Raw genomic sequence first — 72,089 nt, 5'->3', positions numbered from 1 at the left:
TGCGGTGCTAGGAAACGAGTTTGTGAGGAGACTGCCAGATAACCAGCCTTAGATGGAGCTTGGGGCTTTCAGAATGCTGCCGATAGGACGAGCAGGCGCTGCGGCTTCGAGGAAAAGCGCACCGAGGAGGCCTATTCATTTCGCCCGGAAACAATCTTTTTGGGCATCAAGGGCGATGCTTCAGTACGTTAAACTTGAGACCGATCTACAGAATCGGCAAGATAAATTTGCAAAGAGGGGAACGAAAATGAAAGAAGGCAAAGCGGGGGCTGAAACAAGGTGGAAACCCCTGAACAGGAAAAGCATACCTTTTATGTAGTTGGAAAGTTATCGGCCTGCTAGAAAAAAAAGTGTTTTTTGCTCACCGCAAGTGTTTAGACTACACTAGAAAAATCGATTTCAATGAAAGGTTTACACGGCTAAAAGTGAAAAAAATTCCGGCTATCCCGTGTATACAGAAAACCGCAACCCCATGGGCATGTGGTAAATTACCAGGTAGTAGAAGAAATCAAATGTAAGGGGAAAGACATGAGTATCTACCTGGCCTTTTGCGTCTATCTACGGTGGTAAGTGGAAAATACGCATCGCAGGTGCGCGAAGATACGGGTAAAAAACGTCCGCCCTTTACCATCTCTGCGGAGTGCATGGTTTCATTATTAGGGTAAAAGTTTGAGGTGAAGTATGCCACTGCCAGCATGCCAACTAGAAGCCAGTAATATCTTGTGCTGGTTTTAACTTTGGTAACGTGTATAATAAACTGTGGGACCAGTTTCCAGCGAAGCTGACTCAGTGGATGAACAACCCGATATTCCGAGTTTCACGTACAGCAAATGCGTACGTATGCCATATAGCCCATGGCACATCTTTTTCCTTGAGCGAGTCTAGGCACTTTATGTGTTAAGGACACTCTGCCTGTTCAATATTATTTTTTGATTATCCAGGTAAATAATTACGGTCTCTTCCTGATATTGTTCAACTAGAAATCAAAACTGCGCGACGTTACACATGTTTATTGAGTTTTAGGCGACTGCGCTGTTATACAGGTAAAATTTTGTTTTAGAATGATGACCAGATAGTCAAATTGTATTAAGTTCATAATGTAAAATCAGCACGAAGTAAACCAGCGGAACAGGGGCACAAGTGACAGCATAGCGATAACTCAGAGGTAAAAAGTATAGGAAGCAACACAATTAATAGAAAAACCTGAACAATAAGGTGTCCGCTTGTAGTAAGAGGGAATAATCACGTGTTACCACACGCAATTGTTGGTTGTCCGCCAACGATCTCTCCTAATAAACTTTTAGTGGTGAGTTCCATATTGCGCCGTCGTTCATCCCTCTATGTGCCTGTTTACTCAGCCCTAATTTCCTAATCATAGGAGCTTTTTGCGTGGTAGCCCTGAACTTATTATACAGCCGGGCATTTATTTAAGTGTTGCACCTGGACCCCTACTGCCAGCTGCGGCTCCCAAGAACGAAACAGAGTCCGTGGAACAGGGCGCCTTTACTTGGAGTCTCACCTCACAGATCGAATCCTAGCCTGCTTGCTCGCCCAGCCCTCTGCAGTCCGCACTGTCCATGCGACTATGCACATATTCTTCGTCACCCTGCAGATGTATGAGTGGATGGCCACGAAGTAATATTGACCACAAAGGTCAGACCTTTACAATCAGAGATTTTATAGGAAAAAATTGATCTCCATTTTTACATTACCAAAAAATAAAGTTGATCTTAAAAGCCGCCTAAAACCTATTCTAACTGTTTTAACTAGCTTCCCATAGACACGACTTTTCACAAGCGTATAGTCTACGGATTGCGCTGCCTTCATCACGATGTCTCCATGTTCCAAGATAGGCGGTGACGCGTTTGCGATCTTCGTAAGACAAGGAATTCTTACTATTACTGCCAAGTCCAAACTTTGGCGGATCCTACGATGATTACAGGTGATTATTCAGGTAATGCCACGCTTTTATCATAATATACCGGGAGTGAAATAAACTAGTGTGACATTTCTTATGTTTTGTGTGTTTGACGTAGTTGCTTATTATTCATGACAGTGAGACTTGACGACAGCTTCCCGAAACACGAGCACTACGGCGGAAGCGTCATGGTTTTCTTCTTCCAGGCAAAGACGTCAACAGCTCTATGCAGTTGAACGTGGTATACACCGAAACTCGGTGTCCCAAAGCAGCCCCACCCTTCTGCAAGTCATTGGCCCAACTGACCCTTCGGGAAAGGTTGGAAGAAGCGAAGGTTATGTAGTACAACTTCACCGAGTCGATACCTCTCTTCCTCCGTCTGGCCTTTTCTGGGCCCTGGGGCCTCGAACAAACTTCGTTGATCTACACAGTTTTGGATGTAAATCGATGGTTCTAGAAACACTCCCGCCGAAGGATAAACGCCTGCAGAGCAGACGCCGCGGTATTCGACTCGCCTACGCGCGCTTGCGCACGTCACTTCGTTGACTGATGCTTCGCAGCCTGTGTACTTGAGTTGTTAGGGGAGCACAAGTTCGCTCCAATACACTTGTTTTCCTTGAAGACAACTGCGTCCTCTTTGGCTTCGTGAGATCTGGTAGAGGTGCTGGGTAGGGAACAGCGAACGACTGAAGCTAGCTGGTCCTCGGTTGGTGTTGGAAAGGTATTCTTCGATCTCAGTAGGGCGCTGTCCGAGCCTCTTGTAAGGGCAGCGACGGTAGATGTGGTCGGACTCTCCGCAGTGGTAGCACAGCGGGCGATTATCGGGCGTTCGCCACACCTCGGTCTTCCTCGGCGTCTGGTATTAGACTACAGGGGGTCGGGCGGGCGACAGTGGACGGCAGCATGGCGGGGCCTCTTGAAGACGGATTGGAGCAGGGCAAGGTCGAAGTAGAGCTGCACAGTAGGTCATCGCTTGTGGCTCGCGGGGTGCTTCGGATGGCGTAGAAGTCCCCAGGGCCTCTTGAACCTCTGCTTGGATGACGTCAGTCATTGAAGCCACTTGAGGTTGCTAGGGCTTTGGGAAAAGATTGCGACGAACGTCCCTGGCCGATGCTAAGATGGTCTCGCGCAATGCATCGGAGCTTACAGTAGCGGCACCGATGGTCTCCGAGAACAGCGCATTCACAGGGCCGTCGTACTGCCTTGTTCGAATTTCGAGCGTCTTCTCTATCGGGGCAGCTTCAGACGCGAATTCGGCCACTGTTTTAGGGGGACTGCGGACGAGGCAAGTAAAGAGGTCTTGCTTTACTCCTTCGCATAATAAACATCAGTTTCTTTTCTTCCGTTATTTCCGGGTCTGCACAGTGGAATAGTCGCTTCATTGCTTCAGCCAAAATCACGACTCCTTCGTTGGGGTGCTGCGTTGGAGTTTTAAGCAAAAGCGCACCTCGTTTTTTTCTCACCACGGTAGTGAAGGTCTTAATGAACTCGCTTTTGAATTGAGCCAGATTGGTCCAGGAGCTCTCATGGTTCTCGAAAAAAGTTCCAACTTCATCTTTTCAGTAAAAGAAGACATGCCGGGAAGTTCATCGTCCCGCCTATTGAAGATGCGGACGAGCTCCCGGTTCTACAACCATTCTTCTTTGTCATCATAGGGGGCTACCCGGAACGATGGCGGTTCCCGGGGCTGCTGCAGGACGATTGGCGACGTCGCCTCTCGCACCATTGTGGTGGTTGCAGCGGCCATTCTCTTGGGTCCTGTTGGCAGAAGACCTAACTCGGGCGGTAAACTTTGCAGTGGGCGGCTGGCTCTGGCTGGACTGGCTTGGCGGCTTGCAGGGGTCGTAGGGAGCAGTGTTGCGGAATGGGCGTCCCCATTCCATTCCAATTCCATTCCGAGGAATTAGAACTTTTCTTGATTCCATTCTTTTTATTCCTCGGAATGACAGAAGTTAGCCCATTCCCATTCCTGGAATTGACAGGAGGTTCAATTCCATTCCTTTAATTCTTCAACGTAAAAACTACTTCAGGTGCTCTATTGAGTTGCAGAAGAACGCAACATGAGTCTTATGTTATCATACGGGTAGAATACTGCAAAAGTATGCAAAATGTGTCGCTTTTCACCGAAGTTTTTAGGTGGTAGCAGGTTGGTTACATATCTCGTGCAGAACAACTACCCAATGCAAAAAATTAGTGCCCCTTCCTAACGAAAGCAGAGAGAAGCGCGAAAGCTAAAAGTGCGTCCAACTTTCTCTGAAAGTGCGTCTAACCGATCGTCAAATCATCAGACACCCAAACCGCAAGCAAAGAACGAACCCATGCAACGATTTTTCGCGCACTAAGTAAACGCAGCTACGAACGATCTAAATGCACACCGTTACATGGTTTATGAGATAAGGGTACTATTGTACTCCTTCATGATCGACGCATGTGTTGTCTTATTTAGAACCGTTCGTTTATGCGATTTTCAAGTTAGTATTTTGACACAATGCAAGCACAGTTTCTGAGCGAGAGCGAGAGAGAGACTAAATCTGTGGCCCCCGGTTTCACGCACGCGCCGTGTGTGCAGAGGCCTTGTCAGAGCTTTTCGGTCGCGCAACCAGGCTAAAGGGTAATGAATTAAGTTTTCCGACCGAGTGCAATCTGCCCCACTAAAAAAATCGCGCCAATCCACCCCGTGAATGTGGTTGGAAAGCAAAGCTGTAAACGGCACCCATAACGATTTCCCATGCGACGTCACTTAAATTCACCAACACCGCTCTAGAAATAGTAAAACCAGAGAAAAGTGAATTTCACTTAACCACACCATTTATTACTTCAAAGAGATATTCTTGGTAAGGTTAAACCAATGCATCATGCATGAACGGTGTTTGGTTGAGGTGTATTGGTGTAGCACAAGCGTGGAAACTTTTTTTTATAAAATTAAAGCTCCAACCCGGTGTTAGACGATCTGACTTCTCCGTCTCTGCGCCGCGGACAGAGGTGACGAGATTTGCTGCGGAGAAGGAGCAGAAGGAGGCAGAAATACTTCTGTTCAGATTTCTGAACGGCCCAGAGTGCAGCCCTGGGGAGTGATTCCTTCTTCTGTGGCACCTATATGCAGACCGCGCGGCCTGTGTTCTGTCCACCCGCTGTAGCTGGGTAGGTTGAGAGGGCCTGGACAGCAGCATCTCCCAATGCGCATGATGCTTGGTTGACGGAAAGAGAGGAGCGTGCTCAGGGCTAAAGTCGCACATACCGATTACGGGGTGGAGTGTTTCTACTTCTGAGCAAAATTTTACATTCAGCGTCGTAGCGATTTGGATGCATTAGGTGAAGACACGTAGGCTGTGGGAAGGAGCCCGGATTGTATGAGGCGTAGGGTAGTTTGTTGTTCTCTGGAAACGTCAGGGTAAGGCAAAGGTACGGTCTGCCTCAAAAGGCGATAATGCTGGGTTACCTCCCTGAACGTGACAAGCGGGTGGCTGTCCTCGTGCAGCTCCATAGCACGGGAGGCGACAGCACAGGCTTGTTGGGTGGGCGTATTTGTTGCCCTCCATTGAAGCGTGAGGGGGGGTCGAGATGGGCTGACTGGAACCGTTTGGGGAGTGGTTTTTTTAGCACGCGCAGTGCAGGTGAGGATACCCAACCCAACTGTTAATTCCAGTAGGCTGGCTGGGAATCGGTTACTACCCTCCGAACCCCTAGTTGAGTGAGAGCCAGGGTGATGGCTGCCTCTTCTGCTGCCGTCATTTCTTGGGTCCTAAGTGAGGTAGACGCAAGGAGGTTGGTTCTGGAGGTAGCCATGATGATGGCGTATTGCTGCCCTCGATGTTATGTTTGGAGGCGTCTGTGTAGATAACTGCATGATCCCCACCGAGTGTGGTGTTTAGCGCTTGAGCCCGTGCTTTTCGGTGACTCTCGTCATGTGAGGGGTTCTTATTTCTAAGCAAAGGGAGCATCTTTAGTTTTAGTCGCCAAGAGTCTGGGAGTACGTCAAGCGGAGTGACATTCTGGGCTGCCCAGCCAATCTGGTTAAGCATGCGGTTGCCCACCGCAGTTCTGAGTCGGACCTTCGCGTTAGAAAGACGGCCTTCTATCAGCTCTTCCGCCGTGTTGTGGAGCCCCGTGCTAAGCAGCCTCAGTGTGGACGCACTCATGAGAAGACCAATGGCCTGCTCGACCGCCTTTCTACTCATTATATAAAGCATCTCTATGTCTACCTGGTTGAGAAGAAGACTGGGGGTTGACGTAAGTGACCCTCGAGAGGACAAAAGCTTCAATTAATCGAAAGGTGCCGGATTATTTTAGGCCTCGCTTCTTGGTGTAAACTCGCCTGATGCTGTGTATGGTTTGATTAATGCTATTTTTGAGGCGCTGCAAGGAGACGTCACTCTTGGTGTTAGCCTCGAGATGTAGGGCCAGGATGTTGACGCTGGTGCTTGGAGTGATGGCCTGGCCATCAAGGAGTATTTGAATGTATTCCTTGATTTGGCGTCAGGGCGGACAACAAGGAGCTGTGATTTTTTACGTGAACACTGGAGGCCACAGGCTTTAGCACACTGGCGTACTAGAATTGAGATGCTATGCACTGGTGTGAGCTGGCTTCAATTTTTGTAGCTCTTAGCACATGAGCAAGGTGCGCTCAGGGCCGCTAGACGGGCGTGAGTGGTCGTGTGACGCTTTCATGTGGCATTCAACGAGAAGGCAGGGGGTAAACCCGTTGATGTGCTTGGTGAGTACACCAACTGTCTTCCCCGTCTTCGCGTAGGCTCGTAGCTAAATTGGTAAGACAACGGGCTCTCGCTTTGTTAGTCTATTAGTTCCAGGTTCGATTCCCGGAGCTGCCAGTAAATTCTTTTATTTGTTCGCTCGAGTTTTCTGGTGACACCAACGGTCGCGAAAGAACCCATGGGGGGTAGAGGTAAAAAGCTTTGCTTTAGAAAGCTGTAGCTTTAAAAAGGGGCCATGTCACACTGCTCCTTTTTGCATAATAAGAACAGGCATCCCACTACTTATAGTATTCGCATGTTAGCATGTTTTAATGGTTTGTTCTTGCGTGACTCGAGGTGAAGCAGCTAGTACGTTGATGTCCGCTTTTTCCGCTTTCTTGCATAGTCTCTGGCGTGCTATCTTGCTATGTGCATTGCGTGCCGTCATACCAGTGTAATTAGTATGCTGTGGATAAGTGATTGATCGTAGGGTTTAACGCGCCGACGCAACGCAGGCGATGAGGCGCGCCGTAGTGGAGGGCTTCATATTAATTTTGACCACCTGGGGATCTTTAACGTGCCCCGAAATCTCGTACATACGGGCGTCCTTGATTTTCGACCCAACCAGAAAAGCAGCCGCCGCGGCCGGGAATTGAACCCGCGACCTCGTGCTCAACAGCGCAATGCTGCTGTGGATAACTCACAGTCATGAAGCTCGGAGCTTGCTCACATGTACACGCTTTCAAAGTGCTTACTTGAATGATTTCAAGTGAATTTACAGCCTTGAGCACTAATGCTACTGTACAAACGCGAGAGACGGGAGGGAATCGGCACAGAACACCGTTAACAGTTCTTGCAATCACCGCACGAAAGTCGCGACCGCTTCCACGTTCACTTCAACTGCGCTTGTTTATTGTCCTTGAACTACCTCAGACCAATGCGCTCAAAAGTGGACATTATTTATGACCCCCTTGTTTATAGGGAGCGAACCACACCGTGACGGGAGCCCTGTCAAAATAAAGAAGTCTAGTCAGGCAGTTTGTGTCCATGAAAGCGGAACCAATATGCACGAGGACCTGATCAAAATTTTGAAATGAGATCTTCCTACCTAAATAGTGGCGACGCTCCAACTTTCAAGCCGACGACTAAGGCTTCAGTAATCAGGTATGTTTGTATACCCCAGGCGTAAAGGGCACGTGCACAGAAGGACAACCAAACCATGAATAAGTTTGGCACGACTGGAGGAGTGGGCCGCACATTGCTTTTGAAGCAAACCACGGTGTCGCACTGCTGAGAGCTGGAAAAGCCCTCGCAAATAGGGGCGCTATTGGAGCCGCAACTATTGCAAACAAACGCCTTTCGGCAGCTGTGTGTTCTGCATTGCTTTATAGCACGATGACGCGGGTTCGATTCCTGGCCGCGGTGGCCGCTTTTCTGGTGCAGGCGAAAAGCAAACATGCACGCGTGTGTACGAGATTTCGGAACACGTTTAAGATCCCCAGGTGGTCAAAATTAATCCGGAGACCTCCGCTACGGCGCGCCTCATCGCCTGCGTTGCGTCGGCGCGTTAAACCTGACAATGAATGAATGAATGAATCAATCAATCAATGCATTGTCTAAAAATATCTAGTGTAATGGTATATCCCAGCTGCCCACTACCAGAGCTTGGAGGTAGAAAGCTCAGTAACATATCCGAAGCCCGCTTCTTACGCCACATTGGCTGGTGCCGGGCACGGAAATTCATCACCCACAATTTTTTTTCTGCCTTTATTTTGATTTGCTGGAGCCCCGGGGCCCCATTGCAACTCACGGACAGACGGTCGACAATTGGGCCCGCATTCCCGCGACATGCCTACCAAGTCGGCTTGCAAGCTGCAATGCTACTCACTGCACGCTGGGTACGGAGGGTGGAAGGAGAACGCCAAGCAGACTCGCTGTTTCATGTTTCACACGCGAACGCTTTGTATTGTTAGCTCCAGGATTTCGCAGCATCAGCTTGCGGTGAGAAACACCGCGGCTTCTGCTTCTGGATGCTATTCCCCGCCTGCTGGCCTGGCCACAGTGCGCCTGCCATTGAGACGCCGGTCTGCCATTGGCGCCATGGAGTGTTGTAAAGAAAACGCTATGCCTCAAAAAGCCTTCTGAAGCACGAAGAGCCGATCTAGCGGAGCCACCGGCCATGCGCGCTTGCACTATAGTGCCTAAAATATAGTTCTAGGCACTATACTTGTGCGACTCGCAAGTTCATTTTCAAACGCGCTGAGGCAGGCTGCGCGGATTCAGTTTCTTTAGATGCCGGGTATGCGTTCTCGTTTTCATCGCCGCTGCTCCCTTTGAGATATACCAACGCAGTCGTCGCCACAGACTACTTAGGTAGCCAGAAGGCTCCAGCGATGGTAACACCGTCGTCTGAAAATCACCATTTCATTCCCATTTAATTCCGGGCAAGAGGAGCCTAATTCCATTCCCATTCCATTCCTCCAAGCGTTGTCCACATTCCATTCCCATTCCATTCCGGCATCTCGAAAAGGTGGAATGAATCCGGAGTCTGTACTCTAGGCCATTCGTACGTCGGGGTTAACGCTGAAGCCTGAAAAGTGCCGTTTCGCGTACGAGGAACTCAAGTTCTTGGGCCACGTCGTCAACGCCGCGGGAGTCCTACCTGACCCTGCAAAAACTTCAGCCGTTGCGAACTTCCCAAGGCCAAAACGCAAGAAGGGCGTGCGAAGATTTCTCGGACTGTGCGCATACTACCGGCTCTTCGTCGCAAACTTCGCACGCATTGCAGAGCCGCTCACGCGCTTGACGAAAGATAGCACCCCTTTCAGCTGGGACAACGACCAAGAAAAAGCATTCGGCAAGCTGAAAAAACGACTGCAAAGCCCGCCCGTGCTCGCCCATTTCGACGAAAACGCCGAAACAGAAATACACACGGATGCCAGTGATATAGGCTTGGGTGCCGTCCTCGTTCAAAAACAAAGCGGGTGAGAAAAGGTAATCGCCTATGCCAGCCGTGGTCTGTCGAAGGAGGAGAAAAACTACTCTGCCTCTGAGAAAGAGTGCCTGGCAATTATATGGGCGGTTTCAAAATTTCTCCCATACGTGTATGGAAGACCATTCAAGGTTGTGACAGACCACCACGCGCTGTGTTGGCTCGCCAATTTGAAGGACCCCTCTGGCCGTCTTGGGCGGTGGAGCTTGCGCCTGCAGGAGTTCGACGTTACAGTCGTTTATAAATCCGGCAGGAAACACTCCGACGCCGACTGCCTGTCCCGTGCCCCCGTCGACCCACCAGCACAAGACTCTGATGAAGAAAGCGCGTTCTTCGGAATCGTGACGGAGAGCGACCTAGCCGCCCAGCACCGTGCCGACCCTGACTTACGCGTCATAATCGACTACCTCGAGGGACGCAACGTCACCGTACCTAGAACATTCAAACGCAGCTTACCAGCATTCAGCCTGAGAAACTCCGTCCTCGTGAAGAAGAATTTCAGCCCCGGAACGAGAACAAATTACCTTCTTGTCATCCCCGCAGACCTTCGTGACGAAATTTTGGAAGCGTGCCATGACGACCCGTCTTCCGGACATCTCGGCACAGCCCGCACAATTGGAAAAATCAAGGCGAAGTACTACTGGCCCCGCCTTACATCCGACGTCACCCACTACGTCCGGAGCTGCCGTGACTGCTAACGACGAAAAACGCCACCTACGCGACACGCCGGGCTTCTGCAGCCGATCGCCGTCCCGTCGAGGCCCTTCCAACATATTGGAATGGACCTTCTGGGCCTTTTCCTACGTCATGATCCGTGAACAAGTGGATTGTCGTAGCGACAGGCCACATGACGCACTACGCAGAGACCACCGCTCTTCCGAGGGGGAGTGCACAAGAGGTCGCAAAGTTCTACAAAAAGCAAGTTGTATTGCACCATGGCGCCTCTGAAGTCCTAATCACGGACCGCGGAACGGCCTTTAATGCGGAGCCTATGCAAGGAATCTTGCGCTACAGCAACCAAGATCACTGAAGAACGATGCCGTACCTCCCCCAAACAAAACGGACTAACGGAGCGTCCGAACGAAGCGATCTCGAATATGCTGTCTTTGTAGATCGACGTTGAACTTAATACTTGGGACGAAGTCCTCCCGTATGTCACGTTTGCTTACAGCACAGCAACCCAGGGAACTACGCAGATGACACCGTTTGAGCTTGTCTACGGAACACGGCCGACTACGATGCTTGATGCCATGCTCCCGTACGTAGAAGACGACAATCTCAACACAGAAGTCCAGAGATACCTTCAGCGTGCGGAGGAGGCCCGCCAGCTCGCTCGAGTTTGTACAATGGACAAGCAGCAGGTGAATGTGGGACGCTACAACCTCCGACGTCGAGACGCCGAGTAACGCCGAGGGGATCGTGTGTGGGTTTGGACTCCCGTCCGACGACGCGGACTCACTAAGTAGCTTCTGCGACTGTATTTCTGAGCCTACCATGTTCTACGACGTGTTAGCCAACTTACCTAGGAAGTGACCCCGACGGTGATTCCGGCACATCACGACGATGCACGCGATCCGAAGTCGTCCACGTGGTTCACCTCAAACGTTACTGGGCAAGATGACGGACTTTTTTTGTTGTTGTTTGTTCGGACTGTGTTTTATTTTAGCATCGGGTCGATGCAACCTTGAGGGGCAGTAATGCCGCGAACCTTGCATTGGGTTTGTTTATGTTTTGTTTTTGACTGCCCGGCCTCGCCCGGCTGTGTTATCGGTGTCCCAAGCGAAGCCCGTGTTCCATTCTGTATTTTTATGCCGCACCGGTTATCTTATTCTGATACGGAGAGCTTTTCGCCCTAACGTCACTAGCATCGAATAATCTTCGTTAATCTACAATGTTCTGGGTGTAAATCGACGGTTCTAGAAACACTCGCGCCTAAAAATAAAAGCCTGCAGAGCAGACGCCGGGGTATTCGAGTCGCCTACGTTCGCTTGCGGACTTCACTTTGCTGGCTGCTGCTTCGCCACCTGTGCATTCTTTGATTTGTTAGCGGGGCACAAGTTCCCTCCAAAAAACATTTTTTTCTAGAAGAAAACTGCGTCGTCTTTGGATTCGTGACAATATTGCCTCTTCTTGTGTAGGATTGGATCCATATTATTGGTAGAGGAGAGCTTTTATGCGGGGTCGCTGGATAGGGACCATGTCTATTATGTCGTGCAGTAGTTTCTTTTGAAAGGCGGGGGTGCTGCTAGTCAGGGGGTACGATACCCTCTCCCGATTTTGTTTTTCCAACCGCTTTCTTGGTGCTAGGAGAGTGGCTTCTTCACTTTCTTCAAATGCTCTAGGAGGACACAAATTGAGGATATATTGATCGTCATTATAACTGTTAGAACTTGTTCCTCTTCTGCGCCATAACAGACGACGCTGATTATCATCATCTTCACCAGCACGGACCGACCGGTGGCAAGCACTCGCCCTGCACCCGCAAAAAGTTCGATTAAAGCCCACATTATCATCAGACGTGCCCTCTCCGCTCTCTCTTGATGGCTTGGTAGACGGAGGACCTCGAGGTCCATTACATGGTGCCGAAACCCGGGATATCAAGACAAGGCCAACCTCATCGACGCACGCAGTCGCGCAAGCCAGTGAACCGATGCGACACCTGCGACCTTGGCCCCAGAATCCCCGGCCGCCAGTTGACCGCTATGGAACGGTGACTCCGACGTCGCCAGAGCTTCTGCTCACAACTGGACGGCATCATAACCGAAGCGGAAGAGGCACTGCGAGGACAACCTGGACTTTCGGCGTCCGAGGCGAGCGTTCTGCTTGAACGAATCGAAGCGCTCCACCAGCAGATAAGGAAGCTCGACGACCGTATTTTCGACGAGACGCCAGACGACCGGCTGGATAATGAGACGTCGGACGCTGGGACATACGGTGATAAGGTCGTGAACACGACAGCGACCCTGCGTTTCGAGCTGCAGAACGCCCTTGCATCCAGACTGCCTACACGACCGCCCAGTTCCCAGACTCCGATCATCAGCAGGGCTAAGTTGCCTCAGCTTGACCTTCTAAAGTTCAATGGGAACCGGAAGAACTGGCAGCGCTTTTGGATGCAGTTCGCGTCGGCCGTGCATAATAACGACGACCTGAGCACTGCAGAAAAATTCAACTATTTGAACACCCTCGTCACTGGAGCTGCCGCATCGGCCATCTCTGGACTCCAGCCGAGCGAGGAGTGCTACAAAGACGCCATCGATATTTTTTGAAAGCGCTTCGGTGAGGAAGGGCTCATCGCACAAGATCACCTCAGAAGCCTTCTGGACTTGAGACCAGTTTCATCGTCTTCGAACGTGCATCAACTTCGGCTGCTATACGACGAGGTCCAAGTACACGTAAGAAGTTTGAAGGCGCTTGGCACTAGTCCCGCTAATTACTGCCTAATGTTACGGGAGATCCTCTTCAGAGTACTGCCATGCGACATGGTTCTGAAGTTTCACGAGCGCTTCAGCCCACCGACGCCTTCAACAACGGCATCCACTTCAACTCAAGCCATAAGGGACCGACAGAACCAGACGGTACAGCCCGAACAAGAGCTTCAGCAGCTTCTAGAGTTCATCGATTATCAAGTCCAGTGTCGAGAAGCCGTGGAGAACCTTACGGGAGTAAGGACCTCAGACGTCGCTGTGAACCTAGAAGAGCAACCTAGATAGCAGCAACACTGTGACGTGCACACCGTGCCGGTTCTACACACTTCAGCGAAGAACACTCAGCGGTGCCTGTTCTGCCAGTCCAGAAAGCATCGTTCAGAGGACTGCAACTTCGATCAATGGAACCTCACGCGAAAAAAACAGCTGCTGACAAAGGAAGGTCGATGCTTCCGATGTCTGAAAAAAGGCCACGTGTCTAAAGACTGCCGAGGTCGACTACCGTGCGGTAAGTGTGCTCGAAAGCATGCAACCACCATGTGCACGGCAGACGCCCAGAGCAGCCGCAACGTTGCCTTTACACCGGTCAGCCTGGTTTCTCGGCAAACTGGTCCCACGGTCCTCCTCCAAACTTTGACAGCAACAGCAGCGGGCTCTGCATCCTCGGGACGCCACCGAATTCTTTTCGATGGCCGAAGCCAACGCAGTTTCATCACGGCAGAAGCGTCCAAGAAACTAGGGTGCGAGTTTGTAGAAGAGGATACCTTGACTGTTGGCCTCTTTGGAGGTAAAAATGAGGCGAGAACCCTGCGAAAAGTACGTGTGTTCATCGCTCCCGCAAAGACAGAGAGGACGGTACAGATTGACGCGCTCAAAATTGACGCACTAGGCAATGAGCATATTCCCATACCGGACGACCAAGTCATCACGAAGATAGAGAAATGCGCTTGGACGCAAGGGGACTCAGAGCACAGCGATTCGGTGAAATCAAAATATCGATCCTGATTGGTGCAGACCACTACTGGGAGCTAGTAACCGGCAATGTAAAATCACTGGCCACGAAGCTCAAAGCCGTGGAAACGTTGCTGGGCTGGACTGTACAGGGCCCACTGGCAGTAGGAGCAAATTTCACGCACTGTGCCAACGTTATCCTGCTCCGTGCGTGCGTGGGAGCCAACGAGGTGTAGAAGGTTCTGAAACGTTCGTCGCAAGTTGGAGGCATAGGCGCCAAATGCAAGAACAAATAAAGCTGGGGCACCACCAAACCGGCTGTGACACGAGTAAAAAAGGCCGTCGAAGCGACGAATGAGCGACAAGAGGTTGTTTCCCCGTGAAAACCAAGCTTCGACCTAGCAAACAGCCTTGCTATTGCGACGATGCGGATCCCCAGCTCAAAGGAAAAGCTAGAAAAAGGTGTCAAGCTTGTGAGAAGGTATGACGCAACGACTCGAGATCACCTGAAAAAAGGAACCAAGAAAAACTGAACATCTCTCGTGATCCAGCACACCCACGCACAGGTCCTCCATGGGGGAGTATGAGACATTCTGACCAAAGTGCGCAAGAAGTGCCGGGTACCAGTCGCCGACTAAAAAACAGACGACATTTGGCGATGCTTCGTCGGCCGAAGTTTTCAGTCAAGCCATATTCGCTCAAGCAAGAAATACACCCGCTCTGCAAAGACCATTCAAGTGTAGCGCACTTGCGTCATCTGTCGGCGGGGGAGAGAGTTAGAACTTCTTCCTTTTCTGCGCCATAACAGACGACGCTGATCATCATCATCTTCACCAGCACGGACCGAGCGGTGGCAAGCGCTTGCGCTGCACCCGCAACCAGTTCGAATAAAGCCCTCATTATCACCAGACGTGTGCTCTCCGCTCTCTCTCGACGGCTTGGCAGCCGGAGGACCTCGAGGTCCATTACAATAACCAACATCGTATTTAGAACGACTGCAAGGTGAAGGGCTCTTTAATTGACCTTCACCGCACTTGTCCTGCGCTTGACGAGTCTATTCTTCGCTACGGATATGAGTATTTTATCCCTGAATCGGGAGTTTAACCTTCCAGTTCTTCTAGGCCTGTATATGCATGTCCATTCTGTAACCTTGGTGGTCTACCCTTTGTTAGTTCTTCTCGGGGTCGAAATTGCGAGGTTGAAGACTGCCGTCTAAACTGTCCGGGTGATGGTTTTCCTTGCACTTTCTTTGGTGATGGTAACTTTGTGGCATGGTAGGCGCTGCAATATTCAGGTCATGGTCAGTGTTTGCATAAGTCTTAACATTTCTTTTTCTCTCTTTACTGCTCTGCTCTCGGTCGGGCGTTTTGTTTGTGGGCAAGTAATTATCGATTTTCTATTTTTGACGACTGTGAGTTTGGCACTACCGCTTGTCTCAAGAGCAACACCCACCCTTCTTATGCGACCGTTCTCAGGGAGGAAATCTGTACATATTTTAGGGTGATTTCTAGCTTGGCCGCGTGTGCCATCTGTCATTATTGAAATCGAGCTTGCAGGGGAAACGCATCCGCGGAAATATTGAAAAGTAATTTGAAAACGTATGTGATTAGACGATATATGGCGGGCGTTATTTGAGTTCGTTTATGCTGAAAATGTCTGATTTCAGAGACCGGCGCGAATCCCTACGCTATGTTTGTGCCGGCTTATATCCCGCTGGTTAACACGCCGCGATGCCCCAGTGGCTAAGGCGTTGAGCTACTGATCCGAAGGACACAAGTTCAATTCCCGGACCCGGTGGCCGTTTTTCTGACTGAAGCAGAAAACTAAAACGCCAGTGTGTCGAAATTTCTGCACGCGTTAAAGATCCTGAAGTGGTTTAAATTCTTCCGGAGACATGCACTACGGCGTGTCTCGTAGCTCATGTGTAGTTTCTGGGCATAAATTACCGAAAATTTGTATTTTTGTATCTTCTGGTGTAGCATATTTTGGTGTGATGTCGTATGTTGGGGACACGCCTGGCGACCGCGTCTGCCGGACATGCTAGCACCGACTGGGCAGAGAACCAAGTTTACCGAGCAGGCGCAGCACCTGCTGAAAACGCGTGTCGTTTCCATCGTATCTGACGTCGTATCAGTGTCCCCCTTTCCAAACTTCGGCTACCCTTGCGCCACATTACACATTCAGCGGAGCCCTCAAGTCTTGCTGCCTCAGTCGTAGCTTCCGGGTGGCAGCGGTGGCGTACTTCCGTGGACGCCTGATCAGCACGGCTGAGAGCGGACGAGTAGGAGCCACGGGGAAATGGAAAAATGAGCCGAATAATGCTATGGGGTTAAAAGTACTTCCCGCAAGAACGATTTTTTTTTCGGACGTTCGCGCAGTAAATGCGGCTTCTCTTGTTCATTGCATGTGCCATTTTCTTGTTTTCAGATTACATCGTGTTCTTCGTTAGGGATTCAGCTTCCTGGTTGTGTGGTGTAGCAATACCAGATAAGTGAAGTGACGAGAATAAGAAGAAAGTGTTTTCATAGTTCCCTTATTATTTTCGCTGCGCTTTATGCATGATGGCTTCAGGATTGTTGCTTCAAGAGCCCGTTGCGGTTGAAAATATGTTGCCATAGTGAACGCTCCCCTTAGTACTGAATCAGCTATTTTCTACGCCTCCGTTTTTGCTCCTAGGCGTTAGTTACTCCCTCCGTGAATGCCTAATGGCTTGTCGACGTTAAATCTTGTCCTCCATCCTTACGCATAAGCGGCGGATGAAATTGCTTGAAGTCGAGACTAAGAACGCATTCCCAACCTCGAACTTCTAAATGGTGCTCTATTCCTCTGCCCTCTCGGCGGCCTCATTTGCGGACTTCCTGCGGCGTTATATTGACGCGTCCGAAGCGCCCAATTTTCGCTCTTTCGCAGCACTTTACTTCGAGAATTTCTCTGCGTAGCACGACAGATTTATTTATTTACAGATACTTTTACTTACATGGTCTTCACACATGGTCGCCACAGAAGGTCTTGGCACACAAATGGTTTTGCTTCTGCTGCAGCTATCATCCGCAGTTTTCGTCCTTCTGGCACTTGTATATAACAGGGTTCTCAGCACCATGAAGAACAGGTATTTACGCCAGCCTCGCGCAGTACAAAGAGGGGTAAATTTTACAACGACACATCTAGAAGCGGGTAGAGCCCAAATATCAGGATTTGTGGAGTTCTTATCGCTTCGGTGACACAAGAAAGTCATATTCAGACTGCTTTTGCCCTTATATTTTGAACCACAAACACAAGAAAATCAACCCCTAATTATTATACATTCCGCAAACTCAACCGCATGAGTCCCCGTTTTATATCTGTCATGTGTTTTGCTTGGTGATAATAATAGCTTCTAACATTTTTTTAAAATAACATGAAGACACCTTTGTCAGGGTACATTCAAAGCAGCAAGCTCTATTTCCCTCAAAAATAACATTTATTCGACGCACACGGAAAACATACAGCGCAGACAGCCGCGCAGACTCGAAATAACCTGTTTTGGCAAAGCAGAACTCACGCTTTAAAAGCGGCGATGCTCTTCTACCTGGTATTAATATTGGAGACATAACGAGTGGCAACTTTCCGTCTTCCAAAAACGCATGCCATCCGTCTCAATTACTTCCAGAGTGTTGCAAGACACAAGTGAATTTTGTCGAAAGTAACTTCTACCCTTCGTTGCTTTGATTTTGTAGCCTTCGTTTCTGGCATTTTGTTTCCATTTTGCGCCTTCTTTTGCGCTGCGCATCACGTTGACGGGTTGTCTGTGAAAGGAATCTCAGTCCTTGCCAGTATTGATCACGAGTTTATCGATTTATTCGAAGATCGCGCCCCCTAACGTTTTGTCGCCTGATATAAAAATAGCTCCTCTATCGGTTGTATGGCGGAGCAAATAACGGCATGAGTAGGCCAAGGACTGAGGGTACAAAGAAAGAATCAGTGTAAATAGAGGCCGCATAGAAAAGTTCAGGCAAATACCTCAAAGATTCCCTAGCGACAAACAAAAGTGTGGCAATTCGTCTTGGACTCAACACAACTCACATTACTGCGCTCTTTGGGCTTTGGTACGACCTGGGGTGCTGTGTTTTAAAACACCATAGATATTGAGCCAAGGATCATTTATGATAATCAAAGCGGCTTCTTCGGGGGAAGAGCACCAGTTGTCAGCTTCTGGAAAATCTCAAAGCAGGGGCGAGTTTATTTTGATCTTTCGCTTTTCTTTGCGATGCTTACCGCGTGAAAAATAAGTCAGAGAGAGCGTTTCATTAAGGCCTGGCAAATATTTCCTTGTTAAGTGAAAGGTGCGAAGGAACGTGTTTAGAGTTTTCGTTTACTCTTGCACGAAACAGCGCCATTGTTACGTTTTTTCCTTCTCTTCTGCATTTATGGCAGTGTTCCTTGGCAGTGTAGTGACATTTCCTCGATACCTTTTGGAGTATTCGTTTAGATCCTACACTTACTTTTCGTAATTAGGCAAAGCTTTTGAAAGAATTATTGGCGGCAATTTTGTTGCTCCCATCTCCAAACACCGTGCACACACTTTCTTCTATTCAGGGGAGGACATGTTGCTATTGACCCATATTTTGGCATGGACGAAACTTCCCTGATATTCGCATCGTGCTCACGCTTCACTCATGGTATTACACGTCAGAGTCCCCGGGTGAACTTAGAGGTGTAATTTGCGATTAAAGCAGAATTTACAGTAACAAGTGGTTGTGCCATTTAAAGTAACCGGACACAAAACACAAAATGCACTTCATCCGACAGTAGTAAAAGTGTGTTTCTAAGACACGCCTATACTTAAAACTATGTATATATATATATATATATATATATATATATATATATATATATATATATATATATATATATATATATATATATATATATATAAGTTGCAGTCCTATATATATATATATATATATATATATATATATATATATATATATGTATGTATGTATATACATAAATATATATATATATATAGATTGTAATGCAGAAGATTGGCAACGTTCACCGGAAGAATCAAGACCGTCACCAATCCCCTGCGGGAGATGTGCGCCACTTTATCGTCGTCGGTAGCAGAAGCCGAATATGGAAGCCGCACCGCCATCGCCTGGAGCGACGGGGTTCTCTCTCGCTCTGCTTCCTCCAAGCGTCGACTGTGCTCGGACTGTGCTCGGCCTGTGCCCTCCTTGTCTTTCGCCTACACAGCAACCCTTGCCAATAAACCCCATTTCCAAAAAAAAATGTATATATATATATATATATATATATATATATATATATATATATATATATATATATATAGCAGAACAGAGAGATACGGGACGAGGGACTCGGTAAAGATACATATCAAGGTTGCAGTCGTCATTGCCAGTGCTATTCGGCTTATCCGAACTGCTGGAGCCAGTGCCTCGTAATGCATTACGAGGCACTGGCTCCAGCAGTTCGGATATGCCAATTGCTAACCCCGACCTCCGACCACGTTCTACGTGGCGGCCGCTGGGAAAGAAGACGTTCTACGTCTCCCGCGGTAGTCGAGGGGCGGCGCTAGTTGATCGGCCTCAGAGCTCTTGTAAATATAAACCCCCGCTTTAAAGTCGAGAGAGAAGCCGCTGTGGGATAGCGTAATGGTGAACGCACCGCACCGGTTATGCGGAGATGTGGGTTCGAGTCCCGCTCCCGGAAAAACGGCGGATTTTTTCTCGACTTATATTTTCGCTTATTTATCAATGAATCAAAAAAACGTGACAAGCACACGTCATTCGGCCCTATTAAATATTTCGAAAAAAGCCGAATAGCACTGGCAATGACGACATCAACCTTGTTATATATATATATATATATATATATATATATATATATATATATATATATATATATATATATATATATATATATATATATATATATATATAAGAAAAGAAAACTTTGAACAATGTAAACGCACGATTGTTGACAACGTTTCAGCAAAGAGACTTGCTTTCGTCAGGGCAATCTCTCGCCTGGCTGGCATGGGTTATATAGCGTAGGTCCCCAGGTGAGACGAGAGAAGGAAAGCAGGAAGTTAAATTGAGAAAGCGGATTGGTTTGGGAGTATGTCGGGGGAGATATTGACGGGAAAAGAAGGTTGTATAGTTTCAGCCTCGAAGAAGGCCATAGGGAAGTCAGCCTGTGGTTGATATTAGGGGAATTTTTGGAAAGAAAGGATGAGGTGGTGTTTGTTGACACGCCAAGAGGCATGCTGAAAGGTTCTCAGAACCACCGGAAGCAGACCAGGTGGTGAGAGTGGGGTCCTTATCAGAAACTATCTGCAAGCCTCAGGTCAAAAGAGAATGTAGAGAAGGGGGAAATAACTAGGTAAAGGAAAACAGAAAAAAGAGGAAAAAAACAGATAGGGAAACCACACAAACCCACATACAAAAGAAAATGCAATAACCCGACAACTGAAATGGCTCGTGTCGCCCACGGCAACATTCCTGGAACAGGCCTGTCCTGAAACTCAAAAACGAAAAAAAACGTACGGGCACAAGACAAAGCGGAGCAAAAAAATGAGAAATTAAATAAATAAAATGGAGTTCCAAAAGCAAAGGTTGGAGGGACGCGGGCGAGTATTAAGCTTGAAGCTAAGGAATGCAAATAAAAGAAATTAGGTTACCAGGTAAAAAGCAGAGGGAGGGGTCATGATCTTTGGAAAAGGTATATGCAAGACAATGCCTAATTCTGTATTCCCGGTGAATATCGCAATGATTCCAAGTTGCACCTAGACGCATTAATTCCCGTAGGTTCCATGGATTTGAATTTGTGAAATTAATAGGATTCTCGGTATTTGCTGTCCCTAGGAGCTTTTCTCCTGTCCCTAGGAGACTAAGAGAAAAGCTCGCTCGATCAGGCGTACCAACGCGCGTCTAATCTCAAAAGGGATGACGTGCTGAACAAACAGCGACATAACGAAAGCGCCAGGCCACCTGCCCTAATAACTAAATTTTCAAACGCCCTCCCAAAGGTAAACAATATACTGCAGAAGTACTACCCCATTTTAGCCAGTAACGACCGACTTAGAAAGACTTTCCCGAAAGCACAAAGGGTTACCTGCCGGAGAAACAGGAATCTAAAAGATATTTTAGTGCATGCTAAAACAGGGCCTTCAAAGCAACCAGTCATAGCCAGCTGCTCCCGTCCCAGATGCAAGACTTGCAGGACCCTGCAGACCGACTGCATTGTAAAAAGCACAGCCAGTAATTATGTCCACAAGATTAATTCAAGTTTTACGTGCACTTCATCCAACATTGTGTATATGTTGGAATGCTCAATGTGCCGCAAACAGTATATAGGCGAAACGAGCCAACCTATGAGCCTACGGCTTAATGGTCACCGGGCAGATACTCTCAGCAAATCCTCCATAGCTGTAGCGCAGCAATTCAACCAACCAGGCCACAATTTTGATGACCTTAAGTTATATATACTTCAGTCAAATTATAAGTCTCCTAGGGACAGGAAATACCAAGAATCCTACTTAATTCAAAAATTCAACTCCATGGAACCTGCTGGAATTTAGGCGTCTAGGGGCAACTTGGAATACTTGCGATATTCACCGGGAATACTGAATTAGGCATTGTCGGGTTATCGCTTTTGCTTTTGTATGTCTGTTTGTGTGGTTTCCCTCTGTTTTTTTTTTCTTTTTTTCCTCTTTTTTTCTGTTTTCCTTTACCTAGTTATTTCCCCCTTCTCTACATTCTCTTTTGACCTGAGGCTTGCAGATAGTTTCTATAAGGACCCCACTGTCACCGCCTAGTCTGCTTCCGGTGGTTCTGAAAACCTTTCACTATGCCCCACGGCAGGTCAACAAACACCCTCTCATCCTTTCTCTCCAAAAATTCCCCGAATATCAACCCCCGGCTGACTTCCCTGTGACCTACTTCTCGGCTCAAACTATACAACCTTCTTTGCCCGTCAATATCTCCCCCGACATACTCCCAAACCAATCCGCTTTCTCAAATTAACTTCCTTCTTTCCTTCTCTCCTCTCACCTGGGGACCTACCCCTCTATAAACCGTGCCAGCCAGGCGAGAGATTGCCCTGACGAAAGCAAGTCTCTTTGCTGAAACGTTGGCAACAATCGTGATTTTACCTTGTTCAAAGTTTTCTTTTTATCCCAATGAACGTCGAATCGATCGTTCATTGGGATGAAAGAGGGTGCGGAGAAAGGGATAGAAGAGAAGAGAAAGAGAGCTTCGAATAAGAAAATGATTCAAGAAATAGCTAGCTGTCTTCAGGTAACTGTCCTTTAAGTGGGCGCTTAGACCAAGTACTACATAGTGCAGCGTCTGGGTTTTCTATTGCCATGCGATTGTGAGCGTGCTCCTTGCCCACTCTCGTGAAGACGCCGAGCTACTTCTCGACAAATGTGGTTCAACCGTGTTCACCCAACGCAATATGTTTAGCTACGGAATTTCGTACGTATAGGGTCCGAGACACAAAATGCTTTATGAGGGATAGCCGCAGTTAACACTCAACAGAAATAAAGATTTTTCAAAAGTTTCCATGAATGCTCGGCAAACTCTATATCATGTGTAAAAAGCGTCCCTGGAACTTAATCTTCGCAGCCAGGTATCGCTACTAACACTTTTTAGGTGGAGCCAGGTATATGCAGCTTTAAACAGAACAAGATAGACACAAGCACAGCTGCATATCGCGCCATTTTACAAACAAGTACATCTGTCACCGGCATGGCGACTTCCACAGGCATTTTTTTTAAAGTTCGCGGCGCGCCTGACATTTCATTATACGGAACAGTGATCACATTACATCGGCAATGTACTACAAAACATAGAAAGATTTAGTAGTATGCAAGCCACTGAGAGGTCAACGGCAGGACGCTTTCCTGAAAAAGGTCACTGTGAAGCTGACGACAAAGAGAAAGCTGGTATATTTATTTCTATACACAACAGTTTACATCATTCACCACATCAACAGCTTGAGCTCGTTTCCTGAGCCTCAGTAACCCTACCCATGTCGTCGGCTTAAAAGTTAGGCGGAATTCCTTATGCTCTCGCCCATTTGGAAATCATCCGGCCGATGAAGAACACTTCGGGATCATTGGGCAAGACTGAAGAAAGAATGCTAGCATGCTGATTAAGTCGTACGCAACAGAATATATATTCGTACGTACACACCATTGGCCACGTCTGCCGAGGCCGTATAAGGCGTGAGGGCCAGCGATAAACACACGGGCAGCACCAGACGCACAGAAAGAGGATTCTTCCAGTCATGACGAGTTTGGTCTTCATTTAGATTTTTTGGTAGGAACAAACTGCTTCAAATTACGATGAATGTTTTAAAGCAGGCTGTAAATGTTTGAGCCTGAGGCCTATTTTCTCCGGTGCCAGGAGAGTGTGTGAATATATACAGGACGTTTGTTGTCGCTCCGGGCCTGATGTTGAATCCATTGGGGGTGTGAAACAAATTAGTTCCAACGGAGCTCGGGGCGTAATACAATTCTTCAAACGTAACCATATGCGGTGTCGGACACCAAATGGGGACCCCTACGTCGGTGTTTTCTACGACCGCGTTCAAACCAGTTTTGTAGGCATTGTAAGCACTGCCCGCTCAGGTACAGTGCCTCTTTCAAAGTAGGAAATAGGCAGGCTTTCTAACAAACGAAGTCCGAGGCTGGTGCGATTTCTCAATGAAGCTATAGAATCAATATTGGGGCAGCAAACAAGAACCACCTTCCCCTGCCAAGCGCTGATGTGGTATTTATTTGCAAAAACAAAGAAAACGCCAGTCATACTGCGCTCTGCAATTGTTAAGAACGTGGTATGTTTGTGAGCAATATCACGACAACACTTAGTTACAGTCGAGTCCTGGTGCATCGTGTTTTGGCCATGTAGTACATTATCCTAATGTTTACATTTCAAAACGCAACAGGCTAAGAGATTCCATTTTTTCTGCATTTTCATTTATAGGAGCTGTGAATGGCCTTTTACAGGAATGGCTGCTCGAGAACAAACTACTTCAAAGCAAAATTAGTGTAGTACCACGGCGCCTCCATCAACCGCACGCAAGGCTTGATCGAGGGGCCGTGGTAGTACGCTCTAATACAAAAGCAATTCGTCAAGCTTTGTTGGGAGCCATGTGTAAAACATAATAATTGTATTCTTCATGATGCTTGCAGTGAATGTCGTTTTCCCTTTTTGTTAGGGTTATAACATGTGTCCTTTATTTATCCAATAGTACGTTCGTCTAATCCGGCTCCAAATCTCCCCTATAAGTTGCAAAAAAACGCATTTGGTGATTAGTCACACTTGTACGGCTCACTTCCTGGCGCAATTTTTGCGTTTGTTTCCGTCGTATTCCCCCTGTGCGGTATCACATTTTGTGCTCGTGGCCCTGTAGTCTCTCTTGAAAGAGGGGATCTCGGGTCCTCCTACGTGAGATCGACCCTCTTTTTTCCCGGCCTACGCTCTTTTGATTGGTGATAAAAATAAAGTGAATTGAACTGCTTGCTCCATATCTTAGGCGCGAGATTTACAAAGCGCTTTAAAAACAACTGAAATCGCATCAGCAGTGCTCGTAATGCTTCGCGGACCGATAGATTAACACGGTTCAGCAATTTGTGCGCACGTTGCGAGGTTCCTGACCCATTTGTCTTCGCCACTGGTGCGCGCTTTGCGGTAGTTCGTAATATTAGATTGCGTTCGCCGGCTTGTACGGTAGAGATATTTTATTATAGGCGACACTTTTGAAGTGCCTAGCGGAGAGTCACATTTAAAGAATTTCTGTTAAGGCCGCACCCAAGAGACGTTTTTGCAGCTATTATTTCTCTAGGAAACAATTACAAGAATAACTATGGCCACATGCACCCGAATTTCTGTTATATTTTGACCAGCTGGTGCAATCCCGGCACGCTTTCTCTGCCTCTCTCTACTCATTTTAAAGCTTAAAGGAAAAAACGGAGGTATCTGTCATAGCAAGAGATCTCCACGCCAACCTTAGCGGCCGCTGCTTGCTGTCGTTCAGGTTCACGTGGACCTATATTGCCGCATCTTGCATTAGTAGTGCAAGTCCGGAGAAAGAGCGGAGCCGGGGGTCGACGTAGCTGCTCCCCACACTGGTGCCGGACCCCAAAAAAGGGAGAGCACCCGGACCCCGGTAGTGGAAAGCCGTTCTGGACTATACTGTACAGCAATGACCATTAAAGGATGCAGAGTGCTTTATACATTACCAATTTCCGTCACCCTTTTCGCCGTCGTCTTCCGAAGGCACAGTCGCGTAGGGCAAATCCTGTTGTTAGGCGTCCTCGCCTCGGTAGACCTCCACTTCTTCGTCATTTGGAGCGGTGGTCATCTTCACATGTGGATGGTGAAGGGGTCGCTTGATAGATTCGTCGTCGTCATCTCGGAGCCGTGGCGAACTGGTCGCTTCACGGCGCGGTGACGAGGACGAAGAAGGCGGCAGCATCTCATGAGGCGTGAGCCCACGCGCAAGCCTTGACGATGCCGGGTGGTCGCCGCGAGGCAGTAGCTCACATGCGGTCGGGGTTTTTTGCCTACGCCGGACGGATTTGTGCTGGCCTGTTTTACAAATTGGCATCATATCGGCTCGCTCGTATTGCTACGAATGTCCTCGAAAGACGATATAGTCTTCTGCCAGCCCTGCCATGTAACGGACTCCTGTGCCTCATCCACCCACCTCTCACACTGTTCCCCTCCTGTCTCGGTCAACCCATTGGCGGGTTTACGGAATCCAATATCGCCGCGTTCACACTGCTGCGCAGTCCGTTGGTACTGTTTTGAATTAGCCCTCGAGCCAGGAACGGGAGACCCGGCCGGCAGCCCTGTTTGCATTTCGTAGTTGAAACGTTATTTAAACGCGTTTTTTTTATTTGCTACTCGCCAAATTCGAGCACAATTTCTTTTCATTTAAATACTACCTCGAACACCAGCGAAAACACCAGTTATGCATTCCTTTCTTCCTCAAAAACGCCTATTAATGTCTTCTTTGTTAACCATGTTGAGAAATATGGGGCATATTTCTTCATTCATTGTACTGAAAGTGTTTTGCCTATATAAACGTCTCTTTTACTTTTGGCCTTGCGGACAGACAGACAGACAGACAGACAGACAGACAGACAGACAGACAGACAGACAGACAGACAGACAGACAGACAGACAGACAGACTACGCGCCGTTAAAATTAAAAAGAAAAGGCGCTTATTCGGCTTCTACGGCGCATCGTACAGCCCGAAGATGGCATCCAGAGTATTCGTACATCCACCGTGGTGGATCTAAGGTGCTGTGCTGGTGAGCGCAAGGGCACGGATTAGATCTTTGCCGCTGTGGTTGCTTTTCGGATGGTGGCGAGAAGTGAAAGCGCCCGTGTGTCGAAATTTTGGTGCACGTTAGAGAAACCCATGTGACCACAATTCATCTGCAGCCACGCAAAATGCCGTGTCGCATAGCCAAACTGTAGCTCCGGCGCGTTAAACCCCACAATCAATCGATCGAATATTCGTACTGTAGACGATGCTAGGCATATCACACTCAACCAGCCTAGTGGTTGGCGCGTTGGACTGAAAGCGTAGCTCTTTTACGAAAACGGAAACGTCTCCTAGAAGCCGAGAAGCAAATCAAGGTGTCTCAACAAATAGTACAAAAACAGGTCTTGGTTGCGCACCACGGTGGCGCAGCGAATAAGGTTTGCGTGACGTTGGCTAGAAAACTCGCACGTTGGTCGCCTATTTTACTTGGGCTCGGTCTCGCTGGAGTGTTCTGGCGCCCGGTTGACGTTTGATTGTTGCCTGCGGTATTTTCTATCCTGCCTCATTTCTTCAAACTGCCTAAACGCACTCGAGAACTCGTGCACAATAAGTCTGGTTCGCAACTACAAACTAACGGGACAGCATCTCTTTCTGCAGGCGATTCTGTGCGAAAGCAAATGGAGTGAGCGATGTCTAAGGCTACAAATGCGACACCATCGGCTTTTCTATCGACCAATCTTTGAGACAAATACCACAGACTGTCGTCTAAGGCATGCACCCTAGACACTGCAGGACCAAATTTAAAACAAAGAGACATTCAAGCCTTTGGTGGGTTGTTGCAGGCTCTGCCAGAAGGCCTTCCAAGAGATACAATGACACCTAGACACTTTTAGGGGTGCTGAGAAACAGAGCCTAGTGGCCCACCTGAGCGGTGATCAGCACTACTTCGAGAGGGTGGGTTGACGTTACAACAAGTGGGAATTGGAGAATCGGCGTGAGCCTCGGCTGAAAGCCTACATGGGCACTTGCCAGATGACTGGGCAGATCGGCTGAGTAGGCATGTTGTAGTTTTTGTTATTTGTGCTAACGTTACAAAAAATTATCACCGCACTGTCCGCAAAAGAACGTTCAAAATAAAAAAAATGTCGGAGACCTGTACCCTTCTGCATTTCAATAAAAATGCACATTTGGAAAAGGTAACACATTGAACCTTTAAACAGCGTAACCGAAGATATTTGGTCGGACAGAATTTTGAAAATAAAAAAAAACAACAAATCCATAAATAGAGAAAATAAAATGTTTACAAAGATGATATAACAAAATCAGAATTAGGAATTTTATACATCTCTGACAACAACTGAACAATGAATGAAAAAGGGCGCAAAAGAACTTTTAAAATACCAAAACAAAGTTACGTAAACGCGCCGACTCTCCAGCATGCCTTGCATTTTCGGGAAAAAATAATTAGCGAAGTAAAGGCACTGCATCGCACAAATTGCGTAAATATACACAATTCACGAAAGTAAACAAAAGAAGACTTAAAAAGGATAAATAGTCCCAAGTTTTTCGCGAATCAGTGTCATATTGCGCTGTAAAGAACTTACGCTATTTACCAACGGCATAAGAATGCCACGCATTAGTAGACATTTCTCTGAATTTCTGCAGATATTTTTGTGAGAAACCCCGATATCGTAAAACCAATTGCATCGTCTAATATTGCCGTATACACAACCTACCAACAGCGGTGCTGTTTTACAAGCTGTAAGTTCGCCGTGGCAGGAAAAAATACCAAGAAATGCCTAGCGCTCGTGAGCGCGTGCCTCGCGGGGACCGCCGAGTCCTTGGCTAGCGCAGCAGCTTTAGGAAAAAAAAAAACTCCAGCATTCGCCCTAATAACTGTAACACTTCCTCGGAACGACAAAGACACGTCTTTTTGCACGGCCCTCGTTCGCTCGTACTGGTGTCGTGATGCGCATGCGCTCACACCCTGCTTGAGAAAGGTCGCCACGCCCGCCACATTCCCTAGAAGCCATTACATTAAAAATGTCGTCGTCGTCTTCGTACATGGCAACTAGTACAAGCACCACATTATGTAAATGAATATGATACTGAAACTGACCATGCGTTCGTGTATGCTCACCCACAACAGCTTCGCCATTCAAGTCTTGGACGTGAGCTCAAGGTCCCGCAGACTTTTTTTTGTTGCATATTTAGTAACTACATTTATTCTGTTTTTAGGCATTTTTAATCTCCAAATTGGATATGTGCCCCCGTAAGAGAGTTACGGAGCCGTGAAAAAGAAACACTTGACAAACGATTTAAAATGATCAACTAACTACTCTAGGTACCCTATTCTAACCGCGAGGTGGGCATAAACCAAAATAAAAATAAACGACGCAGAGACACGAAGAAAAACCCACCGTTGTGTGAAATACATAGGTGCATAGAGGTATCATGGTCATAGTCATTTTGGTGTAAAAATGTTTTCAACAGTGAAAAACTGACATTGTGGACCTTCCGGTCGTGCATATGCACCGGGTCATCTAAAGAGTATGTTTTACCCTCGGTAAAAGAGCAGTGCGGTAGCCATGGGGCGTGTATCGGTGGGAGGACATGCGCCGATTTGTATTTTGCGTTCTGGTTACGGCCTTTCATCCACCCTTGCTTTTTACAAAACTCATTTCTAAACTTTATTGCAAATGTGAGAATAAGACAAGAAAACGAAAATAAGACCTTGTCTTTTGCAGACCGAATGTTCGTATTCAGTTTGGCGACGCCACTACCCCACATAAACACATCGAAAAACCGATAGCCGATAAAATTCGGGGGGTATGTGGATGTCGGGGGGGGGGGGGGGCGATTATCGACAAATCTAATAAATATCCAGTGTTTACCAAACCATTGATATATCAAATACGGTTCTTAAACCGAATTTCATATATCAAATAAATATATATATGAAGTTATATATTTGATATATCAAGTTAAAGAGATACGGTTCTTAAAGGTACACTAAATGGTGGATGAAGTTTTGCTTTAACTGAAAGATCCTACGTTTCTAAGCTCTCTCGGCTTTTTTTGACGATCAATTATGCCGTTTTTGCTGATTAATAAGCAAACAAAGCTAGAATTTCTCTCCCGCTTCCATATCATTCTTTGTGACGTCGCTATGGCGTCACAAACCACCAGCGAGGCATGGCTTCGGTATCGGCACTCTCAGGCTTGCGGGGGTAGCTTTTACGACTGCAAGCCATGGCTGACATCGGCAACTTTTGTCTGGACGAGCGGTGGGCTTGGAGTGTTATTATTTCTCCCCGCCGAGCGCGAAATGTTGTTCACTGCTCCATCGCCCGATGTACTCGCCTACACCGGACACCCAGACCCCATCACACCGACCACAATTAAAGAACGACGAGCGCCGTTTCAAAAAAATTGGCTCCAATCAACGCTGTGAAGGTGGTTGGTAAGAAAACTTTAAAAGACGTCCACAACGTGACTGCCCATGCGACGGCACTTGAATTGCACATACGTGGCTCCCCAAATAGTGAAACCAGAGATTCTGCCAGCCATTCACTGGAATTCGCGGGGGCGGCGTCGGCCACGGCCGGGCTAGAGCAGCGGACGACGCCGCCGCTGTAGGCCAGCCGTGCCTCGGAAGTGGCAGAAAACGAAGAGGAGCGTCTTTCGAAGGGTGAGACAGTGAAACCTAGCCATCCTGATGTGCTAGCTTGGGGCTACACCACCGCGCGACATAAGTTCAGACACCGAAACAAATCGGCACGTGAGCTTAGTGATTCCCAGTCATACCGATTTAAGCTAGTTAGTTTAGTAAGTTTGAGAATTTCGAGAAAGCTGAGGGAACTTGTATAATAGCTATTTATCAGAACCAGTTGCTACTTTCCCCTTTTGTAATACCTCTGAAAGCGCAACCGATTTGGTGTTCACCAATTTAGAAAACGGAGTCCCATTCGTGGCAAGCAGTGCGCAAAAGGTAGGGTTTCTCTAGCCGTATGTGGTTTGTACATTTATTTTCCCCGCCCTGCAAACCAATTTTTCACGTATGTTTGCACATCGATCACTTATTTCCGTCGTCCCACCGATGTCCCCCCGATAACCGGCTTGAACCAAATACCAATTTTAATGCGTTTTAGTTAAGAAGCGCGTTGTACCTCCTGAAATAAACTTAGTGTCTCCGTAGATGAAACCGTAAAAAACCTTTTGAATGGCTTTACAAAAAAAAACGATTTCACTTCGATTATGAGTTGGAAAAAATACACCCGATTTTTATTCCCTATATAAAAATATAAAACCCGAAAACGAACAACCCTACTATACCAAATAATAGCAACATGCGCGCGATGAGAACAGGTTAGGAGCTCAGGCGGCTCGCCTTACCCCATGCAGTGCATCTTGTTTGTCTTGCCACTTCCTGTCCGGGATATTGCTTGAACAAGCTCGGGCGTTGACCGTGGTAGTTTAGTTACCAATGCTTTTCCAAAACGAAACTGAAAGCATCATTGCCGACTCTGAAGCGTGAGGGAAGCATCCAGTCTCTCAGTGCGTATCATCTATAGATTATGTTTTCAAGTTAGATCTACTAAGGGAGAGTTTTAAATTACATTTATTTCACTCGGTCAACCATTTAGGAACTGTTTATTTGAGGAAAACATTTACAGATGCTTCTTCAATAAACTCTTGCTGGGAACGGCGAGTGCGACGTCCCAAAGCTAGCATCCAAAGTCGTCTTCGGCTGTTTTGAAGTCTTTGGCGTTTCCTGTCTTATTAAACAAGTGCTAGTCACGATAATTCTTCAACAACAAAACAAACTTGCTACAGATAAAGAATTGTCATTGAATTGTAGGCATAAATTATACCAAACACATCAACGCTTTTCCATGTGGGCAGTTTACGAGGTGACGTTAAGACCGGTCAGAATAAATTTATCAGTGATATGACGGCAAGCTAATCGTCGAGCATGTTATGCTTTCATTGTCTACTAATCACATTCAGAAGACAATTTTAACACATTAAGTACAGTACACCCCGATTATACGACTCACTCCGGACCGTTTTAAAGCGTCGTAAAGTGTTGGCATCGCAAAATCCGAGACACAGCAATTACGCCTACGAATACACTTCCGTGCAACAAATTTCCAATAAACTTCAAGGTAAACTACTAATTCTCGGCAGGGCCCGGAAACCAAAATCACAAAAAAGTAAATTCAAAAAGGGTAAACCAGTGCCTGTGCCAATCAGGCTGCATTGAAACAAACCTTTTCCGCAGTCCACTGCGGCAATTCTCGCCAGCCAGTGCGAATGATCGCAAAGGTCATTACGACTAACGGGTGAAAAGCAGAGCCTGTCAGGGTATCCTTGTTGGCAATTCACGGTTGAGTGGGAGAAATGAACACCGGAATCTGCCCCTACGACAACTGCGCAACAACAACAGGCCCTAGCGAGGAGAGGACGAAGCCGATTGGGCAGAGGATACGCTAGAGGGAAGAGAAGATCAGTCGGAACAGAAAGCTATGCTGGGAAGCTGATTGAGTGGGCTGAAGGTCCGCGAAAGAGGCCCGAGGTACTTTCATTCCGTCCACTATTCGGTCGCGCGCTTCGTGTGGGTCATCTAAAAGCCCGGGTAAAGCATGAAATCGCGTCGGATAACCGAGGCTTCTGACGCATTGCTTCTAGTATGGCTATGCCGGGACTCGACGAGTACGCCGTTAAACCCGGATAGTCGTAAATCCCAGTTTTCAGAGCAATACATATTATATAGTTACCTAAAGACGAAGTGATTTTGCCAGAGTTTAATGCATGCAGACATTTGTATTGTTAGACTCAATTGCCTAAATAAGTTGACATATTTATTAAGAACGCCAATAATACCAATTGAGCGAGGAGGTCGTAAACATCTGGTATTATATCGGCGTTTCCTTTTAATTCAATGAGTTTGGTATCTGTATTACCTTTAAAAAATGGCGCAGCGCTTCATTGATTTGATTCAAAAACGCGTTCATGTAACCTGAATGAGGTTACCATACTGATTAAGGGCAGCGTTGCTGTAAACAAACGAAAACTACAGAAGCTGACTTGTCAATGTAAGCAGGCTTAATTTTTCACCTAGAACTTGGATATTGCGGCTATATTAGTGTTTTGGAACATTTTGTGGTTATATGCATTCATTGTGCCCAGTGAACTGTAAATACCTCAATAATACTTACACGACGTTGTCCGAGTCACTAAGATGTCAGTATAATATTAGAGTGAGCCGTGCACTGGGTTTGAATATTCATGTTTTTTTTTTCACAAAACGGCCGGGCCGGGGTGTCTTAGCGTGCGCCAAGTGAAGCACGTGTTTCTTTGATTATTTTGTGTGCTGCACTTGTTATCTCATTGTATATGGAGAGTGTTTCAAAATAACAATACCAGCCTGGAATAATCTTCTTTGATCTGCACTGTTCTCGATGTATTCGACGGTTTGAGAAGCAACAACGCCAAATGACAAATACCCGCAGAACAGACGCCGCGTTATTCAAGTCACTTTGTTGACTGCTGTTTCACCGCCTGTGTATTCGTTGAGTTGCTAGATGAGCACAAGTTCGCTCCCATAAATTTGTTTTACCTTCAAGTCAACTGCGTCGTCTTTGGCTACGTCACATGTGGTCGGTGCCGAGTACGCTACCTTTATGCTTCCTTCGCCTTTTGAAAGCCGACAACCAGCCCAACCTGACCGATCCGCCGACTTTAATGTTTACGGGCCGAGTTTGGTTTCCTGCCAGAAAGAATGGAGATTAGGACAGCTCCGACCGACAACATGGTGCAACAAGCCACAACTCCCATCGTCTTGCAACAGCCATCGGGACCACAATCATTCCGGTGATCCCCAAGTGAAGACTCTGAGGACTGTTTGGAGAAAACAGAGCGCGTCCGGATTTTTAAGAGTTTGAATGACGAAGAAACGTCCGCCATGTTTTCTTCTATTGAGAAGTTACAGCCCGAACGTGGTTCGAGAAACATGAAAGCTGCTTAACCGACTCGACTCTCTTTAATATCCAGACCCTTAAAACATTCGCCACTGTTGTGCGGAAAGAACGAGCCGAACATTTCTGGAAACGCGCACGCTACACCCCAAAGAAGGTGTCGGGATCTTAAACGAAGCCACTATTTCTCCGCGCAGACCCCAAAATGTCCCCAACTCCCATAAAACTGTGGCCTAATTCGCGTTTGAGGCTTCCGCAATGGAGAAGACGCTGAAAATTTGTATGAAGCAGTACGACCGCCTCATGAATGTGCTAGTTTCGGACACGATCGGTGCCGGTGCTAGTAGCTCCGAAACACTACGCGGGACAATGCGCGCAGTCGTCAGGGGGGGAGCTGCGGAAACTTTTTCCAACGACGCCGCAACCTCAACTCGCTTCCCTGATTGACATCATCCGAGAAGGGGTTCAACACGTACTCGAGACTTCTACGCCATCCGAAGCATCCCGCGAGCCATAAGCTATCACCTACATCGCAGCTGTTCGTCGATCACGGCCTGCTGCAACCTGTCGTCAAGAAGCTCCGCCGTATACCGCCGTCCACCGTCGCTGCCCTTGCAAGAGGCTCGGATTTCGAGGGTTCTCCGTCGACGCACCAAGCCCTCTTCCTGGCTAGCGCCGTATTAGGATCGGATAATATATTTCCAACAGCAACCTAGGTGGGCCACCCTTGAACTGTTCGCCGTCACCCTACCTATGCCGATCGCCATGCCGCCAAAGCAATGCAGACTTCACGGGTCGAAGATCTGCCAGCCCACGGAGGGGAAACTAAAAGTACAAACTTCTGGAGGCGCAGTTGCTCTAGGGCGAAAACCCGGAAACCCCCAAAGACGCAATGACGCACCGAAGGCCGTGATTCACTACACGCCCTCAGCCCGAACACCCGCTCTAACCATTACGTGACTCCCAAACCCGATCATAGCCACATGGCGCGACGCGTACCCGAAATTCCCGAGTCTGCCGCTGAGAACACAACGGCAATTAGGACGCATATAGTGCCTGGCTGTCAACACACTCAAGCCGTGACAGGAGGCACCGACGCACCCGGTATTCGACGAAGGCGAGGTCCTACATCGAGTTGTCAAGTCGACGGCTTTGATGTAGTCGCCCTCATAGAAGCGGGTGCCAACTACTCAGCAGCGAGCGAATCATTCGCGTCTAAGCTAAAGAAAGTTACGACCTGAAAGGACATACGCACAGCGGGCGTATGTCCCTACGGGCGCTAGAGGGAGAGAGAGAGAGAGAGAGAGAGAACCTTTTTTTCAAAAAGATGACCACTGGTCACGATGGACGAATGGAATCGGGAAGGAGGGTAAGAGAAAATGAGCAAATTCTGGTCGTTCTCAGTAGAGTTAATAACTGGGGCAGTTATTTGAACTGTAATAATGGGCGAGTTCGTCGTGATCGCAATTGAGTCAAGAGGTCGCACACGTTTGCCAATTCGAACGGGGGAGGACCCACTCAAACAACCCCTGCTAGACCGCTTTTGATTAAATAAACTGGAATTTCAGATAATAGATGTGGTTCAGTTTGTCGTGGATCGGGATGTGGTTGGGGAGATTTGAATGTACAATGCGGTCCACGGATAAAGTGGAACGGCAAGCACGCGGCCGCTGCGCCCCGGGAAGCGCCAATGCCGAGAAGCGGCGAGAATCGCAGATGGCCGGCACATCCCCATGGACAACTCCAGGCAGGAGAAGCCGCTCTGTCGTCCCCTAAGGCACTTGGCCCTGCCGCTGAGATTCTTCGACTGCGAAATTCCCCAGCTATCGCAAGCTCAGCGGCGCAGCGGAGTGCCGTAGCAGACGGCAGAGCGGCTTCTTCCGCTGAAAAAGGTCAGTGCGAATGTGTCCACTGTCTCCGATTGTCGCCACTTCTCGGCGTCGGCGCTTCACGGAGCGCAGCGGCCACTCTCTCGCCGTTCACTTTAACAGTGGACCGCATTGTACGGTGCCTGCCGAAAACTTGGCATCACCCCACAAGATGTGTGAGGTCTGATGGAGTGGTGTGTGGCAGTAAGGAGATCGAGCTGGCAGGTGAGAGGTATACTACTTGCCAAGTGTTTCGAGTGTGTATGCTGAATTTAAAGTATATTTGTCAATAAAGATTTCGCCTCAGCAGGGAAGAGGAGGTAGGCGGCTGAGGTAGCCAGCTGGAGTTTGTGCTTTTAGACAGGCGCGTCGATCCGTCCTGTGCTGGTTGATGCTCTATGCTGGGCAGGGCGAAGGGGACCGCAACAGCCTTACACCAGGTACAAGTGGAGGATGGGAGGGCGAACTCTCCTGAGTGGCCTCATAGGCCGCCTCGTTGCCCAAAAAAATGGTTCGCGTCCAGGTAACAAGTCGACGCGGATATTGGTATTGTTCCGGTGGAGGAGTTGAATTTGATACAGAATTTCATGGACGACAGTGTGGGTGGAATTATACGATCGCAAAGGTGTGATGGCCTCGTAAGAATCTCTCATGAAGTGTAGGCAAAGCGTTACACGTTGGTGTCCATCAAAAGCGACAGCTGACACTACGTAGCTAATAGCGTGTAGCTCCGCATCGAGACTGGAAATATCTCTGCGAAGTATGGTGGCATACCCTGAGAGAACCAGGGCCTCAGGACATGTCCAAGCAAGGATAGCAGCGTAAGGGTTTACGCTTGCGTCCATGAAAATGTCAAGTTCCTCCTGGATGCGATCTCTTTGGAGGCGTCAGATTCGCCGCTGTCGCAGTGATGTATTACTACGCTGTATAGGATTGCTGCGCGTAGAAGTATCAATAGTTGGGTAATCTGAAAGTATTGGTCGCGTTCCAGCGTCCCACGTGGCAAAAGCGTGTCCCTGCTGTGTATGGAGTCTTTTGAAGTTCACCTGGTCTCTGACCTCCTGAACGATGCATTCAGTAAGAGGAAGAGGTGCAGCTTGCTCCAATTAACCAATGGGTGTTTACTTTGGTAAGCCATTGCCTGTCCAGAGGGTCGCCCGAAGTACCACCTGAATGGTTTTGGTGTGGGTCTGGTCGAGGTCGTAAGCTGTTTCACCGTACCTGAGGGTGCGCACTTTCTGTCAAAGATGCGGCTTCTGAACTCTTGTTTCTGTGTGCGGAGTTGGCTATTTTGAGTTCGCAGCTGTTGAATACCTGGACTCAATGCAGAAAGCTGCGAAAGCATGGAGGCCAAAGTTGTATCTTGGGGCTTACTGGGAGTAGATGCGGCAGAATCGGATTGATCCGCTGATGCTGAATTAGTTCTAATGCGGTCACCCCAAGATACACCACGCGATGCATGGCGTTGAGCGTTGTTGTCTGGTGGGTTAGGGATTTTACTGGGGCACGTGGGGTTCAGGGCAATGTGTTCACATTACGTACAAGAAACACAGTAAATCTGAAGGCCACAACCATCATCTTCGGGGTTATTTTTGCCACCGGACTCACAAACTTTCGCGGCCAGGCAGGAGTGAGCACATGTGTCCTACATTGTGGCAATTGTAACAAACTAGCCTCTTGGGTTGTTACAGGGGGGGGGGGGGGCAGTCACAATGACCATACAATATTTGACTAGCTTTGGTAGCGTAGGTGTGTCGTATGGGAGCAAGGCATGGTTTGTGCGGCCGATACGAGTGCGAGATAGGATATTGGCCTGCTCTCAACGGAGCCATCGGAGTGTTTCTTTATTGCTTTCATCGGGCTCTATTGTTAGGATTCCTGTGGAAGTGTTGGGCTTGTAGGGATACAGTTCGATTTCTACAGGGACATTCTCACGGGCACCTTTGAGGTCGAAGTAGAGTGACATGACGAGGAGTAGTCTCCATGCATGCAGGTCATCATGGACTTATGTTAACACAGTTGCCTATGATGTTATGTTTGCATAAGGCACGTTAAGCTAGGAATGGTTGGGGGGCGGTTGTTCCAATGACATGTGTGAAAGTATGCTTAGGAATGTCGTTGACACTGAATCTTTTAGGGGTCGTAGCACACGTTAAGAGCGGTGCCTACTCGCCCGGTCGGTGCGAGTTACTAGATTTTAACTCGTATCGCGGGTCGGCACCACTGTTGCACTGGTTGCACGGCAGATTTCAGGGTCGATAAAGGAGCTTACTGTGACGGGTCGGGTTGGATGAGGTCCTCTTGGGAGCGGTTCTCGTCATGAGCCTGAGCGTCTTCATCCAGTAGAGTCACAGCTTTATGTTGGTATGGAGGCACAGTTCGTGAAGTAGGCAATTGATTATGAGAGGCAGGCCGTCGCAACGTCGAGGCTCGATTTGACGACGTGGAGATGGGCCTCATCGAAACCATTGTCGGCAGTGACGGCTGAGAGGCACAAGGCAAAGGTGGGGCAACACTTTGAGGGTACTACACTGAAGCTAGCTGCAATGTCGACAGGGGCGGCTGCTGCAGCAACGACGGCCGCAGCACCAGGCGAGAGGCTGTGGCACCGACCTTACGCTGGTGTTAGAGGTAGCGCAGACAGAAATGAGCTTTGCACCATAGTCACGATTCGGGCTGCGTCCCTGCAAATGTTGAGAAGCCAGATTACCGCAATTAATGTCAAGGAGCCAATGGCACTACAAAAGTGCAGCACGTCAGTAGAACATGTCAAATATTCAATTATAATGGAGCCGATGTGAGCCAATTTACGGCGACATTTTTTTTCTTCATCCTGCGCAAAAACCATCAGGATTTCTAGTACGCAGTGCTTGCAGTGCAAAGCAATCCAAGGTGCGCCTTTTTTTGCAAGTTCAGACATTGTATAGGCATCTTTTTCTTTTTTGAGGGAAATTTTTTAATCTTCTGTAATTACTCAGAAGCGCCAATCCGGAATAGGCTGAAAGAGAATATCAGAGCAAAACATATAAAAATGGCTTCATACCTTTGTTGTAGGATTTATGGGCCCTCAGGAACTGGAGCGGTATGTGGGCAGGTCACCCTTCTGACCTGCAAACGAGTGGAATGATAGCACTTCATGGCTTCTCGGGATTCAAAGGCTTGATACCCCAAACAAACAACTAAGAAATAGATTTAGGCGTTTCACAGACAAAAGTTGTGTATAAGTATTGTTCGATGCACAGTGGACAAATGTTTGCAATATTCATACGCAGAGTGCAATTTGGGTACTCGGTAGAAGTATTGCCACTCTTTTTCAGATCAAACCAGTTGGACATAGAGTAATATATCTGTACAAACACAAAGAAGTCGGCAACACATGCGAAAGTTATGATCGCTGAAAGGAAAAAAAGCCTCGTTGCCGTAAATGCCGCAGTGAGCTGGTCCCAGCTCTCTGATTATCACTCTTAATTCTTTGGAGTTCTTCGGCCATAGCCCACCTTGCCCCGGCAAAATACAATACATAGCAGCCAACCGTGATCATACCAGTCTTACTCGCATTGTCGGTGGTCTACGATTGATTATTCTAAGCGTTGTCACCTACAATCGTCGTTTGCAAACTTTCAAAATACCTTCTGAGAGTCTGTAACGATGACTTTTCCGTTGCCTTGGCTAAGCGCAAGTAGTGTCGCCGTTTCCTCGGCTTGTACGGTACTGTGTCCGTGGATTGAGGTAGTACACCCGTGTTCCTTGTGAAAAACCACAGATCTGCTAACACAAAGACGCCAATACGGGTTAGCAGAAACAAAGCTCCACGATGTGATTTTCGCCTAACCATGAAGATAAATAAAAATGAAGAAAAGGGCGCAAACGCGATCTATTCGCAAATATTCTGTCATTAACCCATTAAGAAACCCAGCGTTTTCGCCTGCCAGTAAGCAGACCCAAGTGCCGCATTAATTTTTCCTTTAAAAATATTTTGAACAGCAGTGGTTTTAGTACGTGCCGCTTAGCTAATCTGAGAACTTGCGTATACGAAACGTTCTGTGTGTTTCCAAACGAAGGCCAGGCAATTCACTATATCACTCTGGGGCCTCGCTTAGTTTAGGTCGTCCGAGTGGCTCTGCCGAGCTTCGCCAAGAACGCCTCTCTGCTGCAAGTTTCATAGTGTTTCTCGGACAGCAGTCTTATCGATTGCAATCGACACCAGCAAGCACCTCGTCGCACTCAGAAATCCTACAACCAATTCACACCAAATAGGAAGGACAACGTCGGCTACGTGTATGTAGTGTAAGCATTAACATAGCCTTCCATGGCCCGCCTGTTTCTGGGCTCTTTGATCGCGTCTTTGAAATTGCTGTACTCGCTTTGGTCCTCGGAGCACAAAGCGGCGTAATAAATGACCCCGCCCCCACAGTGCCTAGAATGATGGTAATGAGACTGGCCGAGCGGACCCTTCCTTTCGCAGCCGCCATAGGGCCCCGTCATTATCAACGATGCCCACCACGCAACCTCTCTTCTCCGGTCCGGAAGTGCTTTCGTTTGCGAGCCTGCTATTGTTTCGCTTTGTGCGGACTGTCCCTTTTCTCTCCTTTTACTTAGTAGATTGTTGGGAGGGAAAAGCAGAAGGCATCTCGCTGCGAGTGCAGCGGCTACTCTCCCAAATGGGCGCAATCAACGCTGGGAAGAATTCCTTTTCTGCATAGATGATCTAGGTAAAACACTTGAGCTCTCTGCATCTTTGAGACGTTCTCAAGCAATGCAGGCACATCCTGAATTGTAAGCACGACAAAAAGACGTAATGTTTTTATAAAAAAAAACGGAACTAGCATTACCGCTCATAATCGGGCGTAGAGCAGCGAAATCGCGCCCATCTCCTCGCGGCGAACCATGGCGTTTAACCGCCGCTAAACTGAAGTCGCGGTTAACAATGAAAGGCATCATTGCGCTCGTCATAAGAAGGCGTGAGCAAAACATTCCCTCGCATTTCCCCGAAGGGGAGTATGAGGAAGTGCGAAGCACGGGGTGATGCTATGAGGGGGAGTTTGTTGAAGTTTGGTGGCATTTTGCCCGTTAGTTACATTAACACCCCCTCGTGATCACGTTCGGCTTAACACGCCTCGTTTGTCCCTCTGCGGAAATCTTGGTGAATTAACGTGTATGTTCGAGAGGAGGAGCGCACCGCACCGCAGCGCACCGCAGCTGCGAAGCGCCGACCGGAGTGAAGGGAGAGGAGGCGCAGTCACGTGAGAGAATGCAGAACTAGCGTGTTTGTAGTATCACGTGTACACCACGCAGTTATCAAGCCGCTATAACGCCGCTGAGTCGCCAACGCACGCCGCTGACGACGTAGTTTGAATGCGTTAAAGATATAAGGCGCGTTACTAACACTGATATCAGCGTCGAGGAAGTCGTACAGGCAACACAATTTGTATGTTCGCGTTTTTCCATGGAGTATTTGACTTCAGTGTCGAAGAAAAAGTTGTACAAAGATCTCGTTGAAATCTGCTTTCCTGTGCCACTATACAGATCCATGTTTCGAAGTGGACCAGGACAAAATGTTTTGAAACGTGTAAAAGCATCTTTGTTCCGCCGGGTGTTAAAACGTTTTTCTTTAAGCTTCATGTTGGTGTGCTCCCGGTTAGAACGTGGATGCTTGAGAAGGGTTTGTTCGTGCCCTAGGGAGCAGACTGCTGGCTATGCAAGAAGCCGGAAACTGTTGAACATGTATTTTTGGACTGTTGGGATGCGGTGTTTTTGTGGGATGTACTTCAGAGAACTTTGAAAAAGGAACTCCCCTTGGATCCTCATGGTATACGGTTTCTGGCAGTTGAGAACGATAATGGAGTGCCTTACGACCTATTGATGTTGCTGGTCCTCCACGGAATATGGAGGTATCGATTGGCAGCTCGTTACTCGGACGTTGATGGACGGCCCGCGAGGCAGTATTTCTGTGAAAGCGTTCATCGCATTGTAGAAATGTGGAAGGGTCAACGTTGTACACCCGAGTGGCTGCAGGAAGTAGAGAAAGTGTTGTCTAGGCCCCGTTTTTAGACATAATACGCTGGCTTAGGCAAAGCTAGCGTTTGTTATCTGTAGCACGTTTTTGTGATGTCTGAAACCGGTAATAAAGAAAACAAAGAAAAAAAAGCGTCCGTGGCTTAGTCGGTACAGCGTCGCGCTGCGGCCGCAAAGTCCTCGGATCGAAACCTGGCGCCGGATGCTGTTTTTTTTTTATATAGTGTAGTGGCCTGGCTGGCGCGCCGAGAGAGGGTGTTGCGAGCTGGAGAGTAGTAAAGGAGCTTTAGGAGAGTAGGCGAGGGGGGAGAGGAGGCGCTATGCGAGCGCCCTCACGCGTCGGAAATCCGGCGCCGTTGCTAGGCACGGTAGCTAGCTCCGTTGCTAGGCTGCGGACGGAGGACGGCGGTGGAAGCAGGAGTAGGCCCGACTAAGAAGTGCTTCGCACTTAAAAAAACTTGTCTTGGAGGCAAAGGAAAACGAATCTTAGTATGTAAGAAGAAATAACAGAAAGAAGGAAGGAAACGAAGAGATAAAAAAATAGGGAAATGAAGAAAGAAATAAAAAAGACAGAAAGAGAGAAAGGAACAAAGAACGAAGAAAAGAAACAACGAAAGGCAAAAAGGAAGAAAGAAAGAAAGAAGGAAAGAAAGAGAGAAAGTGAGAAAGAAAGCCCAGCCAGTGACGCTTTATATAGTTGCGGTCGTTGGCTCAATGATGATGATTATGTTTGAATGTTAATGACTTAAGGCCAACTAGGGCAACGAGCGCCAAGAAAGTGTTTTGATGAATAGATCACAAGTAAAATTCATTATAGTCAACACGCATGAAATTAATTAAAGACTATGATGACGGCTGGTGTACACGGCCAGGAAGAAGGCGAAGAGTTCTTTAAAGGTAAATGAGGTGGCTGGTGTATAATAGCACGGGTAGAACGATAGGTGGTATGAGAATACCTGTAAGGAGTGAACCTCTGACGGAAACTTAAAGGTGCGCTGAACAGAAAACGTGGCATCGTTTCCTAAAAGTATGACGGATGTAATAGGATATTTTGCCTGTAGAGTTCTATGACGTGTTTGCGTCGTGTAATGTGGAGTCCCTTGCATTGAATGAGGAAGTGTATCACGGATAGCACCCCTCCCCCCTCCACCTGATACACAGGGCTCTTGGAGATGTAGTGAGCAGGTGCGGGTGTTTTACATGTGTATGGCCTATCCTTAACCTATCTAAGCTAACTTTAATGTGTCATTTGTGTGATTCAGGATTGTATTGTCCCAAGTGTAGCTTTATAACGTGTAGTTTGTTTTCTGTCTGTTCGCTCCGTCTGCTTGCCATGTTTTACGGAGTTGTCTGATGTGTTGTTTGATGTCTGTGTAATATAGTGTTGTTATGGGTCGTTTGCTCAAATGAAGGGCTGCATGTTTGATATGGAGGTTAGATTGACAGAGCTGTAAAAACGGCAATGCCAAAAGTTCTCTACGTCATTGCAGTTTTCTTGCATGCTTCGAACGCAAAAGCCTTGGTATACTTATAACAAGAGTTTTTATGGCTACGTTTTGGCTGCGCCTCGTCGACTTCCTTTCTTCTTCGTTTGGTGCAGAATACTTCAACAAACTTGTGACACGAGCCGCACCTTACCCAGAGTCAAATGTTTTGCGCCTATGAGAAGCACATGTTCTACTCACGAGCTAGCACGTTAGGTGGTCACACGGCACGGACTGGTTTACTTTTTCTTTTTTTGTCCAACATTGGTATCGTGCGGGAAGAGCGCAAACGTTCACGAATGTCGCGCTCCTGCGTCTGCATTGAGCGTTTTATGCTATAAATCAAAAAATGGCGCAGATAGCACAATGGTAGTTCATTAGGATAGCAATGAAGAGACCCACGGGTAAATTCTATCGGATCACACGTGTGTTTTACTTACTTTTACTGGTGTGCGGGACATTTTGACGACTAACAGCCACTGCAACACCATTGGTTTTTCAGACTAAGATACTAGGGGCTTTCGCCCTAAAGAATATTTGTTAGATTACTGATCCCTTGGCACTTTCTTTGAACTAGCGCCACAATTTCCATTGAAAAGAGAGATAATGCTAGCAGCGCAATAAGTTTAAAATGGAGATAATATTTTTTGGCCCTTGGTAGTGGGTGATATGTTTTGTAAGGATCAATCGGCCTGTAAAGTTTGCAAAGCATACGTATCAATATAAAGCAACAATTGAAAATGCCATTGCGCATTGTAAATAGTAGTCTATCACTATTTCCCAGTGACAGTAATAATGTTCACCTAACGCATCCTTCCCAGCCCCCTGTTAACCGGCTAGATCATTGCCTTAGTGGAGACAGTAAAACACCATTTTCAGCAATAAATGATGCCGCATTGCTACCGACTTGCGCAAAACAGAGGATGAGATGACCGGATCGGCACAGTTCTTTTTGATTTCGCGGCCATTCCCCCTAGGTGCCGTTTGAGAGTTCAAACGCTAAGATATTTAAAAGGAATGATCGTTTCATTTGGTTCTACCACATCAAAAATGGTTATAGAAAATTCAGGGACACACTTGAGACTGCTTTGATGTGAAAACGATAAAGCATTACCTTTAAAGTTTTCATTTCAAGCTGTGCCATCCTCTACGTTTTAGTGAACGACCGTCGAAATTCGGTCGTTGTATTTTGCGCAATCTCTTCGTCATCAGAAAGATAGCCTCTGCTTGTTTGTGCAACCTTGCAACGGGGGAGCTGACGTCGATGATGAATTTCACAGATCAAGTGTTTGCTTGTTCTGTTGCGTGCTTTCGCTGCCTTATTTTACCTGTGGGGTGCTGGCTTAGGCAGCCGCCTTCCTTCAGTGACGAGTTCAAGCGCGCTCAATTGAATACTCGTGTTTTGGAGTGTTTCCCATACATGTGGCTTAGAAGCCAATTGCTAGCTGTAAATTAAAATGGGCCTGCTCTTGTGATTCGTATATGACGTTGCGCGCCGAGCGTCCAGCGAAATACTGACGGTGAAGGAGAAAAAAGCGGGCAGCGTGCGTTTTTTTGGCTAAACACAGTACCTGCGTAGTTACTACTGGTAAATTAAGTCAATAAAAAACACGGATTTCTTGACAGTTTGTGGTATTGTTTATTAAGAAGCACACAACACACCAGGCGTTTCTCTCAGTAGAACACTTGTTTTACTTTTGAAGTCAGGCTACTAAACGCAATGGTCTGTCTGTCTCTGTCTGTCTGTCTGTCTGTCTGTCTGTCTGTCTGTCTGTCTGTCTGTCTGTCTGTCTGTCTGTCTGTCCGTCTGTCTGTCTGTCTGTCTGTCTGTCTGTCTGTCTGTCTGTCTGTCTGTCTGTCTGTCTGTCTGGCAATATAAATCTGCACATTATACACCACAAAGAAAACCTGAAGCATCTATAACGCGGTTGTGAGCGTTGGCCTTTTAACGTTCATTCGATCCCTGGTCACGCAAATGCTGCAGGGGCTGATCATGTTCATTATCTTGAGTGTGAAATCCCTCCGGGTACCTGACCACGCCTGTTACATAAATCCTTGTGTGCCCCATCCGCTCCCTGCCATAGCAGATCTTCTAAGCACCCGTTCCGTGCACTCTCCGTTCACCGCTGGGCGCTCCCCTCTGAATGAAGTCGTAATTCAGCAGGCAAAAATATACTACACACAAACACTCGGCTTCGTTTATTTCAATGAACGCCAGATACAATATCCCGTTGCGTCCCTGCTGCCTTAATCTACTCAAGATCAAATTATCTGTGACTTCCCCCACAATCCTACGCAACCACGCAATTACACCAGGTACTAGCCGGCCGTTTAGCGAGTTTGTAAGAATAACATGATTTAGCGGCCTATATCATGAGGCCCTAAGCAGCCTCCCGGACAGAGGCGGCTGATTCATTCCCACCATCCCATGATTGAAAAAATTTTCATCTGTCCGTGGCCCTCCATTTATCCGTGCTGTACTGAAACTTCACGTTATGTTTTCGCACGAGGGACCACTCCCACATCACTAGGCGTTCAATAAATTTTTTCAACAGCAAACCAAACAATAACAGCAACCAAAAAAACATTGAAGCCAAAGGAAGCGCCATCGAGCGTCAAACAAATTGCAGTTTAGGCGGTACGTACCTGTTGAAGAATTGCGACAAGGCCCAATCATGATCACGATCCGTTGAGAAAAGGTCAATCTGGCCTTGTTCCTAATGCCTCCAGTCGGTGTCTAACCTTATTTTTTTCTATCAACTCCTCTAAATAGTTGCAACAAATTCGGGTCAACCAAGCACTGCCAAAATTTCCGACAAAACTATGCTCAATAGTGGCGTTGGTCCGCGCTCCTGAGGGTAGCGGTGCGCAAGTGTCAAAGTTAATCGCCCCACAATGAGTGCCAATACTGCTTTTTGTCATTTTTATCGATCTCAGCCGTATGTAAAGCATTGTTCCAAAATACTGCAAATGTTCGTGAATAATGTATCGGGGGGGTGCCGTGGCGCTAGCCACCGACAGTGTTCGCTCTCTCAAAAGTGACAGAACGGCGGCAATGAGAAAGCTAAGTACACTGTTCGACACAATTGACATATGACGGTGCATTCACGGCTAACAACTAGGATAAAAGCGTAGAATCCGTGTTCCGACTGTTTAAGAATCCAGACGTCGTGTTGTAGGATACCTTGACAATTTTATTCCTCTGGTACCTGAGGATCCTGTCCACGGGCAACAACGGGAGCTATCTAGAGCTTGAAGAGAGTATTGTGGTCAGGATAAATGAAAAGGTTGGAGAGAAAACACCAGTAGCGTTTTGGTTCGAGGAATCGGTAGCACATCAGGAAATGATGTGCATGAGAGGTGTGCGGAGAGCCATTTATAAGGTGGAGGTAAAAGTACCAGTGGAAGAGAGTTCAGCACATGCGAAGAAGGAAGCAAGTGGTTAAACGCACGCTTGTGGGCAGGTGGGTGACCAAGCCTTCGTGACCACAGACGCCCCGGAAATGCATGAAGGGCGGCATCAGGATGCATGTAGAAAGTACGAGGGAACAAATCGTGAAAGGTGATGGCCGCATCTATGAAAAGTACTGTGTGTTACGCGTGCTTAATGCGCAATTGTGCTCATGCCACCAGATACAGTTACAAAAACATGAGTGGCTAACGATGGCGGGCTTAAACCTGACAGGAGGATAGGCCGGGAGTGTGAGCGTAGCTCGTTTCTGTGGCCAATTGAGGTGTGTGATGATGATCCATGAATATCAAAGGTGTGGAATATAGGTATCAGGTGGGAAGTAGGAATGAATGGCCAGAACAATACCGCCATTCCGATGAAAGTATAACAGTAGGAGAACAAGACGAGGAGATGAAATATAGTTACAGAAATAAAAGGAAAGATGTTAAAAACAACTAGCGTAGGATAATGACGACGATATTGAATAATGACACAGAAATTAAAGAAAAGAAGCTAAAAATAACTCGCGTAGGGTAGGGCACCTCACGAAAGGCCTTAATAAGTGATGCAAACAGCGGAGCGAACAGCGCAGTGCATGGGGAGTAGCTGAGGAAAAGCTTCCGTGAGGATCGCTCGTACAAAAGGGTGATGGTCCCGGAATAACTTACGCGAGATTGCTTACACGTGAACCCTAGGAAGTTCGTTTAGTTTATAAGGGTGAGACAAATGTTAGAAAGACTACAAATTTTGAAGCGAGTGAAAGTGCATGTTGATGGTGGGACAACGGTAATCGGTCTTGTTGATTTTTCACGTGTGAGGCAAGTCGTTTATTCAAATAGTCAAAGGACAATATGATGGCTAACCGCTTAATGGAGCGAAAATAGAAACACCATGGGAACGTGGGGTGGGGATTCCAAAGGATAAAATTGATCCGTGTTAACTCACAATGGGGAAGACGCTGGTTTGAAGCGTTATTGGACACCTGGGGGGAAGCAAAGAGATGGACAATTTGGACAAAAATTGTGGTTTGGAGAGGGCAATAGGACTGTAAGTTAGTGATTAAAAATTGTGGGTGAATCAAGGGCCTCATTAAAATGAGCTCGCAAATCGGGAAGAGCTTCATCGGTGTAGCATAAGGCTAGAAAGAAAACCTTGATACTATAAAATTGCGGTACGCCTGTGTCGGGTTTTAAGGCTAATAAAATGTTTGGATGGGATCCAAAATCTTTTGTCTGATTGACAAGAAGGGCTGATTTAGGGACTTGTGGACTTAAGGTGACGTGGCTCTTGCTGAAGGCTCATTGTAGGGTTGTTGGTTTACGCTGTCTTCCATCGGGGAGCTCAATTGTGATGTTTTTCGCATTCAGTGCTTAAGAAAGGTTCAGAATTTTGTCTAGAACTGTGTTAGAAAAGTCCAGGAGTTTTGAGGAACATACGGTAGGAGGCCATGGGGTAGGAAGCGGCCTGTGGTAACGTATAAAAGAGGAAGGCGCAACACCGTAAATTCACAAAAGTAATGGGGAAATGGAGCGCAGTAGGGCTGATTCGATAGTGACGAAAGAGGTGCTTTGAGGGCTCAAGGGAGGCGGGGAGAATGAAGGAAGGAGATGGCGACAGCTTTGGAACGACGCACGGCGTTTTATACCACAAGTGCTTCCCGGTGTTTATTTTTGTTTGTGAATTTTAGGTTGCACCTTCGTTGTCTCCGCACCAGAACAAACTTGAGCGCTCTGCGTTTGACAGTTTTAAACCCTTAAGTTGCGATGCGGGAGCGAAAATCAATCTAACGCCCTTGCCGCGCAAAAAAGCCTGTCGTAAACTTACGCCCCGGGTTAGGATAACTCGTTTGTTTCCTGTCCGTCCTGGATAGAAAGGGGGCAATGTAGCTGCGTATGGGCTTCAAACAACAATTTATCTCTCTTCACCATGACGATTCCGGAATCAAAATGTTTTCTGTTTGGTTGCGTGAAGCCTTGATCAAGAGCGATTGTTTGTTGGCAGCTGTCATTGGTCTCAATAGCTCTAAAATGATAAAATCAATTAGTTTCTCTAACCGTTAGTTTACAGCCTTTAGGTTTCCCGCTTTTGTGAGCCTTGCGAAAGCAATTTAGGCAGAGTGCTAGGCATTCCAGTGCATGTGACACGTATATTTTTCTATACAGCAGGCTGCCTCTAATGCTGAAGAGCGAAAGTGGCCTACAAACGTATACAGCTCGTCCACCTACGAAGGAATCATTACATCTTTTGTGGCGCGCGCATAGGATATAGCTGGCGTATTGGGCAGGATAACCCAACCCCGTACTTTACCATCATTCCAAACACGTCAAAAAAGTATCATTGTTTAAACAACAGTACAACCTGAAGGAACGTGTATTTGCGGAAAGCATATGAGCGAAAAGAACATACGCAATCAGCTTAATCATTCTAATACATTTTTATCAGAAATAAAACAAGACATCTTCTCGATTTACACGTCTGTCATAGTAAAACTCAGATTCTAGGAAATAAAAGAGCAGGTACTACGGGAGCGGAAAGGCAAGCGCTGACACGTGCCCTGTGCGACTTTTACAAGATGGGTTTGGTGTGTTTTTTAATTCTGCAGTAATTTCAGAAATATACAGGTTTTACGGGACCTATGCTTAAGTAGTACTGTGGGCGATGTTTGTGTTTGATATTCCATGGGTAAACATTTTTGGCATTTTTCGCTGCTGGTACTTTCGGACTCGGTTTAATTCAGGTTCTTTGAAACACGAGGAAATATAGTATAACCTAGCGAAGGTGTTTCGGACCAAGTAGAAATTTCTCTTGCAATTCGCAACGAAACGCTGGGCGCCACAACACGCCACCTCAAAGCACGAAACAAGGTCTACATGCTATCCCGGGCTGCGAAACAAGGTGAACAATTACCAAACGCGAAGTAGCGGCACAGCGCTGTGTATGTATGCTGGCAAACTATCAAATCGCGGACACAAACTCTTCGGGGTCATCGTTGGCACATTCTGAGCAGTCAACGGGGTACCGCGACAAACAGTCGGCCCCCTTGCGGAGGTGACCACACCAATCAAGAATTTTAAAAGACAACTCTTGTAGAAGAAGCGCCAAGCGACCAAATTAGTCCGCTATATCTTTGAAGGAGGAAAATATTGCAAAATGTTATTAAGTAATGCTTGTTGATGCGTAACTGCTTTTACATTACGAAGTTTTGAACCGGGCGAATTTTATAGCCAATACAAACGTACACGTGCCGTCATAAGTAATTGAAACACGGACTTCGAGTATCACAAACTATTTGTCTTACTGGCTTTACGACAGCCATTACCGGTTTACGGGAAGCTTTTTCTATTAGGCAAGAGTCATTTGAGCGCCCCCCAATCCATCCAGAAAGTTTCGGGAACGCAAATTTCTGTGAATTTACGACACCATGTTCCAAGTACTTTTGACGGTACCTGTACAGTTGTGACAGGATTTGCCGAAAGGAATACCTAATATAAGTTAGGCTAACTATAAATTACAATTAAAACCTCTAAATAAAAGTGCAGTAATGAGCGCTTGCACTAAAATGAGGTGACATGGGCTAGGATGATTTTATCATTGGCAATGACACCCGAAAGAAACTTTCGCCTTACTTTTATACCTCCAACAAAATGTAGCAATTATACACTACGTGCGAACCCAAGTAGATTTGGCAACGTACTTTGGCAGTTCTGCAAGCATCGTTCCCTAAGACGGCTTAGTTAAACGAGCAGTTTCTACGCAAACGCACCCGAATACGCCCTCGCCGTTTAGTAATTATAACTCTCCGCAAAAGGCGTGGTCTTTACGGCGCCTAACAAGAACGGTAGTTGCTTGCTCGGCACAAACTCGTCGACTTTTCTCAAGCGAGTTAAACGCTGACTCATAGGAATGCTCGCTGTAAGAAATGCACCAGTAAAACCACATGCGACCACATTTCCAGTGTCGGCGGCAGAAAGTTTCTGATAATTCAGCTCTTCCGGGCGGCCATAAACGCAGCTGAAGCTAGGTTATGGATGCATGCCTTCCTGTAGTGTGTTGCCGGCTTTTACCTGAATATTTGAGTGAACAAGACAGGCTTCGTGGAACCACTTAAATATAACGTTCCATATTTCCTGGTTACCGCCTAGGAGAAATGTATTCCTTATCTTAGGAAGTGTTTTATTTATGGGCATGTTTTGGGCTAATTTGGAAAGAAAAATGTTCCTAAAAATTGTGCCGCATTGGCTGTTGGTAAGGCCCAGGTTGCCAAAGGTAATTTTGAAAATAGGCCTCCTGCGCTGCAGTTTTGGTGACATGCAGCGCCCGTAGTGGCCGACGCCTCTGTGTAGTACAAAACCAGACGACCCTCACCGCCCTCCATGTGTTTTTAATTATAGGCCGGAGCGAAAGTTGGTTGTACTTAATGTAATCACATTGTGGTGCATTCATTTACTGCATACCGAATAAAATGCCCTAAAGTACTTGCAGAGGCTAAACAAAATTTATCCCCTGCAACGAGCCGATTTATAGGCGTTTTTTTGAGCGAGCTGTCGTGATCGTCGCTGCGTGGGACAGTATCGCCGGGTCGGGTGGTCCAACTTCTTGACGATTACTATCGTTCGCTCGTCTTGCGTGAGGGCGAGAAAGAAAGTTTACAATTAGCATAAAGAGAACGTTGCTGAGACTCAGGTAACTATAAGTGCTCGCTTCAGCACGAACATGCCCGCGGACGCGAGGAGCGCCGCCGATTCAGCGGACGCTGCTGGCCGGGCAATGCCTCGAACACGAGTGAAAATTTTGTTTTGTATTTTTGTAAACTAAATGATTTTTGCTTAACATTTTACGCCACACGGTTTACGAACGGCGGGGTACACGTATACGAACGAGTAGCTGAGGCAATATCGTGAAATAAACAAATTGAATGCAATTAAAGGACGCGAATCAAACACCGAATCGCAACTCCGTTGCCTGCTTAGATTTGTAACATAACACAGCCGAATACACGGTGCACGGCCCAAATATTTACATAAGATTGTCACTGGCTGTGTTGGGTATCTTCAAGTTGCAAGGGTCGTCGCTAATATGAACGCCTACACGCCAGTTTTGTCTTCAAAAAAGGATTGGACGGTGAGGCAATAACAGATCAGAATTCATCGCTTCCAGTTTCATTGTCCCCCATCTTCATACTTCGCCAGATTATTGTCAAATATTATTGGCAATTCGCGTTTTTTTTTCTTTTTTCTTCAAAGCCACCCCTCTCTCCCACCCGATTTGCCGTCCAGCCGTCCGCTGTGTCACCTTCATGCAACTCGGCACTACACCTCGAAACGTTGCTGATCCTTACTTTAGTCTCTTAAGAGCGAACTTCGACTATAATATGCAAGAGCGTAATTAAATACGGTGAGAGCATCAAGAAAACGCAACGGCCACGCAGTTCGCCCGACCACTTTGTTTTACGGCCACTACTTTCAGAATCACAAACATATTTGACGCTTATGACTGAGCCACGGAAAAAACGGCAAGCTAGCGCTGCAATATGTATTTGTAACGATGACGCAAAACCAGCAGTGTTTATTGAAAATGCACGCTTTAGCGAAGATGCGCAAAAATACGGCTCAATGGAGCGGACGAGACTGCGTTTCGCGAGACTCTTTGGATTTACGCACGATCGTCGCCGATTGTGTTACTCTTGTTGTTTGAGCGGCTGTTGTTGAAACGTCCTTGTCACTAAGCGTATTAGTGTAAACAAAAAGCTTTCACTTCAAATTTCACTGCATACGACCATCGATCAGTGAATCTGCGAGTGGCAGAGCGCCGTCACCGTCCCAGCACCTTCGTCGATGCTGTAAACGTATTTAGCGCTGCAATGCTTTTTCCCTGATGCCACGTTGACCGCCGGACGAGATCGGACGCGTCGTGGATGGGCTGGAGGCCGTGTAGCAAAACAATCGGCAGTATAGAGCTCATTTTGCTTCTGTCAACACGGGGTCCTATGGGACCCCCGCAGCTATGTACTATCCGGAAGTGCTGCCCGAAGTCGATTTCGCAGCGCCCCCTGGGGAGCGCAGGAGCCCTATATACAACATCTGCGATAGCGAGACGGGAAACCTAAATACAAAAACTTCAATGAACATTAAGTGACAGGTGAGGCTCTGTTTACATAAGGCTCACTGGTGATTTATATAATTTATACCAGACCAGACATCACTCCCTACGAGGGAAATTGGCAAAAGGCTACTGCATGAGCGACTGAGTATGGTGGAGAGGAGGTGCAACTGAATACGCTGGCACCCATCTGACATCAGGAAAAACATTCAATTTTTGCGCGGGCTAAAAATGACGCGATAATTTTTTTAGGGCGGTGGAAAGTTACGCGGCGAGTGGAGATCATCACACTGCCCTAAGCGTTCGACCTTACTGGAATGCAGCCACTGGGTACGTGCGTTTCCCATATAAGAGAGGTGGCTCGTAATGATCAACAGTCGGCATCGATTTTTTCAGTTGCAAATTGCCTTTATCATCTGTGACCATCCACAGTAAGCAGCTCAGAGAAACCCTCGCACGGGATATGATCTTTCAGGCCAAGCAAATAGTCGACTTGAATATGAAACCTGTAAAAAATTGCGGAACATTGAAAAGTTTTCGTCTAAGTCGTTGAAAAAGTGGTTTTCATGAATTTTTATAAGATAGTTTCCATGGCTCTGAACCTATAACAGACAAGTCCTAAACTTGAACATCCGCGCACGAGAAGCTTTTGCCGCCGTTATAAGCTCTAAATTTCCACTGCACGTAATAACAGCAGAATAAATACTTCTAAAAGAGCAGCGCTAGCCAGAAACCTACCAACAGCCCCTAACAACTCCCAGAGTATGGTTTGGGGCATTGCTTCCTACATTATTGTAAGACGGCAAGTAGAACTCCACAAAAACCGTACTTTTTAATTCAATCGTGTGAGCTTAGGGGGGAAATTCTCCAAAACGCACGAGGATGGTTCACAGAACCCTCAATGTCAATTGCACACCTTCACATGCCTACGAAGAAAACCGTTATTAAAAAATGGTCTTGGTCAGTTTTGTTTTGCAATAGCTTATATACATAAGTAAATAAGTCGGTTTTCGGGGATTGTTTTACCCGCTTGGAAATATACTGTCGAAATGTCCTGAAAATAAGCTGACACTGTGACAAATATGTAGCTGAAAAACTTGTTTTTGAATTAAATTAAACAACTGAATTTGGCGCCATGATTTTATTCAAGCGGTCAGAGACCAACTGAAAAAAAAATAACAGTATAGGTAAGAAAGAAATGATGTTCTGAAATCTCAGGAAAGGCTTTTGCGTGTATTGCGCTTTTGCCTTTTATTATTGGGCGACAAAAACTACGAAAACGAAAGCACGTTTTATGCTGTATTTAAAAAAACAACGCAGGCTTTTTAGCAAGAACATTGAAATATCTTGCATGAACTTGGTTTCTGGCGCTCGGGACACGGCACAAGTAGTAAGTGAATTGTTGCGACGGTGTCACCCCACCGCCGACAACCCGTTGCTGCATTTGGGCAGGCGTAAGCGAGCCGAGCTCCGTCGCCTCCGACATGAGTGTGGTAGCGTGGTGAAGTGAGCGGCCAGCCAATGTTGCTGCCTCGAAGAAGACGAGAAGCGGAAGGCAAACGTAACTCGTTTACTTCCAGGCAAGACATGGGCCGAAGCCAGACGAGACCAATGCCCCGACGGGCGAGGTTACAGTATAGGACTCGAGCAGAGTGACAGCATTGATTCACTGCTCAAACAGGAATGAACTACAGTGCTCGGGACGTCTTATTTATACCCAAAGCGCTAACGGTCAAACAAGCGTTCCCTATAGATTGTGCACACACACGAACGGCACAGACACACGCACAATACTCTCTCCAATGTTTGTGACCGGTCGGTAGTGGCGGCGCACGCTGCCTCCGAGAGAGGGGACAGAGGAGGTCTCCGAGGCGGCTTCCTCATCCTTCGGAAAAGTTGAAGCATGTTGCATCAGCCGCCACCGAAGTTTGATCACGCCGAGAGCGAGGCGTCACCTATCCAGACATGTAGCAGCCTGTTTTAATCCGTGTGTTGGAAGCGTGAGTCACCGACATGGAGGCCTGCTTCAAAGGCGCGCGTAGTGGAGGCTTCGCCACACAGTCGAGGAGTGTTACACAAAGCACAGCGGTGGGCTGATTTGTAACAGGTTCTCCACCGGGATTCCGAGATCCGGATGGATAAGGGCCCTCAACCGCTGTCCGGAGGGATGCGTTCGGAGAGAAGTACTCGCCAGATGCTAGACTCCAGGCCTGGCTTTACAACACCGTGCTGGAGCTTCTCCGGGTCGGTCACGGCACGAATAGTGGCTCCCCAAGAACGTATCTGATTTGGTCAGGCAAGCATCAGAACAACACAGGAAGACACAACCGCATCGGCGGCCAGTGCGAAGACAAATCCACACGGAAGCTCTACCAGGCTTTTAGATGCGAAAAAAATACGCGAATAAATGACTAAACTAGTTATTTTGTAGCCCAGCAGTACTTTATCCAAGTAAACAAATTTGAAAGGCGGCATTTTGCGTATTTAGAAATGTCGCGCGCCAAAGAAATGTAATTTTGTAATTACATGTAACGTAAGGGCGAAACCTCCTTCCGGAAAAAAACAATGCAATTGAGAACGTTAGGCGTCTACAGGCCACTTCTCGCACTGAGAGCCGTGATTTGAGCTCTTGTCATTGCCCTGACCTTTCTCCTTTTTTGAATCGCACCTTAGGTGCGCCCGTTCTCTGAAGGCTGTTGCGACCGTTGGAGAGGACATCGACGTTTTTCCGAGACGTAACTCAAGCGCGCGTAGAAAAATGCTCTGTTTCCCACCGCTCGAGGAAGGTGCATTCGTTCGTTCTCGGCCACTCCGAGGTCCGCTGAGACCTGGCGAAAAGAGTGCTGCGGCGCTACCACTCGGCAGGCGGGCACTGGAACCCTCGCCGGACATTTTTGGGACACCGTCGGTAATTGAACTCCAGAGGGTGTTTCTGTTCTCTTTGCAGGTTGCCAAGGCTATACTAGGTACGAACTGCCCGGCCTCTGAAGACTGCTCAACGCCAGGTGACACCGGAATCGCTACTAGCTCGGCTGGCCGTTGCTCGACATGGAGTATGTGAGTTGGAGGTGGACCGCTAACGGCCCGCTCAGTTGTGGCGCCGTCGCTACCTTTAGGTGCACCGTGAACACGGTCCTGTGTCTCGACTGCCGGCTCTGCCACAGCGTAGCTCGGTTCTGAACTCGCGTCCGGAGAAACACCTTTCGTTTCAAGGGACTCGTGTTGCCTCTTTTGGCTGACGTCCCGGTGTAGCCTTTCTCGCTAAACGTCCTTAGCATGCAAACTGCGCGCGTTCGGGTAAGTAGCCGTTTTCAATGCCTCCCGTAATCCTGAGCCCTCCGAACACGACGTTGACACATCTCCGCCTACAGTACGGGCCTTACACACAGTGTACGTACGCTGCCTCTGTCGTGAGCCTCTTGAAATGCACAATCTTGGCTATCATTCTGAGTCTCGCCGTTCCTCTCAGAGGTGGCGAAACTATCGTTACTTGATCCCTTCGCAGCGAGCTAAGCTGATTCTGTCCTCGGCAGTTTCTCGAAATTGTACCCCTTTTCGCGTAACAGCTGATCCGACCTGTTCGAGAATAGGTACCTGTATACCGGAAGAATTTGGGGGTATACTGCCGCCTACGTGACAAGTTAACCAAACGGATCTCCGATGCTGACCTCAGCAATCTACAGGCAAACGTTTCGCGCTGCTACGTCCTGCTTCACAAAGACACTCTGTCCCGTCAGCTGATCTGGTTCAACGTACGAATGGTGGACCATGTCTACCGTCGCCGCGGAGTCGCGAAGAACTCAGCACGGTTTACCGTTGACCACGAGCTCACGTACGTACGGGTTGCTTCATGGTCGGACGCTAGTTTACTAGGTGGGACACCTGGTGCTGTCGCGCTATGGTACCAAACCGTACAGGGAAGACCCAAGTGTGTAAATTTATAACAGAAGTTTCCACACCCAGGGAGTGAATAGTATCCCTAAATAGTTCTGGGCGTGGCGTTGTCGTTACTGCAGTCACTCCGGACGATGTAAACAAACGGCGAAAAACGCACAATCAACGGCGCCAGACTAAACGTGAGCGAATCGTTGAATGCATACTGAGGACCTAAAGAAGAATTTAGGAAGCGGGAAATCATAAACCATTCTTCAATAAAGTCTCGAAGGCTTCGGGACGTTTTAACCGGCAGCGGTGACAAGATGACGGCAGGTGAAAGGAACTGATTCTGGATTAATGGAAACAATAATAAAGAATAACAAGAACATGAGCGAGTTCATTTCCCCCTCAAAGGATCGGAAAAAAAGTATGTCATACTGTATACTAACTAGGAAACACTAAATCAACGACACATAAACCCGGCAAAAATCCTCTACCCTAACACGCCAACAATGTTGCGCCCGCGAGCGCAAGTCAAAGCGCGCTATGGGAAGCGTGTTTCACTCACGGGAATGATATAAAATAGAGAGGTGCAGCCAAACCAAGACATCCGCTTGGCGCTTGACGTCCGCAGCATGAGCCTAAAAAAACAATGGGCAATCAGAGGTTTTAGCGGCACACAGTAATTCTTTACGTCCCTATTACAACTCATTCCAACTCAACAACACAACACAAACATTTATCACATATATCACCCACCCATTAGCTACAAGGCATAGCAGATACTCGGAAACACCCATGGGTCAGTTCTTAACGGCCACAAACAACGAAAAATACCAAGACCTACTTTGCAACCTCTGACAAAATGCACTAGTAGCAGCGCGTTTATACGTCACGCTCTCATTTTGGTAGCGCGACTCACAACCTAGCCAGGCAGCTTTGGAAGTAGTAGTGTCGTGCCACTATAGAGTTTGAACGTTCTTCATCACGGGCAGCCCCAACTTCGGGAGAATCATACATCCGCCGAAACTCAATATAAATTTCTGGCGGGATATGCATGAAAGCGCACACGACACACAGTCTCCCGTATGTAGGGATTGTGAACCATTTGACGAATCGCAATTCGCTTGAAGTAGTGGCACGTCGCAACATACCATCCCATGTCGATGCTAAGCAATCTGGAGTTGATCTAAGCTCTCCAACCTCCACCTACCATGGTTATTTCAAAGTCAAGGCTACACGTGAAGGCGCCAACTTATACACGCCGGACGATGAGGACATCGGGTGAAAAATATACGACAGCGGTCACTTGAATTTTCCGAATAAATGCTCGGGATTTACTGCATTTGCTTTTTATTTCATTAGCGTAAAAATATTTACGTATGAATTCAGGAAGCTACCTTACAAACTGTGCGAGGTAAGCAGCACCAATTTCATTAAAAACCAGAAAACCTTCTACACTAAAAAAAGGCCAGAACCTCACTCGTAATGGCGAACTCCGAGGTGCACTGAGTGGCTTTTAAAAAAACATTGAAGTTTTTTGCATTTACAATTCACACTAAGTGCTTAGGTGAGCTCACGGGGCTTTTTATATTGTGCGTTCGGTGAATACTAGTTTCGTGGCGTTGGCCACAGTAGCCTGTTTAGGGTCTTTAGCGCGACTCCTCAGTTTCAACCTTAACAGAATTATTCCTGCCTATTTCCTGACTTTTTTTCTCCACAGCACGTTTTTTGGACCGGCTCAGTAGTTATCTCTCTATCGTCGCGAGAAATATGGGGATGTTTGAGACGTGAAAATCATTTTTAGAACACGTCTCAGGTGGTGTAATGGCGTATTATGCCCTAATTGGACAAAACACGCTATTGCTTTGTCCGGGACGTGTTCTACAATAATTTTACACATTTTACTCCGTTACACATTTGCAGCCTAAAGTCTGCGTTTTTTTCTTTTGCTACGATGCATTGTCATGAGTATTGCTCTGAATACTGTCACCACACTTCATCTAGTTACGGAGGATCTGCAATATTCGTTTTATCAAGCGTCAAGTACAAGCGAAGGGATGGCATGAATTTAAACGTAATAGATTGTGAGTCCGTATGGGTAGAATTAGACCACGGTAGTTTGAGTGTCACTGATAAACACACAATAATAGGTAGTATCTACCGCTATCCAAGTCCTTCGGTTTGTAATTTTTGCTCCGAACTAGAAAGGATTCTTCATTCAATCTCTCTTGAAAACAAAAACGTGATAATAATGGGCGATATTAACATTAATCTCCTAGATGACACATGTTCCCAAGTTAAAGAATAGATTAACTGCTTTCACGGGTATGGGTTTCAACAACGGATTAACCAACCAACTGGTTGTGTAAACAATACAGGAAATATTATTGATCATGCCTTAACGAACATGCTGTGCCCATCCGATGCTTTCATTATACGCGCAGACATCACCGACCACTGCCCTATTGCACTCCGCTTTAAATGCCCTACGTCAAATCGTAATAATAGGTTCACCAAAACCGTCTTTAACAAAGCGCAATTTTTGGACCTAATAGCTAACTCTGACTGGTCGCCTATAATGTCAATTAAGGACGCCGAGGTAGCGTACACCATGTTTTTATCAATAATTACCGCAAGTGTATCCTCCTCTACATCAGTCGTATCATGCCGAAAAAAGTATTCCTCGCCACAGAACCCTTGGTTAACACAATCTCTGCTAAAGAGCACGCATAAGAAGGATAACCTGTACAGAAAAGCTAAAAAACAGCCATTTAATGTCACCCTTAAAGCTCGCTGCAAAAAAGTACTGCTACGTGCTTGGCGTACTGTTGAAAAAAGCCAAACGTGAGTACTACGAGAAAGAGATAGCGCAAGCTGATAATATTTTGAGGAAACAATGGCACATAATACATTCTTTCTTGAATAATAACACAAATAAAAGCACTATTACTGAAATACGTACACAATAAAGATACTTTTACTGACCCTGCCGATACTTTTACTGACCCTGCCGAAAAGAATCTGCCTTCGGCAGATTCTTTTCTGTTCTTCCTAACCTATCAACAACCCGTCGTCTTGATAACAATCGACACATTTCGCAGTCTTTTTTATCTTCCCCACGTCACCAAGTGAAGTGCGCAGCACAATCCTAAATATAAAAAATACTAGTCCTGGTTTCGATAATATTTCATCGTTTCACATTAAAGAAATATTTGACTGCATAGTCGATACTTTTGCGCAGATTATAAACTTTGTTTTCAAGACCGGAGTCTTTCCAAAAGAACAAGAAAGAAGTAAAATTGTTCCGGTTTTAAACAGCGCAATAAGACAATAATCACCAACTACCGACTGATCTCCATTCTGCCTTTTTTCAGTAAAGTCCTAGAAAGAATTATAGAAAACCGTCTTTCCAGTTACCTTCAAAAATTTAACCTGCTATCCCCGCGACAGTTTGGTTTCCGACCGGGACATTCAACTAACCTTGCCTTAATTGCTTTAACAACATAATAAAATTTAAAATTGACGAGGGGAAAATTGCTGGGTCAGTATTTATCGATTTAACTAAAGCATTTGATACCATTGACCACAGCATACTTTTTGAGAAATTAACATGTTATGGCATTACTGGACCTCTATTACAGCTACTTCGCAGTTACTTACTTGATCGGGAGCAGACAGTTAGTATATTGGGAGTGCTTTAACCTACAACAGTTAATAACATTGGCGTTCCATAAGGATGTATTTTGGGGCCAATTTTATTTCTTGTTTATATTAATGATCTCCCCAACTGTTTATCATCCTTCAATAATTGCCTCTGATATGCTGACAACACCAATGTTTTCGCTTCTGATGTAAACCTAGATATACTATCCTCACAGCTCAATACTGACCTTAAAAATATAATCTACTGGCGCAAAGAAAACAAATTATGCATTTTTCTACAGAAAACACATTATATGGTATTCAGCTGCTCCAACAGAGCGCGGTGTACCCTTTCTCCTGTTTACGTTAACACACATGCCATCTACCCATCACAACACTGCAGCTTTGTAGGTGTTGAATTCTACACATTCTTCAAATTCACTTTTCACATTAACTCGCTAAAAAACAAGGCTGCATATGGTATCAGGGCACTAATAAAAGCCCGCCATTACTTTTCACCACAACCTCTCATCACTTCGTACTACGCCTTCATCCACAGTCACTTTATTTACAGTATGGTGTCCTGGGGATTAACTTACCGCTCTCATGTAAGTCTTCTGCAGCATCTACAAAATCAAGCTGTCCGAATCATCACACGCAGTTTCTGCAATGCTCACATTACCCCCCTTTTCTTGCAGCTGAATCTTTTACGCATACACGAACTCATCAAGTACGTCTTGGGAATCACCGCATATCGCTTAATTAGAACTCCTAGTTTCTTATATGTGATTGGCATCGATCATTTACCTACCTAAACTTCTTGCTGCCAAAAGTGCGCAAAAATTACAGCTCACAAACTGTGCGATTCGTTATCATAAAATTTTGAAACACTTTACCCGTCACTGTAAAAACTGCGCTATCGCTTCCACGCTTCAAATTATTACTACGATCATACATATCTGAACAATCATACACCATTTAACCTTCTCTCTGTACATTTTGAAGTGTTAAAGTCGTAGGCATTCATTTACGTCGGTGTATGCAGTATGTTTTTTATTGAAATGCTTTCCCACCGTATTCCCAGTGTTTTGCCCTGTTTATGTGTATTAAATGTGAGTTTGCAGTTAACTATTGTATACAATATTTTACTGTGGCTTCCTCTGTTATTTTTATTGTATAATTTTTGTCGTATTAATTTACTGCATTCTCAGAATAACACTGTTCATAGCTTTCGCTACTGCTGATAAGTTTTTTTTTCTGCTACTCGTTAAATTACAAGGGGTCACATTACAGTGCTAAACTCTGGGACCCCTTTCTGTATAATATTTTTTCACACATTGCATACTTTGTTACGAATAATAAACTGAAACTAAAACTGATGCATAATTCCACGAGAACAGTTGGTGCACGTTTGCACACATGATGTTAATTATGCGGAAACAACTTGCACGTTTCTTCAACACTTGCACACGCTAACAGTTTATTTTTCTGTAAGACAGCCGAAAAAGATCTCATGTTGATTGATATTCCCATGACCAAATGCAGTTTTCAGGGAAAAAGTTCCCGTTTTTGGCTTTTGTTTACCCAACCCTGAGATTCTGACGGGACTCTGCTTACCTTGGTAGTTGTAAGAACTTGCGTGCTTAACAACCTTCGATCGCAGATTAAGACTAAAATGACGCAGATTGTACTAGTTGCGCAAGGGTAGAGAAACAGCAGAGCTGGCGGACCCGCTCCTTTGTTAGATATCTGGCTGTTGCACCTAACTTGTATTTCCCAGTTTGCCGCTGAAAGGTCCCAGTGGCTGAAAGGACTGGATTGTTTCGTTTTCGGGCTTTCCAATCCCTCCCTAAGTCGACCGCATGGGCACGCGCTAGACCTAGCGGCCAACTCCAAAGACAACGTCTGCGGTATGAACCCAAAGGAAATGCTGCAGGCCCGGAATGCGATGATAGCTCATACGGATAGACACAAGTTTCCTAACGCGAAGGATACAGGTGTGATTCGCGACCAAGGGAAGCTTTCTCGTTCTTTCCAGTTGGCTGGGCTGCACGTGTTATTGGCCTGGCTGCACCACGTACCACTCGTACCTTTGGGCGGGACCAGCGGTGAGATTGCCAGTTTCACTGCATAAATGTCCCAGGTTTGGGTTCCCTGGACCTCCCTAACAAAAGTTTATTTTTGTGGTATTAAGGGTTTTGTATGACGGACGCACAAGGCTGTGCCTAAACAGTTTTGGTATTAAAAGGCAAACTATTTTGCTGCAAACGTAAGGCATGTGAAAGGATTATATACAGTTGCTGGCAGGCTTCATCATTCATTAGGATAAACAGCTGCGAGAAAATGTAATACGAAAATTCTGGGTCATTAATTATAAGAAGAGCATTAATATAGCAGGAACTAGCTAGCCAGGAAAATCGGAAAAAAGAAGACAGAGCGAGGTTGCGGAGCGTCGATTGAGACTCGTGTTTATCCTCAACAAGTTCACTGTTAAGGGAGAACATAGAGTCCCTTTTAGCTTTTTTAACACTGACGCACATACCCGCGCCAGAAACCGACACGGTTTGCTTTACGTCCTAGCTCCAATGGGGGAGGCTGGTGCATAAGGACGCATAAGGCAGAACTTACCACGGTTATAATGCTCGGGTTCCGAATTTTATGAGCGTCGGACAAGTATGCATGTCTGTTAGGGCAGCCAGCAACACATCATCTATGAATATACCTTACTTAAATTTGCATATCCGCTCAAAAAAGTCAAACATAAACATGACGGCGTATCTGCTCCTTCCTTTGTAAATGTCGACGAAAGGCGGTGGTCGTCTGGCGCCCTTGCCAAGCAAATTACTGCCTACTGTTTCCCGCTCCCCCCTCATGCTGTTCCTCTGCCGTCTCATTTCTTCCAGAATAACACGCTAGAGGTTTGCTCGAGTCAATGTAAATGTACCACGTTCCACTACTCCAAGTCGGGTGCCTCGATGCCAGCGCTGCCGTACAGCGGAGACGCGCATCAATCGAGGCACCCCACGGCCGGGCTAGAGCGGCAGTGTGCGCGCGTTTGTCGGGCATGCTCCGCCGCTCTGGCCAGACCGTGGGCACCACACTTACACGTTTATAGAACCACGTTGCACTACTCCATGAGAGTTCCAAGCGCAACGTGAAACCTAACCAGTGGAACATTTTGTTACTGTGGACCTTTCGTTTTTTAAAGCATCCAAATTTTTTTATTAAAGTAAGATTGCAAATATTACTCATTTAGTTATTTTCTGCTCTAAATTTGCATAATGTCTTCTTCCTGTTCAACAATGTTGACAAGTAAGAACATTGACACCGTAACTAGACGTTTAGATTGCCATTAGGTATATAAGAATATTGCGCAAATGCTGTGTCACTTTGGCGGATGGCTGAATCGAGTCCTAGACAAACAGACTGGCAGTCGTACAAACAGGCCAAAATGTCTGCGTGTAAGCAGCCCAAGAAAGGCTATCGTCTCTAAAACACCGAAGGAAAAGCGACAGAAATTACGGAAGGGTGCACACTCAAATGCACGAGCTTATTGCGGTAAGCAGGTGAGGTCCTTCGGGTGGCGCTCCTCGTCCAAATGCCTGGTTCCCTACAGGAATGGGCCTATTGTGTTCCCGCATCTGCATCGCAGACTTACAACGAGGTGAAAAACAATGTGGGGAAGGTTGTCACTGGGGGAGGGGAAAACTTTCACATCTCTTGAACACTTCACGTCCGGAAATGTCCGGGCTGTCCTGAATGAAACTAAGGCTAAGTTCGGCAGACTTCTGCAAACACGTTCTGCAAAGTTCGGCAAACATGTTTACCCTGTGGTGAACGTGTTTCCTAAAGTGTCGTGCGATCTGTACCCCACAGGAACCGAGGATAATATAGGCATAAGTAAGTTGACACGCTTTAGCGAGCTTTTTTATATTCTGCAACCTTTTCTGACTAGGGGAAAGATAACAGGAAGGACGTTTCAAAGTAACCCTTTTAACACGGTACATCGTCCGCTGTTTGGGCGATTCCTGGATTCGTGCTTGCTCACTTGCTCAGATTTCAAAAGCATGGGGTTTTATTTATACAACGAATGGAAAACGTGGGTCTTCTACTCCGACCTGTGGCTATATTACGTGGTATTGCAAGGTAACAACTGGATGATGAACTATCGACTACCGCTATTTCGCTTCGAATACATCCTTTGCCCAACCGGGTTTCACAGTTGAAATTAACAGAGAACCTGGCCTCCCCTTTTAATAATATTAAGTGTATTGCTATTAACTCCCTAAATTTTAAGGGGTTCGTTTCTGGGGCACCTAATGTGTTAACAGCTGAACATCCCTTTTTTTTGTGTCTAGAATTTCTACCGTAATGTCTATGAGGTGTTTTAGTTGGATTCAGAGTAACCATGAACGAGCGGTTGCGGAGCTATAAAAAATACCCATAAAGTGCGACCTTGTTGCCGAATTGCCATCAAATGAAGAGACGTTTTAAGCAAAAATGTTTAGCTGTGACGTTTGCGAAAAAAAGACCACACACACACATTTTGAGCACACTCCTTGAAATTTTGCATCAATCAGTAATTCCAACACCGTGTTCCCTGTGTTTTTTGGGCGATGACAATAAGACATGATTAAAATATTGGCTAGTGGAACTTGCATTGCGCGTGTTCTTTATAATTCTAATACAAGCTCGACTGACCGACAGTAGAATGTTGATGCTCAATTTTCGTGGGGGATATTGGCGGTCGTCATCAATGTTTTACAAAAACTCCACAACTCCTCAAACAGCGTAGCTGTTCCAATGGGAAATCAATTATTGTATATTTGGCAAACGTAAAAGATACAGCAGCAACGCAGTGTGTGTACGTTTTCACGTCATTGTAGGTGGTGTTGGAGTTACTGCAATAACTCCTGTATTGAAAACATTGTTCTAACCTACCGGCATCAACTGAAGTAGAGAAAAAGCACACGAATGACATGGAGATGACACAGCGGGAAATTGATAACAATATTTGCTTATAGCAAACTGAATTTCGTGGTTCCCACTCATTTTGGGATATCATCCATACCGAAAAATTGCAAAGGTGCAGAATCGCATGCTCAAAAGCGCCTCTTACAACACACCACTCCCCCATTTTAATTTGATCAATATACAACGTATTATAAAATTGTATTTCAGGCAGGTGGGAAGCGCTAATGACAAGTTCAGCCCACCATGGGTATTCCCTACCTACGCCGATATTGTGTACGCGGGGGATGTATTGTTTCTGCGTCGACAGCATCGATATGTAACACATCGCACGGCAGAAAACAGAACACCACAGAGGGCACCGAGGTCTAGGAGAAAGCGGCTGTTGAGAGTGCAAAAAGGCACTTTGCAAAGAAGACTAGCTTCATAGTAGGGCTTACCACTTGCCTCTTCCGACTCCCTGGTGCTATCGCGCGGTGCCTCAAAGAGTCCAGCTACTCCCACTAAAGCTACTAGGCGTTATGGAATCGAGTTTGCAGGTAGTGCATAGCAGTAAACGAGAAAAAATGGGAATATAATTGAGAAGGTTTCGTTACTGCTGGACAAAAGAAGGAGCGATAAACAGAAAATACCGCTATTAAAGCAAGAAATCGTGGCCACAGGAACGCATAGAAAGTTATGCAGCGTTAGAAATGTGCACAAAGGACATTAAGCCGATGCCGAGCCGTGGAGTTCAGAAGCCGGGGCAAGGTTCCCGTATTCAACCCAATCGTACAATCACGACGAAGCCAAACCAGGTGGTCAAGCAGCCTTATTATTGTTCCCAACATGATTAGGAAGTGGACAGGTCAGTGCAGCGCCATGGCCATCCCATACCGACGAAGAAAATAACGGTTGGCGCGGAACATTGATTGAGCTGTAATGGCTGAATTGTAATTAGGTTGCGTCTCTTTTGTAAATAGATCACTTCAGCAGCGTTCTAGATTCATGTCATCCGTCTTCCCTCCACGTAACATTTTGATGGAGGAGTGGATTCATCCCCATCGTGGTCCTGTAGCTTTACCTCGCATCGAATCCTGAAGCGACCACCTCAAGGCACAACGATCGCCCTGGCCCGACCCAGCCCCGGTGAGCTAATGACCTTATCATTCCCCGGCCCACTGTCCCCTGCCCGTGAGCCGCCGATACCAACAGACCTGAATGGCCGCGACCCGACCAGAAGCCGACGACGTTCCCGTGCCCAGTTCTCTTGTGTGATTCCAAGTGCCTTGAGGTTCCTCCGTGGCGTCGGTGCGCCTCGCTGTCCTGGGGCCCATTAGATCATCTGCGTAATTAGATCATCGTCTTCAGCGGCGGCAAGGACATCACTGTGTATACTGATTTCATCTTCACCGCGCTGGTTCACTGCCTGAGAGCTCGAACATGACGGTCGGATTCGGCGGGGGGGGGGGGGGGGGGGGGCGAAAAGGGGGTGCAACGACACAAAGAGGAAGTGGACACGGCAGCGTAGCGCCATGGTCATCCCATACCAACAAAGATGAAGACAGTTGGCACGGGACAATGCTCGAGCCTTGATGGCCGAATTTCATTGAGTTTTTAGATAACCAAATGAAGCAAACCCAATCACCTAAGCTCACTTTTTATCCTCATAAGCATCCACGCGTGGCAATTTTGTGTACAGAGATGTGTGATGAGTTTTTATTATGGCATGCAAAACTTTTTTTTTAGACGGACAGACAACCAGTTTTTGGAGTATATGCTGCCTCTCCGAAATAAAATGGAGTTTGTTAGGACACCTTGAGCTAAAACGGTTTTCCTAATAGGGCTCTAGAATGTTTGAAAGCGAAATTTTTCAATCTTCCAGCCCCACGTAGGCTGCCAAACGTAATACTAACAACCCTAACAGTAAACCATTCAGCAACATACTTTTAACTGCACGCGAGATAAAAAGAGGTAATTTAGAAACTTGTCTCCGGCTAAAACAATATTCAAATGTAGTCTCGCCTATTATTTTTGGCGGTTTATGAATACCACATTGAAATGGACGGAGGTGTTATTTTACGTACGGTAGTGTCAAATTACAATAATTTCTGCCATATTATTTACAAATGTCTTGCAGTTACCCCATATATAAAACATGCTGACTTTCATAAGAGCCAGAGCACATCCATTTCACAAAGAACGAGGGTGTGTCCCTTTAAAATTTGTACCAAGTGTGAACGCAGTTGTTATTCTTTGTTATATATTTATATGCCCCCTGTAACTTTTTGCTAAGTTCGAACTTAGGTGTACACTATGAAGTTTCTTTTTATTTGCCCTATTGGTGTGCGATGTTTACTCTCGAGGCGAAGGGTGTTTCATCTCTAGGACAACGTTCTCAAGCGGGCATCCAGGAATGTTATCACACCGTATTCTGCTTGCCTATTTTGTTTACAATACACGAAGAACACCGGAAATTCCCTCTTAATCCTATGTTTCACATGGGGGTTGCTTTTAGTGAAAGGGGATATCTCCATCACCACACACAAAGGAAAACTGTACCACGAAACAACTTGTGCACTCTTTACAGCGCATAACCAGATACCATTGAATTCCAAATTTGCTATTTGCGTTAGGCTAACTATATAGTAAACCCCCTGTTTACAATAAAATCTTCGACCTTACATGCGAAAGATCAGTGCGTAACGTGGCGTTTTTCAAAGCAGGACGCGACATAGAATTGGATTGCGCTTTTGTTTCCATGGCGCCTGGAAGTACTATTACGTATCCTTACTTTGGATCATTGTACAGCCGGCGGTGTACTCAATAACGAATCAGTTTGCTGCAACACCTTATTTTACAACGGCTGGATTTAGTTATGGTGTTTGTTTTTATAACGCGAATGTTAATTTCTTAGTACATTTTTGATATTGTCCTTGAGGCAGTTTTGTTTTTTGTCAAAACGTATCGAGAATAACAATAAATTCCGCCATTATGTGCCAGTTCGTGACGCATCGTGACAAGTGGTGAGGTTGTTGGAGAAGTTCCGTCTCCCGTTCCGTCCGGAACACGCAGGTAAATCCAAACGTTTGAGCTACGAAAATTGCAAAGCGGAAGATGCACTTCGGCAGCTATGTTCTCGAAGAAAAAAGAATATTTTCTGAATACCTCAGCTATGAAGGGAACACAAGAACAAAAAGGCAGATAAAATTCGCAAGCATTGAACCAGAAGAAACCATCAGTGCGTGAGAGATGCAAAATATCATTTGTCATTATCTTGCAGGACTTAATTTCTTTCGATTAAAGGCCCTGGCAAAGGCAAATGGAGTTCTCCATTTCCACTGAACGCAAGCCACATGCGCCTCGCCTGGGAAGCTTCAGGATGGTTAAATTGACGCTTTTTCGTTTGTTAGAAAACGCTTTGCTACAGCATCCGCGGCGTTACGAATATTTCTTACGATGGTTTTTACTCCTCCATTTTCTGTGTGTAGAGGTTTTATCAGGTGCTCCTTAAAAAAAAGGGGTTCCTTCTTAGTGCTCAAATAAGTGTAAACGAAGAAACGACTATAAAAAGTTCCTAAAGAGCAGTCTAGAATATCTTTTTTTTAAAGAAAACTATATCCACCCGGTTTGTAAGCTTACGATGGTAATCTTACAACATGTGTAACTCACACCAACACGGCAAATCATTTTCCAAGAAAACTATTGTTTCCTGAATTTATTATAGGGGCACAGTACCAACTAAGAAATCAAGGTTTAGGTAGAGGGGAAAGTTGCAGTAGAGCCCACCGTCGTGAAGTACGAGAAAAATAATTTAAACAAGGCGAGTATTGAAGCATTTAAAAAAATTACCCCATCAAGACAGGGTTCAGAATTGCTCCTTGTACCACATCTAGCACGGTGAGCAATACCAACGGATAATTAAACACGTTGTCTCCACGCTCTGTGCTGTGATTACTGTATCCTGTTTAAGGAAGCCACAGCCAATGAGATAATTATGTCGAAAAAGCTTTGGTTCTCGACAGAAAACACTATCTGTCGGGTAATCACAAAAGGAAATATGTATGCGTGTTAACGGTAGGTACGCATTCTAATGTATCCTCTGTTTCTTTATTCATGGCTTTTAACAGCGGAGCTGTTTATATGGACCGTAAGTTCTTCAACGCCAACAGAAAACCTCCAATCGGAAAGAGAAACGCTTTCTGTTCTGGGAATCGAATCTAGGTACCTCCCGTTACGAAACTGGCATTTATCCAATTGAGCTACCATCGCACGTTTTTTTCTCTATTAAATGAATGAAAACGCTCAAACATAACAGTACGAGGACGGCGTAGTCAAGCAAGCAAAAGAATACACGGGAGCTAGGAAAAGCACAAATACATTAAAATTCAGACAATCACAAACAAACGTTCAAAAGTGGGAACCTGTCAGGTGTTTGGGCAAGTGAAATAAATACACCACGTACAAACGTCACAGTTTCTCAGAAATATGACTTCATTGATCTTGGTGGCTCAGCATGCCTATCAAAAAAGCGGCATCGTCACAGAGTGTACGAACCAATCAACAAAAACATGTCATAGAGTGGCTTACCTGGATAGCCGAAGGGCAAAAATCGGATTGGGAAAGACGTGATATCCATGTCTTTTCTGTGCGTTGGCAACAAAATGTCCCAGAAAAATCCCGGGCCTTGTTCACTAACGTGAAACCTCGGGAGGGGCGATACATACAGTATACAAGTGTATTTTTCGCGCCTTGGCATTTTCGACAACGGAGATGAATCCGTTGGGAGGTAGAGGTATACAGCTTTTCTCTAAAAGTAACTTGTCTGTGAAGCACGAAGCTCTTTTTAACGCGAGGCGTAAACTAGTGTCCCTGTGTATTTTGCCCCCGCTACGCTCCACCGCGAGGCTTAAATCAGTTTTGCGCTGTTTTAGTTCCGCGACTACAAGAGAGACGACGATTACGGCGGCGGCGATTACGGCGGCGACGACAAGAAACGCCAACAGCCCGAGCCCCTAAGGTGCTTCGCTCCTAAAAGACAGCATTTTTGCAATCAAGAAAACAGTGATCAATAGTCTCTGGTCGAGATCAGAGCCGACAGTTTGTTGACCAAGCTATCAACAGACCCCGGTCTTTCATCCACGTTTTAACAGGCAGCGTGCCAGTGTGCACGTTAACAAAAAAAGTTTCAATAGGTGGCGGAACACACATTTCAAAACTCTATTAAGGACGTCCTGGTACAGACACTGCTGGTACGTAACACGCTATAGTGATATGGGGAGGGAAAATCCCAGAGACCAGGGCATCGAAAATAGACTCAGGCCAAGCACTAAATATGTAATCAAGGCTAAACCGAGCCTGTAAGGAGCGCAACCTATCACCCAACTCGTTGAGGAAACTAGGCGGACTTCGGACTGGTTCCAATGCACATAAGACACCACCATATCAGAGAGAATATGTGCAAGACGTGTTCGCAGTGCTGCTTCGAAAAACGGATGTTGAAGATCTCGAAAGTAGAATAAACGAGAAAAAGCTGCCAAACAAAAAAACATTCAACTACCCCAGGACTACCTCGCGCAACCGGAAGAAAAAGGTTATCGCGACACATTGGTTCACATCATCATCATCATCATCATCATCATCACCATCAGCCTATCTACGCCCACTGCAAGGCAAAGGCCTCTCCTATTAATCTCCAGTTACCCCGCAGACTTCTGGATACCAGCTGCCCATCTAACTTTCTGCCGCCCCCTGCAACGCTTGCCTTCTCTAGGGTTCCACTCTGTTACCCTTATTGACCAACGGTTATCTTGCATTCGCATTACATGCCCTGGCCACGTCCATTTCTTCTTCTTAATTTCTACTAAGATGTCCTTAACACGCGTTTGTTCCCTGACCCACTCCGCTCTCACACAACATTGGTTTACAAGGCGAACATCAAATGAATGTGGCAAAAAATCGTTAAAACGCCTGTATCCTGAGTATAGAACTGTGTAACAACTGCAGGGTATAAAGAATACCGGTCACAACAAGAGTGTTACACGCCCGAGCACGATAAAAATGGGCACCTGCCGTCCCCGTCAGTCATTCACACGGCGCTGTACTGATGCCACCTGCTCCCAACAAAGCGAGTCAGTATGGCAAAACTTCCAGAGGTGCACTCCTGAGCACCGTCCGTGCACGCAGCAATATTGGGTTTGGGCTATTAGTAGCGTTGGCTTTGAACACCCGTGTTGTTTCTCCAGCCTCGAACCGCTAGTGCGAGCTCCGCCCATTTTTATTACTTCATATACAGTTGAACACGGATATATCGAACACGGATATATCTAATTATTGTCTATATCGAACTCATAAATTATCCCCTTGAAAATTTTGTGTAAAAGTATAGGAATTCGTACGTTTATATCGAACCGTATTTTTCCCGACATTGGGCATATGGAAGGCCGCGCGAGCTGGAAGGTGCTCTTCGGCGGTCGCTGCACCCTTGATTGAGGTTGAGGAGGATGTGGAGGAATGCGCGGCCATGGCGAAGACTGGCTCGCGCAACTAATCCCCCCTACCGGAATGAATTTGCGCTTGCCCAGTCGGGCCCCGCTACCGGCCGCCGTAGCGTTAGCGGACGGAGCCCGGTATGCTAAATCTCTCTAGGCACACAATCCCGAACGCTCGGAAAATCTGACAGTGCGAGGTAGGGATGCCCCGACTGCGCACGTGCTGTTTTTTTTTTTCGGCTGCGTACGTTCCCCGGCTTGCCAAAAAATAGTTTTTTTTTTCTCTCTCTCTGGGTCTGTCTTCCCAACACCGACTAGATTCTTCCCCCGATGTCGTCTCGGGAAAGGGAAGAGAGAACGAAGGCGCTAGCGGCCTCCTACTTCTTTTGCATTTTGCTGCTGTTGCTGCTGTTTGGCGAGTTGTCCCGCACCTTTCGGAGATCACTGTTTCTCTCGGAGATGACCATCGCGAGCGCTTTGTTGGAGTCCGTTCAGAGAGCCTTGGAATTGTTACCTTCAAAGTTCTTGTGGTACGTGCGCGCTGTTCTTCTTTTGCGTGCGTGTTGTGCATGGTGTGCGAAGGCGCAGCGTACTGCTGGAATTTTCTAATTGTGCAGCCTCGAGAAGATCGAGACCAGCGTATTTAATTTCATTTCCAGGACGAAGAAGCAGGTTAAGATCAGCGATTTTTTTTTCACGGAAATAAAGCGTCCTGTTGCGTCGTGAGTGCGAAATTAGTTGTCATTCTTGAATGCGACGATCGGTAAGTGATCGTCCGCCATAGGTGAGGTCTCAGAGCCCATATTTTGTATATCGAATTTTTCATTTATCGAACTATTTCGCGATCCCCTTGGAGTTCGATATATCCGTGTTCGACTGTAGTTGAAAAATGGATGCAGTCCCGAAATTTCAGTTCTATTCAGAATAAGTAGCTCGAGGCGTACAAGTCATTTTGCGAACAATCGTA

This window comes from Haemaphysalis longicornis, unplaced genomic scaffold (assembly GCF_048455015.1).
Source record: "Haemaphysalis longicornis isolate Haplotype H1 unplaced genomic scaffold, Haemaphysalis longicornis Haplotype H1 scaffold_4, whole genome shotgun sequence".
Classification (NCBI taxonomy): Eukaryota; Metazoa; Arthropoda; class Arachnida; order Ixodida; family Ixodidae; genus Haemaphysalis; species Haemaphysalis longicornis.
The sequence above is the reverse complement of the archived record's forward strand: the minus strand, read 5'-3'. Positions refer to the sequence as shown.